Source organism: Ictalurus punctatus, chromosome 8, assembly GCF_001660625.3.
Source record: "Ictalurus punctatus breed USDA103 chromosome 8, Coco_2.0, whole genome shotgun sequence".
Classification (NCBI taxonomy): domain Eukaryota; kingdom Metazoa; phylum Chordata; class Actinopteri; order Siluriformes; family Ictaluridae; genus Ictalurus; species Ictalurus punctatus.
This window is the reverse complement of record NC_030423.2, coordinates 19422638-19494726: the sequence shown is the minus strand read 5'-3', so window position 1 is coordinate 19494726 and position 72089 is coordinate 19422638. Positions and strand designations below refer to the sequence as shown.

The 72089-nt window shown below is 39.7% G+C and overlaps 1 protein-coding gene across 1 annotated transcript; it reads right to left on the bottom strand.

Moving 5' to 3' along the window:
- Positions 1 to 47615: 47615 nt before the first annotated feature.
- Positions 47616 to 68469, bottom strand: dnajc24 (DnaJ (Hsp40) homolog, subfamily C, member 24). The gene is made up of 5 exons (XM_017475133.3): positions 68336 to 68469; positions 67050 to 67161; positions 56849 to 56987; positions 51125 to 51193; positions 47616 to 48016 (listed from the first exon to the last, which is right to left on the bottom strand). The coding sequence occupies exons 2-5, from the start codon at positions 67155 to 67157 to the stop codon at positions 47880 to 47882; spliced, it is 453 nt and encodes a 150-aa protein (XP_017330622.1). The 5' UTR covers positions 67158 to 67161; positions 68336 to 68469; the 3' UTR covers positions 47616 to 47879.
- Between the last annotated feature and the right edge of the window lie 3620 nt (positions 68470 to 72089).

The following is a 72089-nucleotide window of genomic DNA, read 5'->3' as shown; positions in this document are numbered from 1 at the left end:
AGCTGTGCTTGGTTGCACACACACACACACACACACACACACACACACACACACACACACACACTTGTCATGCAGAATGTTTGACACTTGAACCAATGAGGCAAAGACGTGATTATGCACATGAAACTAAGCAGAACAAGACAAACAGCAGTTCTTGCCAGACAAAAAAAAAAGAGTAAATAACTGGATTTCTGGCTCTTTAGTGACATCTCTGGCACGTCTCTGTCCCCCTCTCTCTCTCTCTCTCTCTCTCTCTCTCTCTCTCTCTCTCTCTCTCTCTCTCTCTCTCACACACACACACACACACACACACGGACACTGTTGTGTGTTTGCTTGTGTGTGTGCATCTGACACAGAAACGGTGTTTCCTCCTCAGTATTTATAGTAAGCATATCAGGCTATCACCTTGCACGCGGCCCATGGCACACCTCATGCGTCTTTATTTTATTAACTGCACCAGTGGGCAGCTACCAAAACAGGGCTGGGGTAGAGGGGTGGGGAGAGAGAGAGAGAGAGAGAGAGAGAGAGAGAGAGAGAGAGAGAGAGAGAGAGAGAGAGAGAGAGGGTGGAAAATGAGGTCATTGGGAGGAGAGAATTACCACACCAATAATAGTGGTCCTCTCTCTCTCTCTCTCTCTCTCTCTCTCTCTCTCTCCCTATCTCTCTCTATCACTCTCTCTGTCTGTGCTGTTAAAAATAGGAAGCAGCATTAACTAAAGCAGAACATAAAGGGAGTGAGAGATGAAGTGCAGCACAGAGTGAGAAAAGAGACAGAGGCGCAGAAAAAAAAGAGGAGAGAGAGAGACAGACTGAGATCCCTCCAGATTTCCTTAGCCTGATAGCATGTGACATTGAGGCCAGCTCTCCACCGCTACAGCACAGGAGCACTGAAAATCACACACACACACACACACACACACACACGCACACAGAGCACTGATGCCTTGAACTCTGTGACTGTATGCTAAAAAGGTGCCGATAATTTTGAAATAGGATAACAGGATATGGATCATCGATCACTTCAGCATTACAGATTGAGCTGCAAATGTGGTCATGTGACCTTTCAACCTGGTCATGTGACCTTTCAGACAGAATACACCTACATGTTCTTATTACAGATATACAGAAGTGACATCACATGTATATGAAGAGTTTTTGGGGAACATGTTTCACATATACAAAAAAAATGCATGTATATATCAGAGTTTTTTACATCCAAAATACATTACTTGTACAGAAATAAATTAGATTTGTCTGGCTGTTTTATTTATGTGCTATTGTATTGTTATTACTGATTTATTTTATATATTTCTTATTGATGTTTTAATTCTTATATCAATCTATCCAATGTACAGCAATGTATTTTGGTCAATGCAAGTTGTTTTAAATGAGTTTAATATGTAAATATTTACTTACTGTATTAACCCTTTTGGTTAAACTAAAATCTTCCAGAAAATCTAAGTAATAAATGAGTACCGGTTGTGGCTTTTTATTTTATTTGAAAAGATCTAGATCTTCTCAAACTGGAAAAGTCTTTCAGTAAGTTGTGTCCGAAATCACAAACTAACTGCATGTAGTGTTTTTTTTTTTTGTTGTTGTTGTTGTTGTTGTTGTATTTTTTAAAATGTTTTTTGAATATATATATATACCTAGGTGTAAACGATCTATGAATATTTGAATATTATATTATATAATAATATAGAAATATATTATAAATAATCTCCAGGTTGTGTGAAAGGCCACTGGGAAGTAAAGTAAATATACATGATTTTGTATTTATTCTTTCGGTCTTTATATATTTACACTTATTTTGATATTTATTTGTTTCGTACAGGAAAAATGGCATTCACATTGTCTGAAAGGGTAGAGATATTGTCTCTTGGTACACTCATTGTTTACTGGCTTTTCCGACACCCTGTAGAAGTAACTGTGGGGGAAAAAGGCAGATTTGGATCACTTTAATAAGACATGTGTAGCACATGACATCCAGTACCGTGCAAGTGTTAGGAACATGCAAAGAAATGGTATGAAACAAAGATGGCATCAGAAATAATGAAATGAAACAACTGTACACAAAAAAACAACTACTAAAAGCAGTAAACAATAATAAACTAAACAAAGTCAATATTAAGTGTAACAACTCTTTGCCGTTTAAAAATGCATGAGTGAGTTGTCTCAGGTACACTTTGTGCAGTTTTATAAGGGCATGAGCTGGTAAGTTTTTCTGAGCATCTGCCACAGTTCTTCTGGGGACTCAGACTGTCATATCTGTTTCTGTTTTTTAGTTAAAACCAGACAGACTTCATTTCTTAATTTTTTTTGTCTGAACAGTGGTGTATTATGTAATATGTTGCTTTCTTTACTGCCATACTTGACTTTTTCTCCTGTAACATTTTTTTTTTTGGAAAAAATAATATTTGGAATCAATTTGTTTTTGTCGATTCAATAATGCAGAAGTCATAAAGTAAAAATTTTTGGCAAAATCTGTAGTAAAAAAATAAATAAATAAAAATAGGGTGTCTAAGACCTAAAACAGTAGTGTATATCTGAGTTAAAGTTGATACTAGACTTATCTTGACTTAAAATAACTTGCAGTCTTCAACAAACAACTGAACATGCCTTTAAAAAAACACTTGAGATCCATTAGAGTACCATTAGAATGAATAAGCCCCTGAATGCAAATATTTGGGGATATAATGTAATGATATTAAATTAATTACATAGTTACATAGTAAAATAATTACATGGTTAATAAATAAATAAATAAATAAATCAACAAGAACAACAACAACAACAACAACAACAACAACAATAATAATAATAATAATAATAATAATAATAATAATAATAATAATAATAATAATAATAATTTGACATAAGTGAAATATATACCTATATGGACAACTTCAAAGTGATATTGTTTTTATGCTCACAATAATAATGGTCTAATGTTCACTGTAATGTGGCATGTTAAGGAAAGAGGGATGACTTCAGAGGTGTCTGATACTTATGATGTAATGCAGCACCATGATTTTATACATAAATAGAGAAGGCTAAGGCATACAGGGCAAGTGCTATTTACTGAGTATGCCACTCACAAACACACCCACACCCACATACTCATAAACTCTCACACAACCTTGTTCCTAAGCCAAACCGGGCCAAAAAAAAAGACCAATGAGCAATACACTCTCAGACACACAAACACAACACATATCAAATGCACAATGCCAATATCATTAATATATTCATTGTGGGACGTAAAGGATGGAGGAGTGGAAGGCTCGGATACTGAAGCGACAACTGTGTGTGTGTGTGTGTGTGTGTGTGTGTGTGTGTGTGTGTGTGTGTGTGTATGTGTGTGTGTGTGTGTGTGAGAGAGAGAGAGGGAGAGAGAGAGGACATGGGTAGATGGGGAGGGGGGGGGGGGGGTGTGTGTGGTGTGGAGTTCTGTAAATTCCCCCGAGCCGCGCTGCAGAGTTGAACGTCTGATTGACTCCTGTCACACTAATGTGTCCTGACAGCACGCAAGCAGTTACCATGTCTCCCTCCGAGCCCATAATGCACTTTTTTTGTGAGGGAGAGGAGCCAGAGAAAAGAGAGGAGCAGAGAAAAGCCCCCTCACCCCCACTATACCATCCAACCACCCCGTACGCCCCAACCCCCCCCCCCCCCCCCCCCCCCCTTCCCTCATCCCACACACACACTCACACACACACACACACACACTTTGATTCGCTCTAGAAAGGACAAGTGGAGAGGCAGCAGACTTTCAGCTGGGGGGGGGGGGGGGGGGGGGGGGCTTTTACAAACACAGACCCACGGGAAAAGAAGGGAAAAAAATCAATAGGTCGCCTCTGAATGTTATTTGCAGTTATTTTTTAGTGGATAATAAGAGCACAGGGAAGGAGGGGGGCTGCAAACGAAGGCAAGTGGACTGAGAGAGAGAGAGAGAGAGAGGGAGAGAGAGAGAGAGAGAGAGAGAGAGAGAGAGAGAGTTACACTGTGTAGCGGGTGTCACTCGGCCTCAAAAGTGCCACCATCAGCAAAACACCACTGCACTAACAAAACAATGGGACTAAAGTCCCTCCGCAAGCCTGGAAGAGTGAGGACAGGATTGCTGAAAAAGATTTGAAAAGTTTTTTTTTCCTAAACTAGGATATAATGATGTGTAATGATGTATTGTAAACTTTTGAAGAGGATGCTCTATGTAAACGGTTATTATTTTGTCTTCTGTGTAAATATCTTATGTAGCTTCTGAAGGCCAGCACTAAATGAAAAAAAATCTCTAAACAAAATAATAACAATTTAAAAGTTTACACCCCCTGGCTCTTAATGCATCGTGTTGCCTTCTTGAGCATCAGTGAATGTTTGCACCTTTTGTAATAGTTGTGTACGAGTCCCTCAGTTGTCCTCTGTGTGAAAAGACAGATCTCAGCATCATATAGTCACTGATGGAAAGGGGTCAAATATGCAGAAGATGCTGGAAAAGCAAAGAAAGTGCAGAACCTGGAGGATTTTTCTGAAGAACAGTGGGAAGTTTAACTGCTCAGGACAAACAAGAGATTCATGAACAACTATCATAAAAAATAAAAACAGTTGTGGATCATCTAGGTAACAACACACAGTATTAAAAATCAAGCGTATGTAAACTTTTGAACTGGTTCATTTGTGTAAATTCAGTTATTATTGTGACTTTTGGACCATATGTATACATCTGTTATGTGAAATAGCTTATTCAGGGCAATGCTAAAGAAAAAAAATTGCAAATAAAAAATAATAATAAACAAAAATTATTAACAGATTCTACAAGGCGTATGTAAACTGATGACCTCAACTGTAAATCATAATAATTAATATCACGATACACTTTTCCATCCATATCACAGGCATCAAATGGTGCTGTCCGTGAAATTAAACATGCAGCTGATTGGATGATACACTGTAACTTTATATTTAGTTATTTTATAATTTCACCATTTGTTTGATTAAATCTTTGGAGCTTCATGAAGTTGCTACATTAATTTTTTTTAAATACATTCTGCTATAATGTAATGGTAAAATCAAGCATTTTTGGCCCCAACAATCACAAAAAAAAAACTCCTGTATGGACTGATTGTTGGCAAATTGCTGTGGTATAAGAGGAATAAAACATTTCAGGACATGCTGTTATTGGTAAACGATCAAGTAAGAGGAATTGGTGGATGATAGTTCTTGATTATTTTTCTATAACAGCACATGCCCAAATGTTTTATTTCTTACGTAATAGAATATTGGAATATTGTACGCCATGATAAATTAATCAGGCACTTATCAAGGTATAAACATTTATTATCACAAGTGTACTAAGTGTACACTCATTCACTCACTGACTCACTCACTCACTCAATCATTTATCCAGTCATTTGTCCATCTTTTCTCACCGTGAGGTGGAGTGGAGAGGCCTGACCGGCGTTAATCCTATTCCTCTCCAGACGAGAGACTCATCGGCCTGCAGATGGGAGAGGAGGGTCGGCTTCCCCCCCAACCCGGCCTCCAAAAATCCTGTTCTTAACACATGAACGAGCACCTTGAATTATTCAGCCTTTTCAATATTTCACATGGCTCCTCTTTTTCTTCCTGATCCATGTTTGTTGCCCAGGCCTAATGCAATTTTCATGACAAAAAATGTTTTTGTCCTACTTTGAAGCACGGTCTAAGCTGAGGCAGCATGATGGGGTATCGCTAGCCCCGAGCTGGAGGGTTTCGTAAAGACAGAGATGGGTTTGGGGAGAAAAGAAAGCATCGAGTCATGGAATGAGGATGGGTGCTGAGGTTAAGCCTCAAGAAATTCACCACAACACAAACATAAAAAAGACACTGTGAGAGACGCAGTGGGAAAATGACTACCAGAAAATATTATCTTTGCTATATAAAACCTTGCTAGACAACAAATAATATTTGGCTCTGATGTGGTTACTATAAATCTGGAATGCCCAGAAATGTGAGCACACGATACACTCGTTATTCAAGTGGTTAAAGCTGTTAGATGCATGAATGCTGAGAAAACCTTAGCCAATAACCAGGACTAATAAATGTGCTAGCTAGCACATAGGCATAGTATCTTTTATATGGAAAATATAAAGGAAGAATGATAGCAGAAATGAGCCAAAATGTTGGGAAATATCAACATTTACCTTAGATGTGTTGCTAAATTCTGAAGAAAAGACTCTCTTGGGATAAAATTACACTGGAATTACATTTAGCATCCATAGCAAGTAGTTACAAACAGACATCAATCACAAAATTTGTGAATGCCACAAGAGTGGTGTGTATTTGATTTTACTTCAGATTTCTGTTCATTTGATGTTTTATTTTGTCTTAAATATTCGCACCCTAAAACATTGTACAATAAGCATGAACTCAAAATCAGAGTAAAGGATTGGTCTGAGGTTTGCACTGTGGCCTTCTTATGTACACGTTAATATTTTTACACCTGATCCACCATTATTTATTAATCTACTTTCATCTCTTATATGATTTATAATACTATACATTAATATTCTGTACATATTACTTTCCATATATTTTGTATGTACTGTGACTCTGTACACTTGCTTTGTTCTTATGTATATAGATTTGATAATTGCTGTCTTTTTCTTTTATAAAAAAAAACATGCTTTTTCTTTATTTATACAGGGGGTTGCATTTAAATAAAGACATTCTATTGCATTCTATTCTATTATGCAATGTCTAACAGAGAAATAGGACATTTCAGATAAACTTCCTTCATCAGCTGTGAAAGCAAAGTGCTTCAGAGGTTTAAAGAGTATATAAGATAGAGAAAGACAGGGAGGGAAAAAAAGGAAAGTAAGAAATTATGTGTGTGGGTCTGGGCTTGCTGGCTTCTACCCAGCATGCCGAGCGCTCCGGTCTCCCCACTGTTACCTCTGTGAGTGCAGGCTGCTGCCCCCAACCCTCCCCCCCTCCATACGGCCCTGCCCAAAGCACACCACACTCAGCCCGCCATGTGGCTGGCTATTCTCCACACACACACACACACACACACACACACACACACACACACACACTCACACACACATACAGACGGGCATGTTCGTATACCACCCAACTGCCCTCTTGTACACACACGCGCATACACACACATGCATACACACACACGCATAAGTGAGCTATGATTAAACTTTAAGGTGAATTATGGCAGCAGAGGCTGAGATGTAGGCTTTCAGCAGAATAGCACTGCACCACACAGCTGATGAAACATTCATGCCTCGAGAGCCACAAGCTTTTTTTTCTTTTTCTTTTTTTGCTTCCCTCATTATTAGAGTGTCTAGTTAAGGGCTCTCCTTTCACCACTACAGTTCACCAGGTCAACTTGATACACACGTTTTTGTTAAGGCCTATTCAAGCCTATATTACCCAGAACACATTGACACAGGACCTATAGTATATGTGCGTCCAAACTTACATTCTTTACACTCATAAATACACACCTTTCTTATTACCTTAACTGTAGCTATTGCATAACTGAATAATATGCTTTCAAATAAAGAACTTTATTATAAACCAGGACTAAAAAGGACTAAACAGAAATCGAAATATTTTTGGAAAGACTATGAAATTTGTTTATGTTCATGTTCATGTTCATGTATCATTTGTGTTTATAATTTACAAATCTTTTCATGATTAGTACCAAGGTCCAGGATTTTTTATGATTTAAAACATCTGCTCAGGGCGCCGTCCTGGGTCCTTTGGAGCACGCTAGGTGCAGGGCATCCCTGTGCCTCCTGCCTATAGCACAGTTGTGGGTGCATTTGGAGCCGGAGCCATGCGCAGTGTGTCCGTGCTCTGAGCCAAACACGTCCATATGCCTCTCCAGCTGACTCTTCGTCTCCATCGCCCCTTGACCCCAATGTACGGCGACATCCCCTCGCAAAACAGCCGTCCAGAAAAAACAACATACACACACATACATATGTGTTTGCACTCAATTGTTCATGCACACCTAGGACAGACAAATGTGATATTCATATGTGAATATGTGGAACACGATGTTGTCAAATCATCGCAATTTCCTTTACAGTTATTGAAGCTGAAATGCTAGTGCTCAATTATGAATGAACGTTACTGAGTGTTTTTTCAAATGGTCAAGTGTTTTGGCTTCCTAAAGGTGCTCTAGTTGAAACATTTTTTTTAGAAAGGATTCTCAGTGTTTTGGTTTCTATATAGAATATAACAAGGTTTCTCCAGACGAACAAACAAGCAAAACAAACGCTTTAGGGTGCTAAATGAACTTTTTTCTCGAAGGTTTTTCTAAAGGTCTTTTGAAACCACCTTTCAGGATGGAGAATTTTTAAAACTCCCTTCTCAGTGTTTTCATGTGGACTTGAAAAACAGATGTTTTTGAAAACGCTGATGTCATAGTGTCACCCCGAGCATACCTATTGCAGTTTTGCAGGTGTTCTGAATGTGTTAGGATGTTTATCACAGCTGCTGATCACGTTGTTAACTTTAGGGTCTGCAATTTCTTATTTGACAACGTGTTTGCAGTCTAATTTCGGTTCGTTCTATTATTACACCGTCACGTCAACTGCACATGAATCGTTGTTTTGTCATTTTTCGTTTTAGAACTTTTGGCCAACTGTGACCCTGACCAGTTACTGAAGAGGATTGAATGAGCTGGTGATTATGTTGGTGTTTTTTTTCTTCATACCTCCTTCTCCTGAGTTGTTGGACATGTCACTTGTCATGTGCACCAATGTACAATGAAATTACTTGCTTGTCATTCTTCAAGACTGCACACAATAATGCAGACATTCACAGCTAGTATGAATTGCTATTGCTTTTTCTTGAAAACAACAGAATAAAAACTACATTTTCAAAAAATATCCATATACATGTGGAGAGGGCCTCAAACTGTAGTAATGATGATGTCTAATAAATTTTAATCCTGCCAAGTTTCCATTAAAATGCTGCCTAATTACAACAGATACAAACAGAATTGTATTATGTTTGGAAACAAAAACCATCATGATAGCATAAGATTATAAGATATGTGATATGTAAGGCATTTTTTCCCATGATATGAAAATCAGCCTACGATACCATGATCTAATACTTTTTTAAATAATTTTTTGCAAGTTTTCAGAATGAAAATACTGAAGGTTATAGTTAGGTTTATAGATGAGGATTTGTATACAATTCAAAAAGTCTTCCTTGATAGCACCATCATACACTAATGGCAAAAAAACAAAAACAAATCAGAAGCAACTCTAACGTTGCCGAAATTTATTCATTTTCCATACCACATATCCTACAGAGGGTTGCCTGGAGCCTGAAGTCTATCCCAGGGAACTTGGGGCATGACAAGGACAAGGTGTCAAGCCATCAAGCCAAGGTGTCAAGTCACACCCATTCACATATTACGGACAATTTAGACATGCAATCAGCCTACAACGCATGTCTTTGGACTGGGGGAGGAAACCGGAGGAAACACCAGAAGCACTGGGAGAACATGCAAACTCCACACACACAGGGCAGAGATGGGATTCGAACCCTCAACCCTGGAGGTGTGAGTCAAAACTCCAGCATCAATAGAATACTATTTACTGATTCTTAAGTCTCAAATTGATTACTTTGACCCTCTATGTACTAATTTACTATACACTAGTTGGAAATGAACATCTCAAAAATATGACAATAGGTGAATCAGTGTCTCTAAATTGCTTGAACATGTGTGAAGTGTGTGAACGCGTGTTCACAGTATCCTGGGATAGACTGGCGTCCCATTCAGGGTGTTTTCCCACCTCACACACAGTGTTCCACAGATAGAATCCACTGAGACCCTGATCGAGATAAAGCGCTTAATGAAGATGAATGAAATACTTTGATGTGGGTTTGTACATGAGCACATGCTGGTGTAATTTAAACACTAACTGTATTGTACTTTTAAAAATCATCAATGATGGATTGTGTTCAGAGCTTCATGACTTTAGCTTTCACTATACTACATGTATTTTTCATTTCAACAACACAGTTCATTAACCATTTCATTTCTAAGAAAGAGACAGAAAGTCTCACCCACCATCATCATTAGCCTCACTGTCTCCATCCATTATCTGTTCCAAGCCACTCCCTTTTTTGTTTTGTGATTCAAGATGCAATAGCTTAGTGGAAGAATTGCCCAATGCCCCACACTTTATTTTACCTGGTAAATATTGTCAGAATATGTAGTACATTGTGAAAAGTCCTGCTTTCACAATGCACACCACTGATGAGCCCAGGCGCATTAATACTGCAGCAGATTAATATTTAACTCCGTCAAATGGAATATGGAAACTAACGGAGGCTCGTTAGCCCTCATGAGAGAAGCTAAGTAAGTTACATCCTGCTGACTTTTCATTGCGCAAGTGTTAAAAGGGAGAGGGGTTTACTTTTACACACACACACACACACACACACACACACACACACACAAAGGGAGGGTCTTGGTTCTTAATGACGACATGTATGTCCTCTTTAAGACTTCTGAACTCCATGCTACATTAACACACATTAGTACACACAGAGATGCCAATATTGCATTAATAATTAGCAGCTCCACCATTTTTTTACTTTGCAAAGAGACCACAGTCCCACTCACTTGTTTCCTATTGGCTCACAAGACAATGATTTGTGAAGTCACAGGTCAAGGTTGATGTGAAGTGGAAGTAAGTGCTACTGTAAGTAAATGTGTGTCTTTCACAACCCACTTTCTTTCCCCTTCAGTGAATGAATTTTATTCGTCTTTGGTCTGAGAACGCAGAATAGTGTCATATGTTTTCAGATGTCTCAGCTAAATGCTAAGGCTAAAACGAAAATGTTGCCACCTCTGCACATATTATTGCTATACATATATTGGTGAAAGGGGGTGGTGGTGGCGGTTATATGTCCTTCTGCTGAGGTAAAATACATCACCTAAGTACCACCCAAGTGCTGCTTTTGTGCCCACAGCAAACAAATCCTCTCTGATCAGCACTCAGCATGTCTTTACCACTGTCACAAACTGAACATGTTTGTTTAAAGGGAAGATTTAAAGACGCCAAGCTCCTCTTGCTTTACTCTGAAATGGCGTTTTAACTCGTGTTTGCTCCGCAAACAAGCACACAGCGTGAGTGTGCTTTGTGACACTTGGCAAACACCATCATCTGTTGTTTAAAATCGGCCCACGCGAGGAGCTGTGAGACAAAGCCTGGTTGAGAAAGTAATCGACTGTCTAGACCTCTTTTACAAAGGCTGGCCCCTTTACAAAAGCAAGTCACAACTTTTTTGTTTGTTTGGCACGCCAGGCTGGTAGGGCAGCAGAGGGGTCCACATGAGAACGAAACCGAAGAGAGATGCCAAAAACACGCCATGCTGATGGCCATCACGTCCATCCACAGCCAAGATTATTACTGAGCTTAGTCAGTACTGTGAATAGAAAACATAGAGCAGTTCCCAGCAGGGGTGAAAACAGTTCAGAGAAACTGTAGAAAAGTGTGGGTACTGTGTCAAAATTTTACTCAATTAAAAGTAAAAATCTACTTGAGTAAATGTCAAAACGTATCTACATTTAAACATACTCAATTATTCAAGAGTAAAAGTAAATATTTTTACCTGATCAAAAATAACAATCTAGACATTTATTCGTTTGTTTGTATATGCTAACTCAGGCAAACCTAGAGCTTGGCTTGCCGGTTAACTAATGATTAATACATGTTTAAACATGTCTTTAATGTTTGGAAACATTTTTAAAAAATTATGTTGTATATTTAATTGAGTAAGAGAACACGTATTCTGTTTCAATAATACTTAAAGCAAAGCACAACTCTTACAAAATAGTACAGTAACAAAGTACAATTACACGAGTATTATCCACCACTGGTTCCTAGATATACAGTCATGTTTGAAAGTTTGTGAACCCTTTAGAAAATCTTTATATTTCTTTTATATTTCTTTATATATTCAAGACCCAGTCATATTTATCCAGAAATATAGAAAAATGTAAAGGGTTCACAAACTTTCAAGCACCACTGTATATTATACTTGGGTTAAATAATTTTCCCCCCCTATTTTCTTACCAATTTAGTGATCTGCCAATTCCCAGCCACCAGGGGAGGGTGAGGATTAACAGATGATTCCTTCAAGATACATGAAGCCAGCCTATTGCATTTTTTTTAGTCATGCTGCATCACAGGGCAGCATAATACCCTTGGAAGAAAACATTATCTGCCCTCTTTCGCATACATGAGCTTACAGTTGTGTCTCATTCACTTTGTGTCACTGTAATTGCCATCACACTCCCCAAGAGAACACCACCAGTTTTGCTCTCTTGGACTCCATATAGCTATGACATCAACAGGATTCGAATTCACAATGTCCCAAATTTGGACGAGCACTTGTCTGTTGTGACACTGGCGAACTTGGGAGGTAGATTTTTCACAAGCTCTCATTCAGTTCTTAAACAGTGCAAAAAAACCTGTCATTTTCCCAGGGGTTATGTCAACTTGAGATCAAAATAGACAAAAGTAGTCTTTGTAACAGCTGCTGCATGTTGGAGTACACTGTTTACATACAGCATCATGTAGCCTTGTGATAATTTCCCTTAAGCATAATGTTCCTTTTTTTCTTTTTTACCTGATACAAGCAGTGCTGACGTGTTTTCTTGTCCCCATTTGCTAAATGTTCACATGATTAAAATACTAACTGGAAAAGAACTAATTTCCTTGTTTTCATGCTCATACTGAAATTCGATTACTTCCTCAAAGTCATGTGACACATGGTATAAAATTACAGTGTCACACAACATTCTTTCCCCTTTAAAAGACTTGAAGAGGAATTAGGAAGAAGTATATGATCTACAGTGCACATTCCACCATTTTCTACTGCTGTGTTAAATAAAAGCTTACAACTTTTAGAATCACTTTCAGTTTTGAGTTGATATTCCTTGATTATACTCATGGCCAGATTATTTTAATTGGGTGTGACTTATAAAATATTTTAACACTAAAAGAAAGAGAAAAGTATGATAACTGTTCAGTAGTTGAACTGACAAAAATGTTTAGTAACACTATGTGGATGGTTTTTTTTTTTCTACAGTGTGATAGCAAGCAGCACAAAATTTACATTTACAGTTACGCTACTAATGTATTAACTACAGAAGCAAATTTTTTTGCATGATACACACGACAAGCCATGATGTTAAAATGATCAATGACAAGGATGTATGATGGTACTATTACTACCCTGAAGTTGAATATTTTTCTATAACACATCCCAAAGTGTTTTATTCCTCTCATACAACAGGAATTTACTAAAGAAGTTTCCTTTTATTTATTTTTTTACTGAAGAACAAGTCATTACTTTTATTCATTTAACACCTATGAAACAGTTTTTTGAGGCAGCTACACCTTATCAGCCATAACATTAAAACCACCAACAGGTGAAGTGAAAAACATTCATTATCTCGTAACTATGGCATCTGTCAAGGGGTGGGATATATTAGGCAGCAAGTGAACAGTCAGTTCTTGAAGTTGATGTGTTGGAAGCAGGAAAAATGGGCAAGTGTAAGGATCTGAGTGACAAAGGCCAAATTGTGATGGTTAGACGACTGGGTCAGAGCATCTCCAAATCGGCAGGTCTTGTGGGGTGTTCCTGGTATGCAGTGGTTAGTACCTACCAAAAGTGGTCCAAGGAAGGACAACTGATGAACTGTGCAGTGAATTGTGAACCGTGAATAAGTGCATAGTAGCTTGCTGTGTATGCACGTGGGGGCAGACGACATCAGGCTGCGGCAGACGGAGGTTCTGAAGAGGGACTTCGCCAGCATGATCGAGACGGTACGAGGCAGATCACCCACCATGAAGATCATCGTCTCTGGACCTCTTCCCACATAGAGACATGGAGCTGAAAAGTTCAGTGGACGTCTTGCTTTGAATGACTGGTTAGTTTCTTGGTGTAATGAACAGAATCTGATGTTTGTTAATAACTGGAATCTGTTGTGGGAGCGTCCTATGTTGTTTCGTCCTGATGGCTTGCACCCCAGCAGCCTCGGAGAGGAACTGCTGTCAGACAACATCTCCAAGGCGCTACACACCAAGTGACTGCCTACCATAAGTACATCTTCCTACAATAACAACATTCATCATAAGCAATGGTCACTTAATAGTTCAACACTTGTAGTACATACTATAGAGACTGTGTCTGTTCCCCATGCTATACAAATACATAGAAAATTTCGGAAAGTTTGTTTTAGTAACCTAATTAACATCAAATTAGATCATACTGAATGCACATCCAGCACCTTTAATCTGAAGCTAGGACTATTAAACATTAGATCTCTTGCGTCTACGGCTCTCATTGTTAACGAAATCATTACTGATCAGGAATGTAATTTAATGTGTTTAACGGAAACTTGGATTAAACCAAACTAGTACATAGCATTAAATGAAGCCGGTCCTCCTGGATACAGTTATGTACATCAGCCAAGTTCAACTGGTAGAGGAGGAGGTGTTTGTCTCATCCATAGTCAAACTCTAGGCGTCACACAAAAACCTAGTCACCAATTTAATTCTTTTGAAATTCTTTATACCAGTATAACTTATGTAGCCACAAAAAATAAGTTAATTCCTCTAATTATTATTTACAGACCCCCAGGGCCATATATTAAATTTCTTAGTGAATTTTGAGACTTTATCTCAAACCTGGTTGTTTCTGTAGATAAAGCATTAATCGTCTGTGATTTTAATATTCATTTTGATAACCCGGAAGACCCTCTGAGCGGTTGTGTCCATCTTAGATTCAGTAGGGGTTAATCAGAACGTAATCGGACCTACTCATAATGGTGGTCACACTCTTGACCTCATACTAACATACGAATTAAATATAGAAAATATAGTGACTTTTCTGCAGTCTGAAGTTGTCTCAGACCATTACCTTATCCTGTTCTTAATACATATTGATCATAATATTTCCACCTCGCCTCGCTACCGCATAAAACATACTTTCACATCAGCTACTGCACTGAGCTTCATAAATAACCTCCCATAGACATCAATTAGATTTGGGTCACCGTCTGATCCATTAGAACTCGATCAGGTGACTGAATGCTTAGAGTCAACACTCCACTACACGCTAGATAGAGTGGCTCCACTCAAAGGAAAATTAATTAGAGAGAAAAAGCTGGCACCCTGGTATAACGATAAAACGCGTACCTTAACACAGACCACTCGACAATTAGAACGTAAATGGCATCAAACCAAATTGGTAGTATTTCAAACAGCATGGAATGAGAGCCTTCTGAACTATAGAAAATCTCTTAGCGATGCTAGAAAAGTCTATCTCTCCACCTTAATCGGAGATAACAAAAACAATTTGAGATTTCTATTCAACACAGTAGCAAAATTAACTATGAATAAAACCGCTACAGAAAGAAGCACTCAATCATTATATAGAAGCGAAGATTTCATGAAATTTTGTATTGGAAAGATTGAAAATATTAGACGTGAAATTCAGGCTATTAAATTAAACCAGACAGTATTATAACTAACACTACAGATAAATGTAATATAGGAATATCAGATCAATGTTTAGAGTGTTTTGCTCCGCTTAGAGAAACCAAACTAGCTACATTAATCTCTTCAGCGAATTCATCAACTTGCATACTAGATCCTGTACCTACATGTTTCTTTAAACAGATTTGCCCTGGATTAATTGAACCGCTTTGAAATATAATCAATTCTTCCCTTAGCACTGGCTATGTACCTAAATCATTTAAATTAGCAGTTATTAAACCCCTGATTAAAAAACCTGACCTCGATCCCTCTCAACTTTCCAGCTATAGACCAATATCAAATCTCCCCTTCATCTCCAAGATCTTAGAAAAGTCATAGCATAGCAGTTATGCTCGTACTTGCATAGGAATAACATTCATGAAATGTATCAGTCAGGATTTAGACCTCATCATAGCACAGAGACAGCGTTAGTTAAAGTAGTAAATGACCTACTACTGGCCTCTGATCAAGGTTGTGTCTTGCTGCTTGTGTTACTTGACCTTAGTGTAGCTTTTGATACTGTAGATCATACTATTCTCCTTGATAGATTAGAAAATGTTGTTGGCATTAAGGGAACAGTCCTCTCCTGGCTCAGGTCTTATTTGACTGATCGTTATCTGTTCGTAGATGTAAATGGAGATTTCTCCACGCATACTGAGGTTAAATTTGGTGTTCCACAAGGTTCTGTTTTAGGTCCACTGCTTTTTACTTTATATGTGCTACCTCTAGGTCAAATTATTCATAAACATGGAATTAGCTTCCACTGTTATGCTGATGATACACAGTTGTATTTTCAGCGAAGCCAGAGGACAGACAGCGGCTTAATAAAGTTGAGGAATGTGTAAAGGACATTAGACGTTGGATGCTGATTAACTTCCTCATACTTAATTCTGATAAGACAGAAGTACTTGTACTAGGACCACGTGTAGCTAGAAGTAAGCTTTCTGATCTCATAGTAACACTGGATGGACTTTCTGTTTCATCATGTACAGCAGTAAAAGACCTTGGAGTGATTATTGACTCCAGTCTATCATTTAATGCTCATGTAGATAATATTACTAGGATAGCCTTCTTTCATCTCAGAAATATTGCAAAGATAAAAAATATAATGTCACTACATGATGCAGAAATATTAGTTCATGCATTCGTCACCTCTAGACTAGATTACTGTAATGCCTTACTGTCTGGATGTTCCAGTAGGAGCATAAACAAACTCCAGTTAGTCCAGAATGCAGCTGCTAGAGTCCTAACTAGCAGCAGAAGATATGACCACATCACCCCGATCTTATCAACACTGCATTGGCTCCCAGTGAAATTTTGCACTGATTATAAAATACTATTATTAACCTATAAAGCACTAAACGGTCTTGCGCCACAGTATCTAAGCGACCTTTTGGTTTTCTATGATCCGCCGTGCCTACTTAGATCAAAAGATGCAGGCTATTGGACGGTACCTCAAATAGCGAAGGCTACAGCAGGGGGAACAGTCTTCCAATTAGTGTTTGGGACTCAGACACAGTCTCAGTGTTTAAGTCTAGGCTTAATACGTATTTGTTTACTCAAGCTTACCATGACTAGACTATCTGTTATGCTACGTACAGTCCTAACAATCTCTTCTCTCCCTCTCTCCTTCTGTCTCTCCTTATCCTTTCTGCTCTCCGGACCTGGGTGATCAGTTCGGATGTCCTAACTCTGGATGGAGCTCTCATCTACTCCAATTCCAGATTGCCAGGACTACGGCTGCTTCTAAGGCCATACAGACTTCATATAAAACCATAATGGACTTTTTCACACTATCTGTTGTTACCCAGATGAGGATGGGTTCCCTTTTGAGTCTGGTTCCTCTCAAGGTTTCTTCCTCTTAACATCTTAGGGAGTTTTTCCTTGCCACCATCGCCACCAGCTTGCTCAATCGGGATAAATTCGCGATTTTTAAAATCTGTATACCGTGTTTATATGTTTCTGTAAAGCTGCTTTTAGACAATGCCTATTGTAAAAAGCGCTATACAAAAATAAAATTTAATTGAATATGAGCTGCATAGCCGCAGACCGGTCAGAGTGCCCATGCTGACACCTGTCCACTGTCAAAAATATCTACACTGGGCATGTGAGCATCAGAACTGGACCATGGCGCAATGGAAGAAGGTGGCCTGGTATAATGAATTAGGAATTGTGGTCGGGTGCATGTGCATCGCTTACCTGTGGAAGATGGTACCAGGATGCACCATAGGAAGAAGACAAGCTGGCGGAGGAAGTGTGATGCTCTGGGTAATGTTCTGCTGGAAAACCTTGGGTCCTGGCATTCATGCGGATGTTACTTTGACACATACCACCTACCTAAACATGGCAACGGTATTCCCTAATGGCAGTGGGCTCTTTCAGTAGGATAGTGTGTCCTGCCTCACTGCAAAAATTGTTCAGGAACAGTTTCATTTGGCCTCCAAATTCCCCAGATCTCAATCCGATTGAGCATCTGTGGGATGTGCTGGGCAAACAAGTCCGATCCATCGAGACCCCACCTCGCAACTTACAGGACCTAAAAAGATCTACTGCTAATGTATTGTTGCTAGATACCACAGCACACCTTCAGAGCCACTCTTTATTTCTCATTCTGAAGTTAATAAGACCAAAAATAAATAAATAACCCACATTCATGTTACTGAACACCTGGAAAGCACAAACCTTTTTATCCTGAAGACTTTCCCATGGAGGAAAGCTTACTGGCTATAAATAAACACAGACATTGGAGACTCATAGCTGTGGTATAAAAAGAATAAAACACTTCAGGACATGCTGTTAATGGAAAACAATCATCATTACAGTGCTAAAAGTAAATCCGCTTCATGTCATGGTGCATTTCTCCAGCCCATCGTGTGATGATATTCTTATACCATTCATCGGTTGATGATGAAGCGTATTTTTCTTAAACCAACACTTTACTTGGACTTTTTCGCTTGCTCATGATACTCACTGCATGCTCAGAGTGTGTGACATAATTTCCCACAGTAATGATAATGCATGTTCGTTCATGTGGCTTTCAGCTAGCAAATGAGCTAAATGACTGGTTTATGAGTGTGTGTGTGTGTGTGTGTGTGTGTGTGTGTGTGTGTGTGTGTGTGTTTGTGTGTGTGTGCGTGCTGTTATCACAGATCCCAGTCCGGAGTAAGCATAAACAGAAGAGAGGAAGGGAGAGGATGATGATTTGGCTTGTTTACGGGTGTGCTGCTTGGACACAGCTTGCCCCTGCTGCTGCTCGAGGCCTCTGGAGGTTTACTGTAGCCCCGGAGTGCAGCAGAAAAACCAAAACACTCCTAACAGGAGAGGTGCAGAGGTGAGCGTTCAGCATGCTTTCTGACCTCAAACAGCTAGCACAGTAAACGCTTACACTCGGCTGGACGTGACAAGCCAGGCAGAAGAGATAAACACTGGAGGACATTAGGGAGGGAGGCACAGGGTGGATGATGATGATGATGATCATGACAATGATGATGATGATAAAACAGTGGTTGGGGTTATAATCATGGTTATTATGTGGTTATAGTTGATCTTTATGGTATTGACAGAACTTTGCCCTCTAAATAATGAAAGATCATTAAAATCTGAGTTTTATAATAAAAAAAAGTGTTTTATTAGATATCCAAAGTGAAAATGCAAGTTGTGGAACTTTCACAAAAGTAGTCAATAACTTTATTTATTTATTTTTGTTTGTTTGTTTGTTTGTTTTTAAATGACACTGAAGACCAACTGATTTCAAATTAGGTATTATTTAATCATTACATGCCTAAGGTTACATGAAATGAATTAACCAGCATAACTATTTAATTTTTATTCATTTATTTGAATTTTTCATGGTCTAATCTAAAATCTAATAAGCTAAAACACGCATGGTGAAATGTTTTGGAAGAAACCTTTCTAAAGGCTCAATTAAATATATTTGGAGGTACATATTTGCCTAACATGCCTAATATTATGGCTTATGTTCCTTAGATAAATCTGTCATGTGATTGTATGAATTTTATATTCAAATAAGTTCCTGGATGATTAAACAAAATTTTGGCAGTGTGGACTAGATCATCATAATCATAATGCATGACTTTTATATAAAAGATTTAAAGTCACATGACCACTAACCTAAAATTAAAATAAAACCTGGTTAAATTTTGCATAAATCCTCAATAAGATTATATTAATTTGCCAATTTTTTGCTGCATTTGTCCAATAACTAAAATGTATAAATGTCTATATAAAATCATAGAAATCAGAAGGTATAGATAAAAAATATGCTATGCTGCTCTCTGCAGTTCATATTATTATGGTGAAAAATTTTTTAATGATCTAACTCTCTGAATAAAATATTCATATCGCTCTGTCCACATTAATAACTCAGCTAAATTCACAGATCATATAATATCAGCAGCAGTGTTGAGGTGTGTATTAATATTAGGAACAACCATATTGTTAATTCCCATGATAAACGCAACGGGGGCTCTGTGTGTGTGTGTGTGTGTGTGTGTGTGTGTGTGTGTGTGTGTGTGTGTGTGTGTGTCTGCCACTCACATTCAGTGTGTGTGTAGTGCCTAACAAGGGGTGAATAGTGCTGAGCCTGTGATGGCTTCATTACGCCAGCCTCTCTTACCTTCTGGAAAAAATTAAAGCTTTAATGAAGTCCGTTACGAGATGACACCTCCTTGCACTTCAGCTTTAAATCAGAGATAATGAAGGTCCATTAATGAGGGCTTCAGTCAGAGCACACCTGATCTGTCTCTCCCCTCCTCCCTCTCACTCTCTCACTAATAAATAGCACACAGCTGAGTCAGCACAGCATCTTCACCTGGGAGACAAGCTGCCTCGCAAACACCGAAGCTCTCTGTCTCTCACACACACATGCACACTCATCACTTCACCTGGGAAATGAACCTCTGTCCCACTGAACTGCTGTCTGTTACACTGCACCGACACACACACACAAACACACAAACACACACACATATTCAAGACATGCTACCTGTCGCTACGAACCCCATCTACCACACAATACTCACATACAAACACACACACACACAGACACACACACACACACTTTATACACTGACAAAGACACACATGCAGACAAAGACAGAGAGGAAGACAGAAATATAGACAGACAGAATGACAGACAGTCAGACAAAAAACAGAGACAGAAAGGTAGACAGACCAAAAGACAGATATGCAGATGCGGACACACACACACACACACACACACACACACACACACACACACACACACACACACACACACACACAAACACAAAGACAGACATAAAGAAAGACAAACACAGACAGAAAGTAAGACACAGGAAGACAGGAACACAGACAGACAGACTGAGACAAACAGATGTACAGACAAAAAGAAAGAGGATCTAACAGAAATCAAGAAAGAAATAAAATCACAGACAGACATACAAACAGACAGACAGAAAGAAAGAGAGACAGACTGACTGACAGAAAATAAATAGACAGGCAGAGATAATCCGAATGAAAGGGAGACAGACAGAAAGACAGACAGACAGACAGTGAGACACACAGACTGAAAGAAAGACACAGACAAATAGACTGACAGACAGGAAGTTAGAAAGACAGAATGACTGTGAGACAGACATAGACATACATACAGAAATTGGAACGGGTAGCCATATAGCTAAATAGCTAAATAGATAGATAGATAGATAGATAGATAGATAGAAACACAGATAGAAAAACAGACAGACAACAAGAGTTAACTAAAACATGAATAATTAACACAGATTGTTACCACAGCTTATGTAACTGATACATGAAACTGAACAAAATCAACAGTGTGAAGTGACACTCAGTTTACATAGTTTATATATTTTGGATGTCTGATTATTCACCCCGACCCTCATCATTAAGTGATTTGAATCAGTGCTTCTCCAAAAGGCCATGATCATGAGTCACGTCCCAGGCGTCGTCTCCTTGGTGCATGCTGAAGCAGATGATGAATTATATTGACAGGTGACATTTGTTGAATGTCAGTCGTCTCCCTGAACATATGGCCGCTATCTTACGCTCCCAGTGTCGTCCTCAGGCTCTACACAGACCTGGTCGCACACAGCTCATCCATGTCGAGCTACCTCCTCTCTGTTAATGCAGCTTTCTGACAGTTAACATTCTGTCTTATGCTGGTTATGCTTGAACCCTCATGTTCTTAACCAAACCTGTTGAGCATACAAGGGCTTAAGGTCCTAATTCAAAGAAGACCTGTTCCCTGAAAGCCATCGATTAAGGGACATGTGAAGCTTTTTTCTTCCTTTTGAGACCTAAATTAAATTCACCTTTAGAACCAGGCTGGGACGCACCGTTGCAAACCTGTATTTAAGGAGCTGTCAAAGAGAAGCATTTGAAACTTTGGATAAACAAAAAAGCGCCCTCCGTGCCCGCTGGGCTAAACACCACTCCAAGGCCACAAATTAGACCGGGGGAGATCCGGAGCGCGGTGCTTTTGTTCGGTGCTGGGTCCTGAGAGGGGAAAAGCACACATTATACGCAGTAGCTTTTGTGTGAAATACATTGTATCACGTTCTTCCTACTGAGCGTATTTCATATAGATAATGACAAGAGCTAGGAGGATATCCACGAGCACAGACGAGTGAGCTAATTAAGAATATGAGTGCCATTAGAGGCGCCGGGGTGTAGAGTGTGCACGGCAAGGCGCCGCCATAGCCGTCCACGGCTTGAACAACACAGGTCCGCATCACCTGGAGAGCAATTGATACCAATTATATCATATCATAAAATACCCTAATTTAATCGTCAGGGAATCAACATGGGGCTCCTGACCCAGGTGATAGAGCCAATAGCTAAAGAGTTCATTTCTGTCACCATGATAAAAGCGGCTTAAAACTAGGGGTCCAAGTATCACCGAAGGCAGGGGATAAAGGGTAATTTGGCACCTGACACCAGAAAATGGACAAATGGAGGATTGCAAAGGTTAAGCAATGGTTCCACATGGTTTTCCATGCTCCTACACCCAGTTCTCACAGGCAATCATTAGACATTTTCATTATACAGGGTGTCTGAAAAGTCAGGGACTAATGGAAATATATTGAGCAAAATCCATAAAAATATCATACAGAGTCTGAGACCATGTAGACATAGAGCCTAAGGGAGAACATATAAAACAGTGGTCACCAATCCTGTTCCTGGAGATCTACATTTCTGTAGGTTTCATTTCCAACCAAAATCTAACACATTTGTTTTACACTGCATCCGGAAAGTATTCATAGCGCTTCACTTTTTCCACATTTTGTTATGTTACAGCCTTATTTCAAAATGGATTAAATTCATTATTATCCTCAAAATTCTACAAACCATACCCTATAATGACAATGTGAAAGAAGTTTGTTTGAAATCTTAGCAAATATATTAAACATAAAAAAACAAAAAAAGCACATGTATATAAGTATTCACAGCCTTTGCCATGACACTCAAAATTGAGCTCAGGTACATCCTGTTTCCACTGATCATCCTTGAGATGTTTCTACAACTTGACTGGAGTCCACCTGTGGTAAATTCAGTTGATTGGACATGATTTGGGAAGGCACACCTGTCTATATAAGCTCCCATAGTTAACAGTGCATGTCAGAGCACAAACCAAGCCATGAAGTCCAAGGAACTGTCTGTAGTCCTCTGAGACAGGATTGTATCAAGGCACAGATCTTGGGAAGTGTACAGAAACATTTCTGCAGCATTGAAGGTCCCAATGAGCACAGTGGCCTCCATCATCCGTAAATGGAAGAAGTTTGGAACCACCAGGACTCTTCCTAGAGCTGGCCGCCTGGCCAAACTGAGCAATTGGGGGAGAAGGGCCTTAGTCAGGGAGGTGACCAAAAACCTGATGGTCACTCTGACAGAGCTCCAGCGTGTCTCTGTGGGGAGAGGAGAATCTTCCTGAAGAACAACCATCTCTGCAGCACTCCACCAATCAGGCCAGTATGGTAGAGTTGTCAGACGGAAGCCACTCCTCAGTAAAAGGCACATGACAGCCCGCCTGGAGTTTGCCAAAAGGCACCTCAGATCAAGACCAAGACAAAGATTGAACTCTTTGGCCTGAATGGTAAGCATCATGTCTGGAGGAAGCCAGGCACCAGTCATCACCTGGCCAATGCCACCCCTACAGTGAAGCATGGTGGTGGCAGCATCATGTTGGGGGATGTTTTTCAGTGGCAGGAACTGGGAGACTAGTCAGGATTGAGGGAAAGATGAATGCAGCAATGTACAGAGACATCCTTGATGAAAACCTGCTCCAGAGTGCTCTGGACCTCAGACTGGGGCGAAGGTTCATCTTCCAACAGGACAATGACCCTAAGCACACAGCCAAGATAACAAAGGAGTGGCTACAGGACAACTCTGTGAATGTCCTTGAGTGGCCCAGCCAGAGTCCAGACTTGAACCCGATTGAACATCTCTGGAGAGATCTGAAAATGGCTGTGCACCGACGCTCCCCATCCAACCTGATGGAGCTCGAGAGGTCCTGCAAAGAAGAATGGGAGAAACTGCCCAAAAATAGGGGTGCCAAGCTTGTAGCATTATACTCAAAAAGACTTGAGTCTGTAATTGGTGCCAAAGGTGCTTCAACAAAGTATTGAGCAAAGGCTGTGAATACTTGTGTACATGTGCTTTTTTGTTTTTTATTTTTAATAAATTTGCAAAGTTTTAAAACAAACTTCTTTCACGTTGTCATTATGGGGTATTGTTTGTAGAATTTGAGGAAATTAATGAATTACAAAATGTGGAAAATGTGAAGCGCTGTGAATACTTTCCGGATGCACTGAAGTTGATCAAGAACTTCTTAAGGCAATGATTAGATGGTCAGGTGGGCATGATTAGAGGAAGGAAGGTAGATCTCATGGAACAGGGTGATGTAGAGCATATGTTGAAAATAATAAATACAAAATTAAGTATATGTAGTTTTACTCTCATTGGTTACTGATTTTACAAAGGTTATGATTATGCATAAATCAAATGCTTAACATTCATACCTTTCACATGAAACCAAATGAAATCCAGGTTCCAGGATCCTAGGTTTGAGCCTGAGCTTAGGTTATTGACTATATGGAATTTCACATGTTCTCCCAATGGCTGTGTAGGTTTCCTCAGGGTTGTCCAGGGTTTTCCAACCTATGATCATGCTAAATTGCCCCATAGGTGTGAATGTATGATACCCTGGGTGGCTTGATATCCCATTCAGGGTGTATTCCTACCCCATACACAGTTCCCGAGATAGAGTCTATGATCCACCATGGCCCTGAGTATACTGAGATAATGCAGTTAATGAAGATGAATGAGTGGTTCTTAGGCTCTGTTTAATTTGTGCTATGAAGAACAGCAGTTTTTTGGTTTCGTTCCTTTGTTATTGCTGTTTTTTGATGGAGGATCTGTAAATTATGTGATTTTTAGCCATACATTCTGTTGTGAGATGTGCAATACTCACACCACATTTTTGCAAGCCCATGACAAGCACAACCAATCACATTATTCACCGTTTATTTGAAAAGCTGATATCTTTTTCACACATGGCAGACTTCATCCAACTTCAACCGTTTTCAGTTCAGTTTCAGTTTCAACTTCAACCGTTGATCAATTTTCTAGACTTTTACAGTCCACCAAATAGACAAATCCCTTGGTACAAATGGTTTGAAGTTGGAAAAACACTTGCAATGCATGCAACTATGTGTAACAACACATAGTTGCATAACTGCTGCTTCACACAAAAGCTTCAAGAGTCGTCAGATGTCACTGCGGTCATTTCTCTGTCTATTATTTTTGTGTTCTCAGAATACATTCAAAGTGCAAAGTGCCTCCCTCCAAAAGCTCCACAACCCCTTAAAACCTTTAAGTAAATGTTTATATAACAAACAATAGACCCTGACACTTATTATACATCAATTTGATTTTATGATCAAGCGATGCATTTATAAAAGTGTTGCCTTTTTATGGCACAGCCTCCCAACCTTTGATTTGAAATATTGATAGAAATGAGAGTGGACAAACTGTAGGTAGTGGGATTGAAAAAGAGTTTGGGTAGGGATTTAGGGATTGTTGGGTTTTTTTTTTTTTCAAAGAAAAGTTTTAAGTCACAAAAATAAAAAATGGAGTCTGTGTGACTTTTGAATTAATCCAGAGCCATTGTAACACCCTAATCCAGTCCTAATCTGGATTAGGAATCCCAGTGTTTTTTTTTCCCCTTCACTCTTGAGGCCCCGGTCAGCACTCATCCCTTTGCTTTGTCTACACGCCGGCCTCCTTAACGTTTTAGCAGCTCCCTGACTGGCTGATCTTTGATCTGATGTCTTCATAGAGAAGATCTGCAGGTTACCTATTTAGGATGCAAATCCTCCACCAGAGGCTATTGGCACTTTGCAAGAGAGCTAGAGAGAAAAGGGGGAATCCCTAGGAGGTGGGCTCGGAGGGATTCCTGAACGAAGCTCTCGCACCCCTCCAACACCCCTTTTCGTTCTCTCTGATCCGCTCGGCAGTATAGATTAAGGTAGGGGATAACCTTTTCTTAATGCAGAAGAAAGAGTATAGTGCGGACAAGCCTGGGGTGGGCCGCCAGGGTGGGTGGGGTGGTGGGGGGGGATCCTCTTATAATAAAGCAGCATGCCATAAAAGCATGCTCTGTGTCAGGAGCTGGTGAATGGAACTCAATGGAGGCCCATTCCTGGGCTTGGCAGGGAGCCTTGCCAAAGCCTACCTAGAGCCAACTAAGCGTGAGTAATCTGCTCACGTTCAATGGCTGGGGCCAGCTCCATTCAGCCCTTGCCGAACTTTAAGAGTTGATAAATTTATTATCTGTGGCGATTAGGGCCGCTGGCCCCCATCACCTCCATGAAGCTGACGGGTCTGAGAGCAGAAAAAAAAGAAGAAGAAAGGAAAGAAAGGATCGCAAGTGGCAGTGTGAAGAAGGAGTCTCTTTTTTGTGTGTCTCTTAATTTCTCTTCCCTCACTCCAGGACTAGGCTCCCATAGCAATGGGCCTTCTAATTGCAATACTAATGTGCTCGAAACCTCTGATTTGAAATGAACCAAGGCAGAAAATTGATTTCATGCTGTGACAGTTTATATATTGCTGCCAGAAGACAAGTGGCCCGCTGAATGAGAACTGTACCTTCTAATTTTGTTTGGTGGCGAGAAGAAGAAAATATTTGCTTGGGTACATTTGGTCAGGGTAGAAAAGTCACACAGCAATATTTCTCAGGATTAAACAATGCAAAATTCCACTAATCAACCAGTGACTTCGCGAGATGAACGCTTTGTCCATTTAACAGGTTGTAATGACATGTGAGTTAAACGGGGGACGGGCCGGCAAAATAAGCGCTACGAGCTCCAATGAGCTTTGTTAGTTGACGCTCACACCCACTCGAGCAGCTACAAAGGGTGCAGTGGTTTGGGACAAATCTCACACACCCTTCAGCACATGGACAAACAATTTTATTAGCTCCATTCAGGCTACCACTTGCCTGCACCATGTCTGATTCTCTCTCGCTCTCTTTTTTTTTAACTCTAAGAACTACCAAGAAACAGATCGGGGCGTGCCATGAGACAATGTGCAAGTGTACTTGCTCAGATTGCAGCTGTAATGGTTTAGTTGAGAGTAAATTGGACCCTTCTAAGCCCATGTGGTTATCTCCTTGTAGATTGGGGAGCCTACTGTGACCCATTGATATTACATTTACAAATATTTATGTAAAGTAAAAGTAAGAGACACAGAATATCACAATAGGCTATGTGCATGTTTCAGATAAATAACTTTAGAGCACTCAGAAAACTTTTGCATGTCCCAGTACACTATAACTACACCTGACCTTGAAATATAAATCTTATTATATTTCCATTAATGTGAGAATCATCATTTTGCTTGAAACATCATTTTCCATGAGTCATCCATTATACATTATGAAAAATTTACATTTTAGTTCATTCATTCAACCCTGTTAACTGAACACTGTCACCCTTATGAAATATTAGGAAAAGTCACATGTTCAGCAGGAAGCTGCATCATAGGAATGCCCTGAAGATCAGGGGAAGAAGAAAAGTAAGAAATAAGAAAAACACAATATTGTGATATTGCAGTAACGATGAGGTCAGTTGATTTTACCCAAATTATAGGTATAAATTAACTTAAAGTCAAATCATTTTAAGTAAATTATTAGGTAGTCATGCCATTAGCATGAATGCTTGTTAGTATTTTTGCTTTGTTTTGTATAATTACTAATTCTATGCTTAAAAAACCTGAACTCTCTTACTCATTTAAAAGTGAAATGCAATTTGTCAGCAAGGAACCACATTTTTGAACAGTTAAATGCATATTTTCTTAGATTCAATGGTGAAAGTGATTAATTTTTAAGAGTTACAAGGACTAAATGGTGCCCCGGTTATGGAATTGCCCGACTACTTCTCAACAAACAACCGTAACCCAAATCACCCGAAACAAAACATGGCTAGAACATCAATTTAAATCACACAAATATACGCCAGATTCACAAAGAATCTTTTGCAATAAGCACTGACTGAAATTCAATTGACTGTGAAGTTATGTGTGTGTGTGTGTGTGTGTGAGTCATTATGTATAATTTGAGTGAACACATGGACAAATGTGTGTACAGAGCTTTCAATCATCTTTATGAGAGCCTCCTTTCATGTGTAAAAGAGAGCGAGAAGGAGACTGACACTTAATCCTTATGTAAAGTGCATATGCCAGGGTTTTGACAAATGAGAAGTCTTTATCTGTAAACACTGATTCACATCCAACAAGGAACGTATATGAGACTGAAATACAATCGGTAGCTGGGATACATGACTCGATGTTAATTTTAAAATCAGTGTCAGCTCATTCACACACTACTAGTTGTTATTCGGGGACAAATAAAAGTCTAATATCTAATACTGTTTCAATTGAAATCTATTATGCATTAAATCGGTTAAACTTGGGGTCAGAATTTTTTTTTTTTTACTTTTTATGTCAGAACACTAGTTGTTATATAACAGTGGAAAATAAGGTCCAGCAACTGTCAATTAAAAATCTGATCAGAGCAAAAACTCTGGGTATGTGTGGTGTCTGAATCTCTATCGAAAAAAATAAAATGACCACCATCATCAACCAATCTGGACAAGAATACATCTGTTCTCAGATGTCAATCACATAGCTCCTCATCTTTTTTTCCTTTTCGCTTTTATCTAAAGTGATATATCAAGCAGAGAACAATATAAATATACAAATAGTGCACTAACATTCAGACTGTGTAGCCTAGGCATGTGATTTTGTTTGCCTTTACACCTATTAGTCCGTTTGCCTGGTCGAAATCATACCAATGTTGATACATCTTGCTTTTACTTAAACAAACAAAACAACAAAATAAATTAATGATTAGAAATAACTAGTTGAAAATTATTTTGAGTATCTCCACAAATTAACCCTACAACCCCAAAATATTAATTTCCTTCATTTGAGTTGATTCAGAGTCCAGTAATTTTTTCACCATGATTGAACCATGCTAGATTCCACTAGAGGGACAGAGACCACTTTGTTCAGATTTTCTTGGACTGGCTGTTTTGTTTCACACCTGAGTGTGAATGCTGTGTCTCACCTGCACAGCACCGAGAGGGAAAACATACCAGGGTTTGAGTCAAACCAACTAAACACTGCATATGAGAAAGCACCCTTAGGGAGCATGGTTTTGAAAGGAACACTCAAGGGAGGTAGAAGGGAGGCTGAAAAACAGTCACTCTGCCAAAAGATGTCTAAAACCTGGCTCACTAAAGATGGCTTTAGGCTGTGCGATTTCAGCACTTTTTTTAAGATTATAACCTGTCACACTGTATGAGCTAATCCCAATAAAATCTTAGCCAAATGTGATGTGATACTGTGTGATACCATGCGTTATTCGTCGTCAGATTATATGATGAAGATCCTCCAACAATAGACCTGTGATTCTGCTAATATATAATAACAATTTTTAAAATGTAATGTTTTCATTAAATCCAAAAGCATTCTAGTTTTGGAATCTTTTCTACACATGCTTAAAACATGTGTCCCGCTCCTCCGGGCCATTAATTGGCCGGTGCGCAAGGGACATGGTGGTGTCAGAGCCTCTGGGACATTCACCTTTTTACGGCAATAACAAAATAAGCTATTGTCACGCAGATAGCACCTTTAATTAGCGCAGCCACATTTCCAAACACCAGTTCTTCCTCATTAGAACTGTGAGGGACTAAGGGCCAATCAGAGGTTTTGGCCTCGGGGTGTCCTGGTCTGACATGATTAAGGTAATGTGTGTGCGGAGGGATGATTTGCCTCATTTGCCTGGTCACTGTGGGTGATAGTGTGTGTGGGTGTCAAATGTTCGCACAATGATGTGAAAACAAATTTTGATGTGGCGGGGACATTTTGTCGTTCCCAAATGAAGGAGAGAAAAAAAATGAAAAATGCCTTTTTCAGTTAACCCCCCCCCCCCCCCCTCCTCATTACGGTCTAGCTGACCGAAAAACATTTAACATTTTAGTTTGTGTGTTGCTAACACTATGAAGCCCATATTCATAAATCATGATAATTAGTAACATGATTCCTTGTTGGCACCCTGTCCAGGGTGTACCCCACCTTGTGCCTGATGCTCCCTGGGATAGGCTCCAGGTTTCCTTGTGACCCTGAAGGAAGGATAAGCGGTATAGAAGATGGATGGATGAATGGATGATTCCTTGCATGCATTTTTAAAAACTATAATAATGTTTCATAAATGCTTGCACAAACTGTACAAAAGTTTTAGGCACCCTATTTCTAATACAAACTTTGTTATAGATTTTTATTTTATGACTTCTACATTATCCATTCAGTGTAAAAAGCATTTTAGATTCCCAAACATTAGTTTTCCAGCACAAAATGAAATGTTACAGAAAATGTTTGTATGTCAGTAAAGAAAGCAGCATATTACATAAGAGACACTTTTCAGACAAAAAACACAATGAAGGCTGTTGGATCTTGCTGCAAAAATAAGTAGCAAGTGTGACAGTCAAAGTCTCCAGACGAACCGTGTCTGGTTCTGCAAGATGCTCAATAAAACTTACAGCTCATTTCCTTATACAACTGCACTAATTGTACCAGAGGCTACTATTTTATTTAAATTTTTGTCACACCAAATATTGACTTTGTTTTATTTACTGATCTTTACGGTATTTTTTTTTTTATGTAAAAACATTTCATTTCATTATTTTTAAGGCATCTTTGCTCTACAGCATTTCTTTGCATGTGCCTAAAACTTTTGCTCAGTACTGTATATCCACCTGTTGCTGTAGCTGTAGCTGCCCTCTCCCCGTGAAGCCAGCGGGCGTATGATGGCGGCTCTTAAGGGAATACAACACTTCTCATTCTGGTCAGGACTAATGTGGCAAAACAAGCAGGCAGATCCCTCAGGTAGATTTCTGCTGTAGCCAGGGAGAGGGTAAAAGAGATACACACTTATAACCTTTCATACACACACACGGGTCTACTGATGCTGAGTTGATAATGACAGCTTTCCAGTAACTGAACTTCTTTTGGTAATTTAATTAGCATGACGCTAATCATGTCAGATACCTCAGATAATAGTTTATGCTGTTTGTTCTGATTTCTACATTTCTAGCTTAAATAAGTAACTTAAGCAGATGCATAAGTAATTAATAAAATTTCCGGCATATACACCGATCAGCCATAACATTAAAACCACTGACAGGTGAAGTGAATAACATTGATTATCTCGTTCAGCTCTCGAAGTTGATGTGTTGGAATCAGGAAAAACAGGCAAGTGTAAGGATCTGAGTGACTTTAACAAAGGCCAAATTGTGATGGCTAGATGTCTGGGTCAGAGCATCTCCAAAACGGCAGGTCTTGTGGGGTTAGTACCTAAAAAAAGTAATCCAAGGAAGGACAACCAGTGAACCAACAACAGGGTTATGCACAACCAAGGCTCATTGATGCACGAGGTGAGCAAAGGCTAGCCTGTCTGGTCCGATTCCACAGAAGAGCTACTGTAGCACAAATTGCTGAAAAAGTTAATGCTGGCCATGATAGAAAGGTGTCAAACTCCCACTGAAAACTCCTACAATGGGCACATGATCATCAGAACTGGACCATGGAGCAGTGAAAGAAGGTGGCCTGGTTTGATGAATCTCTTTTACTTATACATCATGTGGATGGCCAGGTGCGTCGCTTACCTGAAAGAGAGAGATGGCACCAGGATGCCCTATGGGAAGAAGGCAAGCTGATGGAGGTACTGTAATGCTCTGTGCAATGTTCTGCTGGGAAACCTTGTGTCCTGGCATTCATGTGGATGTTTCTTTGACATGTACCACCTACCTAAACATTGTTGCAGACCAAATACACCCCTTCATGACAATGGTATTTCCTAATGACACTGCAAAAATTGTTCACAAATCGTTTGAAGAATATGACAAAGAGTTCAAGGTGTTGATTTGGCCTCCAAATTCCTCAGATCTCAATCTGATCAAGCATCAGTGGGATGTGCTGGACAAACAAGTTAGATCCATAGAAACACCAACTTGTAACTTACAAGTTTTCCTGCTAACGTCTTGGTGCCAGATACCTCAGCAAAATTTCAGAGGTCTTGTGAAGTCCATGCCTCAATGAGTCAGAGCTGTTTTGGTAGCACAAAGGGGATCTACGCAATATTAGGCCGGTGGTTTTAATCTTATGGCTGATCAGTGTAGCGTTTGTCCTTCATTATGTATGAGGGTGTGCTTTTATAGGAAAATGATCCTACTGTGTGATTTTTTTATTATTATTATTAAATAATGATGTCATGCTTTCCATCCATTTATATTTAAACTGTGATAAACTGCCGTTCCCTCTCCAGGCTCCACTCTGAAAGTCAAGTTTATCTATGTAAACTTTACCTATGCAGATTTGCAAACTTTGGAAATGACCTATTGAAAGCAAGAGGGCATGCTGTTGTCTCTTCTTAGTCTCGTCTTAAAAAAAAATATTTTATTTAATTGATCTCACTTGTTGATCACACCAAACTAAAAATATGCTAAACATATCACATGCAATTCCCTGAATTTTTTCCCTACCCTGGTGGCAAAAGTCTGCTGCTTAAAATACAGTTTTGCCAATGCCTGTGCTCAATAATAAGGAGAAGAATTCTCAGCTATTCATATAACCATTAGATGCATTCCCTTTACAACAATGCAACCGTTTCCAGGCCCATATCTATACAGCCTCTCCTTCCTCATCCATGCGAAGGAATGAAGCTCCTGTCAGAGATGCCCCAGCATCCTACAGCAATGCCCTCCCAGGCCTATTTGTATGGAAAACAGAGGTTACGCCTTGACCCCACCCTCTATCAATCAAAACTCTCACAATGCTCCTCCATCTGTCTGCTGGCCCGCAGCAGTATTGCGCCTCTATCCTGCCTCCTGTGAATGAGAGGGCCAATGCAGACAGCCGAGTCTCCAGCAACACCCCCCTCCCCCCCAACCGGTGGTTAATGCTCAGGGGGGCTATTAAAATCAGCAACATCACCAAGCAGTAATGACGAGCAGAAGATCCACTTCCTCTCTCTTTTTAATGCCGTTACTCTTTATGCATCTCTGTGTGACACCAGCGCTGCACAGATCTCCACTGCTTCCTCAGTAACCCCACACCGTGACCTTCACAGCCCCCAGACGCCAATCTGGGGGATAACAGCAAACAAAACATTGTATCTTCAGCAGTCGGGCGTGGGAGGAATCAAAGACATCATTGTGGAAAAAAAAGCCAAATAGGACGATCCGAGTGGCAATTCATTGTTACAAAGTCAGTCTGTTGTCAGATGATTAACACGGATAAACTAAGTAAAGTAGGCAAACTTTCAGTTTGTTTCTATGGAGACTCGATAGATGTAGAAGAAAAATTAAAATGAACAGATACTGTGCATCAATACGCAATCAAAAGCTAATATGATCCATATCACAGCTATGATGCACAAATAGCATAATCAGTTACAGCAGAATTATATTGTGATAAGCCCTAAATCTTTGTTTTTTTATTCTCAGCCCAAAAAAAAAACAGAGGGAGATATCTCAATTTGACGTCTCCTTGAAAAACAAAAAACCTCTGTCTGCCTCCGCAGCACTTTGCCCTCAAACTCATTGATTGCTCAACTGTCTGCCACTCAATGATAAAAAGTGCCACCCATAAGCATGGCTCCCCCGTTTCTCCCACGATCTCCCTCTTTTGTCTCTGAAATGGTGTAATTTCAGAGATTGAAGTCATTGCTTGTGGCTTCATCTCCTGCTCTGACAACAATAGCCCATGAATGCTTTCAGCAATGATGGATAAATTGCTGGGTAGTAAAATATTATATCTAAGGTAGGTGATGGGGCACCGTCTACAGTGTCACTCTCTCCATCAGTCTCATGGCAGCTGAGGTAATTATAGTCTGTTAGTCTGTCTCTCTTGCTCTCCTTCTCGGCATGGGAGAAGCCTCTGCTGTTTGTCACCAGCTCATCTACAGGAGCAATAGGACAGTAATGGTTACAATTAACATCTGTTACCTGAGTGGCATTTCCAAAGGCAGTGACAAGCCCAGTCAGTGACCTTTTTCTGATTATTGACCTAAAAAAAGTTCCATAATTAACTGTCCGTCTAAACCCATATTCCAGTGGATGTAACACTTATAATATGTACCATTACTTGGAGTGGAAAATGAACCGCAGACCGGAACACGCTGTACATTCAGATTATCTATTAATCTATTGATTATCTATATATATATATATATATATATATATATATATATATATATATATATATATATATATATATATATATATATATATGATAGATAGATAATTTTCAATGTACCGCGTGTTCTGGTCTCCCCGAAAGAAGTCTCCCCAAGAACCCAAAAATTTAGGCACAGGATCTGCTAGTAAGTCTTGCAACTATTTATATCAAAAGTGCATGCTTCTACAATCAGAAAGAGATTGCACAAATTTGAACTGCATGGGAGACGTGCCAGTAAAAAGCCATTGCAAGACTACAGTTTGCCAATGAGCATGTAGGCAAAGACCAGGGCTTTTGGAATAATGTGCTCTGGACAAATGAATCAATGATAGAGTTGTTTGGCCACAGTAACAGCAGACATGTATGGCACAGACCAAAGACAGCTTTTCAGGAGAAGCACCTCATACCAACTGTGAAGCACAGTGATGGAAATGTTATGGTTTGGAGTTGCTTCGCTGCCACAGGGACTGGACAGCTTGCATTCATTGATTCAACTATGAATTCTGCATTATCAAAACGTGCTTGAAGATAATATGAGGTCATCTGGCTGAAAGCTGAAGTTGAATCGAAAGTAGACCTTTCAGCAGCATAATGATCCTAAGCACACTAGCAAATCCACCGAGGAATGGCTCAAAAAGAAGGGAGGCCGAGGATGTACTTAGTTTTTCCACAGAAGAATATCCCATCAATTGATATTTCAGTTGAATAAATTATTGAAAAAGCTAATTTTCCTTGTGGTTCTGTTCAAGTATATCAACTTTATTAATAGGCACTGTGTCAAAAATGAACAAATGTTTGATGATCAATTTACATGGGGTGTACTTATCCCCCCCCTCCCCCCATGATTGTATATACAGTATCTCACAAAAGTGAGTACACCCCTCACATTTTTGTAAATATTTGATTATATCTTTTCATGTGACAGCACTGAAGAAAGACACTTTGCTACAATGTAAAGTAGTGAGTGTACAGCTTGTGTAACAGTGTAAATTTGCTGTCCCCTCAAAATAACAACACACAGCCATTAATGTCTAAACCGCTGGCAACAAAAGTGAGTACACCCATAAGTCAAAATGTCCAAATTGGGCCCAATTAACCATTTTCCCTCCCCAGTATCATGTGACTTAGTCTTACAAGGTCTCAGGTGTGAATGGGGAGCAGGTGTGTTAAATTTGGTGTCATCGCTCTCACACTCCCTCATACTGGTCACTGGAAGTTCAACATGGCACCTCATGGCAAAGAACTCTCTGAGGATCTGAAAAAAAGAATTGTTGCTCTACATAAAGATGGCCTAGACTATAAGAAGATTGCCAAGACCCTGAGACTGAGCTGCAGCACAGTGGCCAAGACCATACAGTGGTTTAACAGGACAGGTTCCACTCAGAACAGGCCTTGCCATCGTCGACCAGAGAAGTTGAGTGCACGTGGTCAGCATCATATTCAGAGGTTCTCTTTGGGAAATAGACATATGAGTGCTCCCAGCATTGCTGCAAAGATTGAAGGGGTGGGGGGTCAGCCTGTCAGTGCTCAGACCATACGCCGCACAGTGCATCAAATTGGTCTGCATGGCTGTCGTCCCAGAAGGAAACCTCTTCTAAAGATGATGCACAAAAAAGCTCGCAAACAGTTTGCTGAAGACAAGCAGACTAAGGACATGGATTACTGGAACCATGTTCTGTGGTCTGATGAGACCAAGATAAACTTATTTGGTTCAGATAGTGTCAAGCATGTGTGGCAGCAACCAGGTGAGGAGTACAAAGACAAGTGTGTCTTGCCTACAGTCAAGCATGGTGGTGGGAGTGTCATGGTCTGGGGCTGCATGAATGCTGCCAGCATTGGGGAGCTACAGTTCATTGAGGGAACCATGAATGCCAACATGTACTGTGACATACTGAAGCAGAGCATGATCCCAGCATGTATTCCAGCATGATAACGACCCCAAACACACCTCCAAGATGACCACTGCCTTGCTAAAGAAGCTGAGGGTGAAGGTGATGAACTGGCCAAGCATGTCTCCAGACCTAAACCCTATTGAGCATCTGTGGGGCATCCTCAAATGTAAGGTGGAGGAGCACAAGGTCTCTCCACCAGCTCTGTGATGTCGTCATGTAGGAGTGGAAGAGGACTCCAGTGGCAACCTGTGAAGCTCTGGTGAACTCCATGCCCAAGAGGGTTAAGGCAGTGCTGGACACTTTGGGCCCAATTTGGACATTTTCACTTAGGGGTGTACTCACTTCTGTTGCCAGCAGTTTAGACATTAATGGCTGTGTGTTGAGTTATTTTGAGGGGACAGCAAATTTACACTGTTACACACGCTGTACACTCACTACGTGTTGTCACATAAAAAGATATAATCAAATATTTATAAAAATGTGAGGGGTGTGCTCACTTTTGTGAGATACTGTGTGTGTGTATATATATATATATATATATATATATATATATATATATATATATATATATATATATATATATACACAGTTACAATCAAAATTATTCAATCCCTACTGTAAATCAGGTTTATTGTCAATTTACAGACTTTCAGCTGTTTGCAATGAACAAATCAAACCAAAGCAATTGAAATAGTTCGACACAACGAGTGCTTTGAGTGGTTTCCCCACGTTCAACTGAAAATACAACTTATAATGATTTCTCAGTAGCTTCTCTTTTGTCTGAAAAAATTAACTTGCAGCTTTACATCTAACTATCACAAAGCATTGATACTGGATTTCAGTTTGGTAGATCAGTGATATTTATCTTCACCTTTGTAATACAGCTCTTTATCTGTACATCTAATGCTAGATTTTTTTAAAGAATCATTCACATTGCTGAAATGACTGCTTTCAAAATACTTCCAGTATGTTCTACCTCCCCTGTGCCAGCAAAGATAAAAAGCACCTGTGCTCATTATTAGAAGAGTAAGGACAACACGCACTGTAGGCCCACCGCACCCACACACCCAAACCATGCAGGGACGAGAGATCCCCCCGCTCTTCAATTTGTCCTTCCAAGGATTGTCTTTTATTGATGACTTTCTAGGTCAGCGACCCTGAGTGCTTTTCAAAGGATCTAAAAGGCACCCAGATGGGCCAGCTCAAGAAGGAGCCTATTGTTGCAGACTTTCTATAGTGTCTTACAAATGAAATGCACAGGAGCCATTAGCCCTCAGTGGATTGTTTTATGGGCTGGGTGCCCCTCTCATGGGGGGTAATGATGACAGTACAGGCCACAGATCAGTCATCTCAACAATTGCAGCAAAGGCCCTTTCTTAAGACAAGAGGCTTTGGCTTCTCTTCTTTCGCTATTGCTTTTCACTGAGAATAAACTCCTGGTTAGGTTCACAATGGAGAACCAAGATGTTGCAAGTTTGGTTAGCTGTGGTGACAGTGCAAACAATCTGTTCCTCCACTTTTGAACTGTGACTGCGTGCACCAATTCAGGGAATATTCAAGCTCTATGTAAATCATTAACCAACACATGAAGTGCAAATGGATTTCATGATGGTGTATTCGAAAATTACGGCTCTCCACCATAATAAAATGTATTTTACTGATGTCTGTTTAGGACGCTTTGTGCTGTCCTAAAAGATCTCTGAGGTGTCTATGCCGGCCTGCTCAAGAAGGGAGCTGTTGCCCTGGTGCGCTTTTTCTTTTTGCTGAATGTAGCATTTTCATCTTGTCACACCAGACCTTGGGCAGGTAAAGCCTCAACCACATTTCCTTAAGGGACAGGAAAGGCAGGTGTCAGCTTTCCACCTCATCCACCCCGATCTATGTGCAAACTCCTAGGCTGTTGGCCGTGTGAGCTCAGCAGATAAGCTTCGGCTTAACCCTGACATCACCTTATTGAATTAGGCTGTTTGTGTAGGCGGCCACCAGGGAAGGAGCCTCCACCTTCTCTTCTCACCTGTTGACAGGTGGGAGAGAAGTCAAAGCTACCTCAGAGGAAATTAGCGAGCAAGTTCATTTGAGTGCCAGCTGTGTTTGATTATAAATGATTTTGATGACAACTGTTTGACAGCTCTTTGCGAGAACAAACTACCAACATAATGTTTGGTACAAAATTGGTATGGAGATTGTCTGCTTTAGCAAAAAGAAAAAAATGGTGTTCTTTTTTTTTTTTTTTAATTACTGTATGGCATTCAATTTGCACATCTGCATACTTCAGAGATCTTGTTTGTTCCAAGAAAAATATAAGAAAATTCTAAGAAAAACTTCCATACCACCTTATTAGTTTCCTGCCTTCATATCTAAGTTTCAGTCAGTGTTTATTCCTATTGTTGTTGTGTTGACTTTGATTAGTTGATTGCTGATGCTGATATTTTTAGCTAATCCTATTTAAAATGAATGTGAGGGCAGCAGCATGGTGAGAAGTCCATGTTGCCAGTCTTTACAACATGTGGTCCACCTGTCAGCTGGAGGTTGAGATTATGTAAGTTGTATTACAGATCTCACTAACTTTATGTCACCAAATGACAAACTGTAATAAAGAAAATGCATTCCGACATTCCGAGTTATTTTTACAACCAGTTGTTCTAGTGCTGTGTGACTTCACAGTCACAACAAAAACACAAATCATTCCTTCGAACTGAAGGTACGACACTCAAATATCAATACAGTCTCAACAAGATAAAGTGGATAGTTCATTACAAGCCACCCTCTATTATGAAATAACCTCAATTAACGTTTGTAGCCCACAAATGACCAAACTGCAATGATCTCCCGATTTGGCAACGCCGCCCAGCACTGATCACACATATCAGTATTTTTCAATCACTGTCTTCAACTGCATTTGTGAAGCTGCTGCTTGATTATCATATGTAATTTGTGAGTTGGGGCTAAGGGACTGAGGGACTCCTCTAATCCTCTTTGGCTGGCAGCTGCCTGGACCTCTCTTCCCATGTTTTGCTAATTTGGGTCTGTGATGTGGTACACTTGTTCACTGCTGATTGTTATCAACAGCTCAAACACTAGGGGAAATGGGACTGATCTGAGGGGGGAGCCTGGTACATGGATCCAAGTCCTATCTTTGCATATTTGCATAAGAGGCAGGGGGCTCTGATATAAGCAGGTGACGCACATTTTGCGATCACAGGCTGTGACCTTAATCGAGGGTGGGTTTGTGGGGAACAGGGGTGTTGATCAGCATCTATAAAAGATAAAATGTTTATTAGACAAATGGATTAGACGGGTGTTTTATTTATGAGATAACCCTCTTGGGTCGATATCAAACCCATCAACAAATAAATGTTGTTAATGATCAACTACATGATTAAAGCTTTTTTCTCAGCAGAGGATAATGAATTAGCACAACAATTTCCCAGCTGGGTCACTTTTGTCGTTTTTGTCCTATTCTAAACACTCAAGACATCTTTGTGCACTGGGTCTACTTTCCCTGGTCTTTGCTTAAATTTGCCTCAAATCCAAGAGGGTCCAAAACGAATGTTAACACAGCAACAATAACCTTCTCTCTGACCAGCATTAAAGCCCATGGTACCAAACGGAGAGGTTAGGACTTGAACGGCACTGAGTAGTGTATTGTTTAATGCCAGTAGGTGTGTTTTCAATTTGGGACCCCCTGCCTCTAAGCTTTTACAGTTCCCCAGGTTTCCCACAGTGCTGGAGTGGCCAACGAGCTTGCACTGTACTCAGACTCACAGTCATTTAGCAGAGCCTTGACTCTGCAATCCTGCCCCTATTTATCGATTCCATCCCACTTACTGACTCAGCCATTTCCTGTCAAACCGCAATGAACCAAAAGTCTCTGCTACCCATTCCTGACCGATGGTCCTGTCTTCGCACTATATTGGAATATGGAGCTAGATCTGGAATGGAGAGAGGTGGATGATGGGATTCCTGAGTGAAAGGCAGGAGCCTCCCAGCAGGATGTATCACAGTTGGCATCTGAGGTATTCCACAAACAAAAAAGCTCTTCCACTAGCCTTTCAAGCCACCTATCACTCTAGCTTCCTCTGCAAAGCCCAGTTCAGTCATTCCTAAGCAATGAGACTGGGTCTTGGAAAGTTTCTCAGTGACATTTCTTTCCAAAGACCAGCATGGCAATAATGGGACTTTTGTTTGCGAGCAACTCCTGACATTCAAACACCTCTAGCATCCAAAGTTTCCCCTTTCAATGAGGGCTTTCTTGTATTTCACAGATCAATAAGTGGTCTTCATCTAACATCTGCACCTTATTAGTGGTCTGTAGGTTCACAAATAATAAAGCAAAAACCCAGTAAAAATGCAAATCCTTGGGGCAGTTTCAAAACACAACCAGAACAGTGGAATTAACCCATCATATGTGGGAACATGTGGGCAGATCAAGATCCAGCAAGGGATAAGCCTTGGCTGCAAATGGCCAGCATGTTCATTTGATCTGAATCTTCTGAATCCTGTTTGATTTCTTCTATGCCCTCTAAGGACCGCCACCCAATTCACAATTTATACCATCCACTAACGATTGGGCAACCGAGTGCCAGCCTGCCACATATGGATCCTCCCTTGATATCAATCAGCCAGCGTGTAATCTTATTATGCAAAGTCCTAATCCATACCTACGTCCCAATGTCCCAAGGGTTGCAATATTGTGATATCAAGGTGCTAGGAGGTCATGTTGTGTGATCCCTTTTCTATTCTTTTGAGGAGATGAGGGATTTAGAAAACAGTCCCAAGAGCTCTATGATCTGGATTGAGAAATAGAGATAGATACAGAGAGAGAGAGCGGGTGGAGACCTGCTGTATGTTTTTTTGAAGGTTGAGATTGACACGCTGTCTCCAGCAAGGATTAGACTTGATTTGAAGCAGTGGGATTTTTCCAGCAGACACATTATTGGACAGGGGAATAAGAGGCCACCAGCGTGGCGAAATTGGATCAGGATTGGCGTTCGCTGTGAGTCAGTGGTGGCAGCTAAAACAGCAGCCGCCTCACCAATTTCTCTCTCCTTTCAGGTGCAGCCACCTCCAGTGACTTGGAAAGAGAGAGGATGGGAAGAAAGGGAGGGGTGAGGAGAAACTGAGGAGAGAGAGAGAGCAAGAAAGAGAAAGAGTGGTGGGGGTGATCATTTTGAGGTCTGTGAGGTTTAGCAGCAATGTAATGAGATTAAGTGTAACACCTTTGCGAGTGAAAAAAAAAGCCACCTGGTGCTGTTAGGGGCGGAGAAAGAGAAGGCACAAATCCGTTCCCATCTCTGGGATATCATTCAGAAAGGCCGTGAGTGATTTCCGCTCTGCAAGCCTCTAGTTAATTCCATCACCAGGCGAGACAAGGGAAGGAGGAAAATAAAGGGTAGAGCTCATTATCCATAACCAAAGCGGCCAAAACCCACAGACGAGACATCATTCCAAAGTTCAAAGAGGAGTTAGGATTCATTCTCCAGAATTAATAATAAATTAAAACAGTGCAATCATGCTAGTTGCCTGATTCCAACCCCTTTTCCAGGTGAAGCTTTGAGATTTGTGTGTACTTTAAAACTTTAAAATGATACGACATTCTTGTCATTATAAGAGAGTGAAGAAATGACAGTAAATACCAATCATGGGAACACAATGGAAGTTTAAATGTTTTTTGTCTTCCAATCTCATCAAATATGACTTAAACAAATGGAAGTCCAATACCAAACAACAAAATGTAAATATTTTTGGATATTAGGCTATTGGGGGTGAAAAGCTATGGTCTACACAGATACCACATACTAATTTCAGTGACGCTCTGGCACTTAAACTTCTTATTCTGGGCCAAAGCTGCACCAAATGCTGCCTTGAAAAATTCACAGTGGCATGAAGATGCAATTTGATAACACTGTGTCAAAACATAGCACAAGGCCTGTAGAGCTGTAGTATAACTGTATTAGTTCACTGTGCCATTATTTCGCACATAAACACAAAATTTTTAAAAACTGAGATATTCAAAAGACTTAAATAACCTTTTTAAAAAATACTTGATGTATTATTTCATTTGTGATACAATTCCATTGTGTTACTGGGAATTACACACAGGTTGCATATAGTCATTGTGAGATCAACACACATCCTGGTAAATTCAAGTACTGAAGCTGTCATAATGACCAAAATGTTTAGCATGTACCTGGCTAGATTGTTATATTAGGTGGTAAAACAGTTTCTGATGAGGCTACACATGCAATTATCCACCAAGATTTGGGGAAAATAATAACAATATTTGGACATCTACTTGTACAAGAAGCCATACATTTCTAATTTTAGCCTGCTATTAACAAAACAGATGAATGAACTAGAAAGGAACATCTGGGCAGATGTGCAGTTATAGGAAAATAATCAAGGGTAATAAATTCAGGGTGGTAACTGTAACTCAGTCATGCCAGGCCACATCACACCACACTATCATCGATTATTTTCTTATAACAGCCCACCCTATTGTTTCATGAATGATGCACAGTGTAGTTCCTCTAAATTATCAGGATAATTGATGGCCAGTAGCCAAGTCTGTCTCACTGTAAAATCTGGACCTGTAAGTCTTAGTCAGATTAAACCTCAGAGTAACCATCCTTCAGATTTACAGTTAATGGGTGATAATGCGCTAGTGGCCCCCTGGGACGTAAGGCTACAAAACAACCTTGGCCTCGCAAGTCGCAGGAAGCCTATGTGTGCCATTCTGAATGACATGAGAACATTTAGAAGCAGACACATGGGGGCTTTTCCAGTGATGGGGTCAACATAATGAACACAAGGGAGGGTGTAGGGTGGGTGTGTATGTGGAAGGAGGGAGGGGAAGCGTCTGCACGATTAACAATCTGGGGTTATTTTTAAGTCAGGTCCGGGCAGGTCTGGGCTTGCAGGGTGTGGGTGGGGGGAAGGGGGCACTCCAGGGCCTGTGGGCATCTCTGGGCTCTAGTGACGTTGCTTACAATGGGGACACGGTCACAGTGAGACTCCCCTCTGGCAACTGCTTTCACAACAAACGTGTAAATAGGCTCTTAAACCTGAACGATGTAGCCGACTTTCACTTGGTAACAAGGCATCTTTTTATATGGCAGCTTTGAAGAGTTTGCAAGAGCAGCAGTGATGGTGGTTTTAAGACAAAGATAAATGTGCCTTCAGGCTGGAGAGTGAGTGAGTTTTGAATGTTTAAAGTACAGGGTTGCCAGGTTTCAGTAAAATCTCCAAAAACAGGACAAAAAGACCCAAAATAGCAGGAAATATTCAGCCATTTTAAGTTTCTTTCTTTGTATTGTAAACAAGGTCACTATGGTGCATGCGCATTTCTGATTTACAGTATCTACAACATGACTTTGTATCATTTACATTTATGCCATTTATCCAGAGCGACTTACATTTATCTCATTTATACAACTGAGCAGTTGAGCGTTAAGGGCGTGCTGGTATTTTACCTCACAACCTTCCGATCAGTAATCCAACGTCATAACCTCTGTAATGACCTGACATTCTGGTGGTATATCAGAAGACACATTAATGAATATTACTAGCCTCACTACTTCATTCGAACATGCTCTCATAACAAGACGTTACACTTTCTTTTGCCACAACCTATGATTGATTAAATGTAATCCCAAACAAACGACACCCCTGGACTTGCTTTTTCTGTCCGGGGGTGTCATTTGTTTGGGATTACATTTAATCATTTACATTTAGAAGAAGTTAAAATTGTCTCTGGGGTGAAGATGAGTGATGCAAGGTGATGGTTTGATTTAATGATACTGAATATCACCGATCATCCTCTCCAGCTTTGTCTCTCTCTCTCACACACACACACACACACACACACACACACACACACACACACACACACACACACACACACACACACACACACACACACACACACACAGGTACAGGATCAGGATTGTACTGAGGGCTGTTAGTGTTAGTGCCAGTTGAGTGAGCCAGATGATGGGTTGGGCAGTAAACCTCTGGCTCTCTGACACAGTGTCTAACATAAACAAAGAAACAATGAGAGTGCAAGCACAGGGCCACCTGCAATCCATCAACCCCCATCACGCAAACCCGAATACAAATACACACACACTTTTCAGAACACAAGATTATACATATGTAGCCCAAATATCATTTTAATTACATTTTTTTTTAAATCTACCCATGATAATAAATCATTATATTTGTTTTTAATGGAGAAAATACAAACAGTGGCCTAGCAATTACTAAAAATCTCAACCTTACCTTCATATTAAAAAACAAGATCTATATATATACACACACATGACCACTGGAAACCCAGTGGTTCTCAGTCACTGACCTCCAGCTAGTTACTTGGTAGCTAGTACGCTAGTCTATATTTGTCACAGGTAAACATGAGTGGGATTCAGGATCTGCATCATCGAAAGCAATAATCTAATAATACTCTAATGCATATAGGCTGTGATAGGTTCAAGCTGTCAGTATATTTTGTGACATTACAAACTGAACTTTTACATAATATGGCCCAAATCCCCAAATATTTCAGTGAAAATGTCTGTTTTAAATAGAAAACTATTATGTTAATGCTGCAACAACTTCGACCCAAATTTAACCAATATAATTAGAATCAGCTATCCAAGAGGACTCTAGAATCCTATTTTACGTCCAGAAGTACTTTAAGCCTATTTCTTTGATACTCCAACAGCCAATAAATGAATCAGTGAGGAAGTTTGAATTGGGACACTGGAGACTCCTTCTGATCTACAGGGCAAACTTTGATGCTTGGGTGAACAGAGGACACAGTGGTACAAAGGGAAAGCCCTTCAAATGCATAGAAACAAACCAATACTCCCTTAACTCTTGATTCTTGCCAACTAATTGAATGGCTTGGTGAAGAACAGGCTGGAACACTAGTTTGAATGAAGCAAGTCGAGATTTACTAAAAGATCCATGTAGGATTGAGGCAGGGGTGATAAAATCGCTGTTCTTTCCGACATACAAATTTACTCCATCACAATCTGTCCAAATTAAAAAAAGAAAATCAAACAAAAAACAAAATCTCTAAAAGCAAAACTTTTTTGATTTAACATCTCCTCTTTCTAGTTTGTGATTAAGAAAGCAGCACCTGCTGGTTCCTGTGACAACCAACGTTTGTGAGACGAACACCCATGATCCGTGGAACACAATTATATTTGTAGTCCCAGACTAAAACAAGGAAGACATTTTAAAAGATTTGAGTTGGAATATAAACTGGAAGCGGGAGGAGGGCCCTGCTTTCATCTGAACAAGATTATGCTTGAGTTCAAGGAGAGAGCAGGATGAGGTAGAATGTAAAGAAAAGTTCATTAAAAAAAAAAAAAGAGTGGCTTTCCGCCTCTCCTCCCCCACCTTCTCGGAGCATCAGGCTTGCTTTGAAGGAAATGCTTCTCAGGGCTACCTGTGAAGTGAGTGGGAGATCAGTGAAATCCACCAGTTCTCACTTGGCGGGAGTTTAAGGTTACTACTGCTATTCTCTCACTCTCACACACACTATGGCACACTGGGACCTCCACACCCCAAATGACGTGAGAAAAGGTGTCGAGCATCGAGGTCAGACCGGGTTATGTTCATCTGCTGGGTTATGTTCATGTACTACACTTTTTCCTACTATTTTCACCAGAAACAATGAAATCTGAACATTAACATTTACAGTAATTCCTGGTAAATGAGCTCAGACTATAAACTTAAAATCTGACATAAACTGTACTGTATGAGTTGATTACATCCATTGTGAAAGCTAAATTCACTCTGTTGCAGATGAAAATCACCTATTAAGCCAGTTTTTAGTAACCCAGTTCTATCATCTATCATCTGTCTCTTTGTGTAATCTGTACTTTTATGAGAAAATATGTGTTTAGACTCTCCTTAAAAGGCTTTTTGGCGGGAAAAAAAGGATTTCCCAATCACAGATGATGTGTTCCGGATGTGTGAGAAATATCAGCCCAAATTACTCTGTGTCATCACCTGGCACGACTGTCACTTGAAGCTACATTATAGAATGAAGCTACAATCTTGTCTAGAAATAAATCAGCCCCAGCCTTGCTTCTCACTTCTTCATACCATTCTGTGTGGCCACTGGTAACATTTGATTCCACAAACATCCAAAATACTCTAAATATGCCAAAAATGAAACCTTATATTCATGTGTTTTTAGCTTTGAAAGACATACAACCGTAGCCTTGCTATCCCATTTATACCAGTCATCCCTGGTTGCCTCTATTTTATTCAGCCCTGTTTTGTAAACTATAATTTCACTACCTGGTGCTGACAGAATGACAATTTATTGAGTCTTGATCCTGTCGATGGTGCTTCTTTGTGTCGCCCTACTTTGAGTCTTGATCAAAAACTTGAACATTCATCTATAAACCAAATATTTTAGGCAATATAGTACAGAAATATGATTATTTTAATTGCAATAGTAAAGCTTATTAGCCCAGCTGAAAAGCTGAGATTTTCACAAAAATAGTAGAAAGCTGTCCATCACTGGCCCACAATGTGTTGTTGATCCTGTCTGCACATATATTGTGGGGGGTGTTTGGGGAGGGGGGAGGGGGTGTTGGGTGGACAGCGCACTTAATTAGAGCTTTGACAAGCCCACTCTCTAAAAGTGACGAGATTATCCCTAATTGATGTCAGTATGGATTAGGGTTCAGTCCGCTGCAGGCCCACTGGCAGGTCCGGCTTCAGGAGGGGACGCGGATGAAAAGCGTGTTTTTTGGTCTGCTCAAGCCGCTTTTTCTGAGAGAGGACACATTTTTACAGAACAGCCTAATGACTGCGTTTGAAGTCTTAATCAACCCGTGACCTTGTTCCTTCAAAACTCCATGGATCCTCTGATTATTGGGGGGAAAGAAAAGAGAGATGAGAGAAAACAAATCAAAGTTGGTTTTTGCAAACAAAGTGTTTTGAGTTTATTCCAAAACGTATATATTTACAAGTAAAGTCAGAGTTGGTGAGCTGCGTCTTTTCAAGGTTGGGGGAGGGGCGCCATGTTGTTCTGAGAAAAAGAGCATGAAGTGCTTGGAGGAAATAACCTGAGGGCTTTTGAGAAAGAGAATAACATGACCCAGTTCCTAAAAAAGTTGCTGTGAAGTAAGGATATGTGAGAATTAATGTGACGTTTCAGCCTCTATAAAAAAATAAAAAAAACACACACAAAAAAACCTCTTTTTCCTTTAGTTTAAGTAGTTGTAAATAAGAACATTATTTATATACTTCACAACAATACGACAGTATTTCAAAAAAAAAAAAAAAAAAAAAAGAATGAGAAAGGACCCAAAAGTACAATACAAATTTAATTTTTAATAAATATACAGTGTATGAAATAAGTTTAAATTACAATACTGGACATCATTGTACATAAAATCATTATCATTATTCTTAAAAAAAAAAATAATAATAATAATGTCCTATGACTGGCATATACTGTGGTGGCCATTGTTAGGCACTTCTGTAGTGTACCCAATAATGAACTCTGAATTAAGAATGACACTGTAACACCAGGTTGATGAGTTCACCTCTTTGAGGAAGAACGATTATGCTTGCATCATGTAGCTCTCTTCACTTCGATGCTGAGCGAGCACGTGTCGCAGCACACTACAGCATCCTCATCCTCCTCTACATCCACCTTCTCCAAGAGAAACTCGCCACCACAGCGGCAGCTGTACGAGTAACACTCATTCTCTGAAACAGAGGTGAGATATTGATTAGAGCACTGCAGTCTTCATTGGGTGGCAAAAGTCAAGGTCAAAGCATTGCGTATAGCTCAGGTCTGTCGAGAGCACTTCTTTATCTACTGTAGCGCTAAACTTGAAATTTGGTCCATCAGGACAGTGTTATGGGATGTGGGGCCAGGGATGTGCATTGTAATATCTGTAAGAGGTAATGAATGGGTGTGTTTTTAATGTGGCGTGATCAAAATAACGCCATGCGAGTGAAAATAACAATGCTTATCATGTATGTTGTTTTGGACAATCGGCCACTATTGGTCATTGGTGACAATGAGGGATTGTCACGATGGGGCATGGTGGCTTAGTGGTTAGCACATTTGCCTCACACCTCTGGGGTTTGAATCCCACCTCTTCCCTGCATGCGCCTCTCCCCATGCTTCCGGGGTTTCCTCCGGGTACTCCGGTTTCCTCTTCCAGTCCAAAGACATGCATGGCAGGCTGATTCAAAGTGTCCAAGGTGTCATTTCCTAAGTGTCCGTAGCATATGAATGTGTATGTGATTGTGCCCTGCGATGGACTGGCAACCTGTCCAGGGTGTACCCCACCTTATGCCCAATGCTCCCTGGGATAGGCTCCAGGTTCCCCGTGACCCTGAATAGGAGTAAGCGGTTGAAGATGGATGGATGGAACAAAAAAGCACATGTACATAAGTATTCACAGCCTTTGCCATGACACTCAAAATTGAACTCAGGTGCATCCTGTTTCCACTGATCATCCTTGAGATGTTTCTACAACTCGACTGGATTCCACCTGTGATAAATTCAGTTGATTGGACATGATTTAGAAAGGCACACCTATATAAGCTCCCACAGTTAACAGTGCATGTCAGAGCACAAACCAAGCCATGAAGTCAAAGGAACTGTCTGTAGTCCTCTGAGACAGGATTGTATCGAGGCACAGATCTGGGGAAGTGTACAGAAACATTTCTGCAGCATTGAAGGTCCCAATGAGCACAGTGGCCTCCATCATTCGTAAATGGAAGTTTGGAACCACCAGTACTCTTCCTAGAGCTGGCTTCCCGGCCAAACTGAGCGATCGAGGGAGAAGAGCCTTAGTCAGGGAGGTGACCAAAAACCCGATGGCCACTCTGACAGAGCTCCAGCGTGTCTCTGTGGGGAGAGGAGAACCCGCCAGAAGAACAACCATCTCTGCAGCACTCTGCAAATCAGGCCTGTATGGTAGAGCGGCCAGACGGAAGCCACTCCTCAGTAAAAGGCACATGACAGCCCGCCTGGAGTTTGCCAAAAGGCACCTGAAGGACTCTCAGACCATGAGAAACAAAATTCTCTGGTCTGATGAAACAAAGATTGAAATCTTTGGCCTGAATGGCAAGCGACATGTCTGGAGGAAACCAGGCACCACTCATCACCTGGCCAATACCATCCCTACAGTGAAGCATGGTGGTGGCAGAATGTTTTCAAGCAGCAGGAACTGGGAGACTAGTCAGGATCGAGGGAAAGATGAATGCAGCAATGTACAGAGACATCCTTGATGAAAACCTGCTCCAGAGCGCTCTGGACCTCAGACTGGGGCGAAGGTTCATCTTCCAACAGGACAACGACCCTAAGCACACAGCCAAGATAACAAAGGAGTGGCTACAAGACAACTCTGAATGTCCTTGAGTGGCCCAGCCAGAGCACAGACTTGAACCCGATTGAACATCTCTGGAGAGATCTGAAAATGGCTGTGCACCGACGCTCCCCATCCAACCTGATGGAGCTCGAGAGGTCCTGCAAAGAAGAATGGGAGAAACTGCCCAAAAATAGGGGTGCCAAGCTTGTAGCCTTATACTCAAAAAGACTCGAGTCTGTAATTGGTGCCAAAGGTGCTTCAAAAAAGTATTGAGCAAAGGTTGTGAATACTTACGTACATGTGCTTTTTTGTTTTTTTTAATAAATTTGCAAAGTTTTCAAACAAACTTCTTTCACGTTGTCATTATGGGGTATTGTTTGTAGAATTTTGAGGAAAATAATGAATTGAATCCATTTTGGAATAAGGCTGTAACATAACAAAATGTGGAAAACGTGAAGCGCTGTGAATACTTTCCGGATGCACTGTAGAAAATGGATAGATGGATGGATGATGCTTCGGATTAATACTAAGCAGGTTATGCATTTCAGTCTCAGTATCAGTTTTGGCAAAAACCCCAAAAAACACACATGTATTCATACTCTGAAAGTTTGTGAAAGTTACCTCGTACACACTGTAAAAGTGAAAATCGCATTGACAAAAGTATAATAATGAATTACAATGTGATCATAGCAGCGCTATACGTATATAATAGCCAGATGGTCAGATATAAAACCAATGAATGGAAGCAGAAAAACGAATTCATACATGAGCATGTCCTGCAAGTGCAGCATTGCAGTTTATGGTCAATTATCTCCATTTTCCCCAACAAGCTTCATATTGGACATCCCGACCCCACCAGTGAGAGTAAAAAAAAATTAAATAAATAATAGTTTTTTTTTTTTTTTAAAAACACTGCTTCTGAGAATTTTTTCACTCAAATGGTTAACTGGATATAGCTTGTTCCCTGAGAACTTTGGTCAGGTGTGTTCTTTCAGATCCTGAGAGCGGTGCAGACTTGCGCTACATCTAGAAGAACATTTACAGCATGAATAAAGGTTCGTTTGTGAGTTTCGAAAACGGACACATTGTGAAAGGCTGTGATAACAGAATGGCTTAAAAGTGAGAAGAAAAAAAAACCCAATGCTGTCGTAATTGCTTTACTCATGAGCCGCAGGTCTAATGTGTGTGCAGGTACATCATTAGAGTGGGGAAAACATGTGAACAGCTACACATTGCTATTGTTAGCTTTTCTGTCGCTTTTTTCTGTTCTGAATACTAAATGATGTGCATTATTTAGGGTGTACACAGCAATTATGTTATATATCCTAGGTAGAGTGCATAAGTAGTGAACAGAAGGTCAATTGGGATTAGGGACCAATATTCCTGTCTGTTATAGGTCCATACTGAGCAGCTCTAGTCTGCACAAGTGTTATTCTGGACTTAAGATAGAAGAGCTGGATACCTAAATTCCTCATGTAGCTTTACTCACCGCTGTCCCAGTTCATGTCCTCCAGTGTAATGCAGGCATCCACCGGCCAGCTTTGTTTCAGCTCATGTGCTACACACACACACACACACACACACAGGATTATAATACTGAACTATTGCTCGAACTCAATCTGTTGATTAAAGCTTAGGTAAGAGCACAAAAAGGTATAGTTATATTAGAGAAGAAAGTGACTTGATTTCTTAAAAGAATATGGACCTTCTACAACATTAAACGCAACACTTCAGGACATGCTGTTATAGGAAAATAATCAGCTTTGGGGTACATTTACATTTATTCACTTAGCAGACGCTTTTATCCAAAGCGACTTACAAATGAGAAAGAGGTGGATGAGGGGTAGTAACGCATCACACCGCACCATCGTGTTTATGTATTATTACCGGTTTTACAGTGCCCTCCACTAATATTGGCACCCTTGGAACATATGAGCAAAGACGGCTATGAAAAACTGTCTTTTGTTTAACCTTTTGATCTTTTGTTAAAAAAATTCACAAAAATACTCTCATGGATATCAGACAATTGCAAACTAAACAGATTTATCCAAAATAAATTAGGTTTGTTAAATATAGGTGTGCAACAATTATTGGCACCCTTTTAGTCAATACTTTGTGCTACCTCCCTTTGCCAAGATGACAGCTCTGAGTCTTCTCCTATAATGCCTGATGAGGTTGGAAAATACATGGAAAGGGATCTGAGACCATTCCTCCATACAGAATCTCTCCAGATCCTCTGTATATCAGAGTCACCATGGCACAGCTGGCAAAATGTTTCTGCTACACACAGATTTACACTAGGGGCAAATGAAAAACTTTAACACATAAATAATCCTTGTGTAACTGTAGTGAATGGAGGAACTGTGCAGTTCTCCTGCTGAAAGTCTTTAGTTCCTCAAACGTTTCTAAAATTTTGGCAAATGCTTCAATGAAGACTAGGAGAGGAAGAACTGGACCGCTTTACCGAACGAAAACCATTGTGAAACATCATCGTGTGCTTCTGCCATTCATCTCAACATACCAAACACAAAGAGAAGTAAGAAGCGACAGGATAAAGAGAGAGCACAGAACCAGGAGCCTATACACAATCCCAAAAGGCTCCACCAAAAAAGAGCTGTCACAGAATCTGAATATATATTACTGGTGTGAATGATAGCATCTTGAATCTGAAAATATGAAACATGACAATTAATCGTCACAGGAGCAAAAATGAGAAGGAACGAAAGCCTGAGATGTAACACGTCCCAGAAAGAAAGAAAAAAAAAAACCCTCAGCCGTTGTGAGAGAATGGTAATTAGCACGTCCTGTGCCACTTTTCAACATGTTTGCCTTTAATTAGCCAGGAGAGTGCCCTGAGCGCGCACCATTACAGTTTGGTCTGCATATCATTTTTAAAGTATGGCAAAGAAATTTGCACCATTAATTCCCGGGCCGTCAAAAAAAAAAAAAAGGTTCGAGGTGCAGATGAGAAAAACGTGTCGAACAAAAGGCTCGTCAGAAATGTATTTCGCATGTACATCGCTCAAATTAGTGAAACGTACTCGTTAACCCGTCAAGGCACCATGCATATTTATCACCGGGGATATATGAAGAACATAATGATTAATATAAGCTACAGGATCTTCGGCAGCCTTTTGTACAAGCTCACATATCATCTGGTCTGAACTGACTCAAATAAACTTTATTTGCCATATTATTTTTACTGTATGACATTTTATAGTAGCTCTAGCAGGTGCTATAATTTATGCTGGCTCCTAGAGCAGCTTAAGGTACACATCCACTAACAAAATATGTCACAAAATACACCATTGCAGGATATTTGGCTATGGGTGCGGTTATGAAGACAAAGTAAACAACAGGCAAGGAAAAATGGGAGTTATTGTTACCACCCTGAAGTCGATTATTTTCCAATTAGAGCAGACCGCGAAGAGTTTTATTACTCTTATCACACAGCAATTTGTTAAAAATTCTATTGTTTTACTTATTAAATAGCAACATGCATGTTAATCCATTTACAGTTACATTTAAGGTTGCCGAACATCTCCAAATAAGATTAAAAAAAAATTTAAAAATGCAGTTTTTCATATTACTGAGAAACCACAAAGCCCTCAGTCCTGAAGACGTTCCTGTGTCTGAAAACAGCTTTACAATGTGCTGACACTGGAGACTCCTTCCATAAACATTAAACAAACATCTCCTCGCTAAAAACATCACCATTCAAATGATTGCACAGGTTTTTTTAAATCTGTTCACGTGGAACATCGCCATACTAGCCTCTGTGAATTAACTGTTACTATAGAAACGATAATGTATTATGACAAGCGCATTAATAATTAACAGTAATAATGTGAAGCTATATTTTAAAAACCGTAAATGAAAGTCTTGGACGACATGAACATTAGAACTCAATAGAACATCAGGGTGAACTTAAACCCAGCCTTGACTGTTCGGCTAAAACAGAATTCATATTGTATCCACACAAACCCACTTGATTGTTCAACAGAAAAAAATTTATAGTCCTCAACAAACAGTCATTAGAGTAAATGAGGACGCAGTACATATTCAGTATATGAGCCTGTATCAATCAAGACAGGTTTGTAAGTGAAACGTGACAGATCTGCAGACAAGAGGGAGACCATTAAACTCCAATAAGAGGTTTGATGGTACAGCGGTGTCGGCGTGGGTCCACACGGGTCAGTGAGTTCTGGTTCTGGATGAGAACGATCATAAGAAACGGGCCCGAACAGCAGCGCTGTCACAGCCAGTGTTTATTTAGCGATGAGATGATGCTGACAGCTAAAATGATGAGTAATTACGAAGAATGAGTGCGCAATAGCCCGAGATAAAAAGACAGAAAGAAAGAAGGGCTTGGCTGAGCAAACCATTCGAACCAAACGCAGTGCAAACGCATGCACACAAACAGAAATAAATAAAAGACCGACAGATGTCGGCCTCACATTATTATATATGCAGTACTAGGGTTTAGAAATCCGAATCAGTCCTAAATTTCAAAGTCACTAATTATTTCATATTGCACTATATGGCCAAAAGTATATGGACACCTGACCATCACACCCATATCTGGTTCTGCCGCAAATTTGTAGGCACAAAATTGTATCAAATGTTTTTGTATTCTGTGAGAAAGCCTTCCCAGAAGAGTGGAGGTTATTATAACAGCAAAAGGGGAACTAAATCTGGAATGGAATGTTGAACAAGTGCAGTTTCACAAGGTTATGATGAAAAAAAGTTCACAATGCTGTTTTTCAGACACAACCTAGCTAAATGTTCTGTTTATTTTTGCTCCGCTAGTGGAAATAGATCCTGAAGATGCCACACTTTCTTTATACCACAGCAAACTGACGAGCTAGCTCACAAAAGTTATATTCCCAAAAAGTATCGTTTGCCACGTCCGCTGATGATGTCACTAACGCTACTGTAGCAGCCATTTCGAACTAGCAAATGGAATTTTTACGTGGCGAACACGGATGAATGGAGTGCTACACACGGTGAAATGTCCCAGTGAGGTTATAGTAAATATAACCACTCTTGAATGCAGCTCAACCAATCACATTAGTAGACCAGAACTAACTGTTGTATAAATAGTCAATAATGTGACGTATATGTGGTAGGGCTGGGCAAAATTATGACATAATATCTTGATAAACTGTCACGATAAACTTCTCAGATAATTTATCTATTTATTTAACTATTGTGATCATGATCTTATTTTTACACCAATTTTATTTGAATAATTACAAACTCACAGGAAGCAGCAATTAAGTTGTACTTAATTTTTTAAATTGTGAATTGTCACAATTTTTTTTTATTAGACATTGTTTTCCCATATATATATATATATATATATATATATATATATATATATATATATATATATATATATATATATATATATAACATTTCTAAACAGTAAACAACTCATAATCAAACAGGTTGTTTTAATGCAGCACGACTGTTATTAGTATATAACTGACATCCTGTTCATTCATATTCAGCTATAAAGAAAAGCTAACTGAAATATTCATGACTGCATCCTACTGAGTGAATATTAAAACAGCTGAATATTCTTAGCATTGTAAACAGTGTCAGGCTTAAACAACAACACCGAGCTCTTTCAATCGAGCCACTGAAGCCGAGATCAAACGGTAGCCAGTCAATAACTACTCACATTTAGCTGTGGAGCAAACCACTGCAGGCTTCGGTTAGGCCCAGATTAGCGAACTCTTTCAGCTCGAATCAATCTGAGCGTTAATTACAGCTGAATCCATCACACAGTCCCAGAGCTGCAGGAGCTTCAATCAGAGTAGTTACTATCTGTAACCTTTAGAATTAATACCTCAGAGTGGGACAGAGCTTCATAATAATAATAATAATAATAATAATAATAATAATAATAATAATACATGCAAAATATTCATTGAAAAATTTTTTTTTTTATTACAACAGTACAATTATTCTTCATTATTATTATTATTATTATTATTATTATTATTATTATTATTATTATCATCATCATCAGGTACATTATATAATATATATTAAAAGCTACTTAATCATGAATAATTATTCATTCACATTTTATTCAAAATCATTTTCAACAAATTTCAATAAACTCTCAAAGCTAGATTAATAATAAATAAAAATAGGGCAGTTGGAGTATGCCCATCCCTAAAGCCCGCCCCCACCCTAATGGTGCACCGGGCCCTGCGTGTACATTTATCGAAGCTCGTAATGGTGGACTAGGGGAGCTCTTTCCTCAGGCAAGTGGGGAGAGACACAGCCTATCACTTCATATAAGAATAGGCCATGTGTGATAGACCTGACCTACATTTCCTTTCTCTCTCTCTCTCTCTCTCTCTCTCTCTCGTTCCCCCTCCCTTTCTCTCTTCCAGAGGGAGAGAGGGCGACTGTTATGCTGCACATCTTTAAATGTGCTATGTTTCCCATAACCCCCACCTCTAATTACTCATTTCTTTTGCAGTCTTTCTGTCTGTAGCTGTAAGTCAAATTCTTGCTCAGTGCTTCACCAACTCAGCTTTGAATAAATAAAAGCTGATAATATTGCTTAGACTGTATTGTTGCTGCTTTAAACAACAACAAAAACATAAATGCTAAATAATTGTTACTTGAATTGGCCTAGTTAACAGCCTGGCCTTTCTCATCTGACCTTTCTGAACGAGTGACTCATAACTCCGCCCAGAGCTTGGGAATCATCAGGAGGCTCTAGCATCACAGGAAAGTCTTCAGGCCAGAGGCAATTGTTCCTCTTATAATTTAAGAGAAAGTGAGGGAACGACTGTTTATAACATGAACTTACTTGTTTTACGTGTGGTCTACAACATTAAAAATAACTACAAATGAATAAAAAGTATGATGTGTTATCCTTTAATAAAAAAAAAAAAACATTAAAAAAGGAATTACTGGCAAATTACTGTTGCATAAGAGGAATAAAAACTTTGAGACATACTGCCACCCCGTCGTTGATTATTTTCCTACAACTACATACCGACATACATACTGATTATTTCTTACTTATGACACCTCTTTGTTGCATTATCCCTGGAAAACAAAGCAGGTTCTCATTCTCTCATGCTCAGTGTAGCTCAGATTCATTCCTGTCTGGTCTGGTATGAAGTATAAAGGAGCTTCAAATTCTATATCGTCATTACACTGGGTCGCTGATGAAGGAACCTACCACGCAGCTGTAGGTCAAACGCTCTCCTGCTCTCCTCGTTGCTCAGTATCTTCCAGGCCTGATCCACGTCTATGAACCTCTGCAGGCGCAGCCCCGCCTCCTCTTCTGATAGGCCAGGCTTCTGTTTATCTGGGTGGAACTAGCAATGACAAAAGTTGTGAAGCCTTTGTTTACTAATCTTACGACTATGTAACTAGCTACATGGCTACGTAAAGCAACACTGTATTGGTTTTTGCACGAAACTGCTTTGTGGATGTGAAAAGCACATTAGATAAACAAGATAAACATAGATAAACATTAGATAAACAAGTAGATTTTTACAAAACGGGAGGTAGCTTTAGCCTCTGTGAGCATAGAAATGCAAAATTTGTTAAAAAACTGACAGAAGGATGAAGCTGAATCAATGTAAACACATTTTGCCCACAAAAATAAAGAGGATAAAGATACACAGCATAAAAAGAGAGAAGCTTCTTCAGATCCAAAAATGCTGACATTATCAAGATCAAACACTATAAGAGATTTTTGCCTTTGCGTTTTATACCATGGCTGTTACTATAATATTTATCTACTAGTGCTATGATAGAAGAATGCTCTTTGAGCTGTAGGGTGTTTTTGAGGTTCGGATTAGCCTGGGGTGGAGAAGTTTTGCGGTCATGGTTATTCTCTAATTTATGAGAGGTTTAAAGAGGTTGAAGAGGACAAACTGATCTTTTCTATCAGGCATTCAAATGGCCAATGACTACAATGTAGTGAACAGAGCGTTGCTTGTGTGTGTGTGTGTGTGTGTGTGTTTGCTGTAGTTTAGTAGCTGAACTGCTGCCAAAGTCAAACAATGATGCATGGCAACTACAGTAGACTAGAATAACCATCAGTCCCAGACTGGCCAATTACTGTCTGCCGCAATTATATTTCTCATTTTAAGCAACAAGGGATTTCAACTAATCATTTAGAGTAATTACTTTAAAAAACTAATTAAAAATTTAAGAGTGGCTGTGCATTCTAATGATTTTCTTTCTCCACTACCTCACTGCATCTTTTGGTGATATATTTGAGGAGTTTGAATGGACTTAAATGACAGAAATGACATCAAGCCGAAATTCGAACTTCTTCACTGCATCATGAAGGAGCGCTGCGCAGTGCCAAGTCTGAAGCAGCATTTCTGCATTGTGGCTGAACGAGAATAGAGGGGGTGTGTTTGCTCCCTGCTGCCTCTGCCAAGAGCTCACCCGTCTCTTTTTCAAACCATCTCAGGGATCGCAGTGTTACAGTCTAAAAGAGCAAGATGGCAACAAAAAGAGGGACATGAGAAGAATATAAGCAATGAGACGAGACAATAAAAGAAGAGAAGAAATGAGATGAGACGAAAAGAGAAGACAAGAAAAGACGAGAAGAAACGAGAAAAGAAGACCAGAACAGGACAATAGAAGAGATGAGATGTGAAGAGAGAAGACAAAGAGAAGTGAAGAGAAGAAAAGACCAGAAGGGACAAGATGAGAAGAGAAGACACACAAAGAAACAAAAAGAGAAGAGAAGAATACAGAAGGCCATAAGTGATGAGACAAGAGGAGAAAAGAAGAGAAGAAACGAGAAGACACAAGAAGAGAAGAAATGAGAAATGAAGACTAGAAGACATGAAATGTAAAGAGAAAAGAAGAGAAAAACAAAGAGAAGTCAGGAGAAGAAGAGACCAGAAGAGCGAAGATGAGAAGAGAAGACACACCAAGAAACCAAAAGAAACAAGAAGAGAAGAGTAGAGCAAAGAAGAGAAGAGAAGAGCTTTCCTTGGGCTACATATCTCACAATTTGGCAGAAGAGGAAGCTCCATCACTACAGTCACATGATGCTGTATTTAGGGATGAGCTGATATGAACTTTCTGGAGCAATGAGACAATCGATATGTCCATGTCAATACCTGCCCCAATGATGCAGACACCACCCAATTACTTTATGTAGCTTTAGCCTCTATCAGGGGTTTCCAGCTTTCATTTCCTCATATATTTTGTTGTTCATATTTTTTAGGCCAATAAACAAAATGGTGGTGAATTACATCCAACATCAGTGTCGGTGTTATGCTGCGGCTCCACTTATTCTCTCAGAGTGAAGCGCCACTGCAAATCAACACAAAGTTCTGACTGATCACCTTTATCTTATGATGAAACATAGGATTTTATCCTGATGAAGCGTGCTCGCTTCCAAGATGAATCCGCCTTCCATTAATGCACAAGGAGTCACTGAATGATGAAGAAAATTACGAAACATCAGGGTGGCATGGTGGCTTAGTGGTTAGCGTGCTTGCCTTGCACCTCCAGGGTTGGGGGTTCGATTCCTTCCTCTGCCGTGTGTGCAAGGAGTTTGCACTCTTTGAGGGTTTCCTCCGGGTACTCCGGTTTCCTCCCACAGTCCAAAGACATGCGTTGTAGGCTGATTGGCATTTCCAAATTGTCCGTCATGTGTGATTGTGCTCAGAGTTCTCCCCCGTGACCCTGTGTATGATAAGCGGTACAGAAAATGGATGGATGATGATATGCTATTGCCTTCACAGTGACTAAAACCCAACTGAACAGTTATGGGAGAGTTTGGAGCGATGTGTTGGACAGCACTCTTCACCACCATCATCAAAACATCAACTGAGGGAGAGTCTTCCGGAAGAACGGCGTTCATCGCTCCAGTACAGCTCCTGAGACATCATGTGTCATCTATTTCATTTAAACAGATCAGAAGACATATCGCAAAGACGATGTGTAGCAATAAAACCACGTTATACTATATCTATTCATATTGGAACAATCCGTCAACACAGACACATCGTGCACTAATTAGGCTAATAGTGTCCACTACTTTGGACATCTATTGGTCAGCTATTTAAAGGGACACCCTCAGCCTTTAATCTATCCATCAGTACGTGATCTTCTGCCAACTAGAGATGCATTGAACACAGCAGAATTCAGGACTTGAGTTAAAAGTTTCCGTCTTTGCCTCAGTCAAAGCTCTTCTTAATTAAAGCTACAAGAACAGTCCGATCACAAGCACCTTTGATTCTGTTGATCTCGGATACATGGGATCCCTGCAGAGAGGATTACACTGACTTGCGCTGGGTGTGGGAACCTGCTTGTAGATCAGAGACACAGAGCATGCTGTAGGCCAAAAGGCAGGAAAAATTCAAGTCATTTTAAGTGTTATCTGTGAGCAGCTTTTAGTTTGGTTATACAGAAACAAGGGGGAAAAATACTCCAGTCATACAACACTGGTCACATTAAGGCTGAAATATTGGACGATGATACTGAAATTGCAATAAATATGTTATTCAGTATGTACGTTTACACAGACAACAATAATCCAATATTTAACTGTTTAAGACAATACTCTGATTAAGAAACTACCATGTAAACAGCAATTTTTAATTACCTTAATCCAAATAAAGTCATATACAAAGTAAACACAAATCGAATTAAGACATGTGGAGTACTCCTGTTTTAGTCAAATTATCGAAGTGTATTACAGACATGTAAACACCTTAATCACACTATTAATGTGGTGTGGGAGTTTTCACCGCATTTTGCGACAGGACACAATCAAACACAGCTGTTCTCAACCGTTTTAAAGTAGACAAGAGAGCATGGCTGCGTCCCAAACCGTGTACCAACCTACTATATAGTAGGCGAAATACATGCATCTCGACTACTATATAGTATTTACATTTACATTACATTTCTTCATTTAGCAGACACTTTTATCCAAAGTGACTTACAAATGAAGAAATACAAGCAAAGCAATATTAAGCAGAGAACAATACTAATAATACTATTATTAATACTAACAATACTATAAGTAGTAGGTAAATATGCGGTTTCGGGCGCAGCCCACGGCTTCAAGCAGTCGTCTATTTGCATGTACAGCATGACAAATAATTAACCCCTCTTGAAGCGTTCATAAAAATTTTCAATAAAAACACCCAAAACTGTATACGGTACCATAACGAAGGTGAACTGTAGGTTGATACGTGAAATTCTGGAGGGAACGTCGGACAGCGTGGCACGGTGATGTAATGACGTGTGCCGTTAATCGAACTATGTTCTATAACATGTAAAACATGAAAGGAGTATTTTAAAAGTGACTCATGTAAACACCTTAATCACAGTATTGTCTTACTCAGAATAAGGTCAATAATTAGATTACTGCTGTCCATGTAAACTGACTGAGTGAGGATTGTAAGTATTTCTTTAACACTAACCAACCCATAGTTACAGCTGGGCAATATGACAATACAATATCAATAGTGATAAATTAGAAATAAATTTGATATATCACAGGTATTATCAGTATTTTTGTCTCGATCAAACTGTGATTGGAACCAGTCGGGTACGTTAAACTTTTGTACTGAATCTTTACAATTTTTAAAGTTCTAACTTTGAGCTATACTGTGGATTTCTCCATTCAGATTAGCGTCAATTTGTTAGAATACATTATCGTTTCTATAGTAACAACTGTTTCCTCAATGTGGCTTTCTGTGGTGGGCAAAAACATGTGTAATTGTTGATATGGTGATAAAATTTCTCTGTGAGGAGACATTTATTTAGAACGTACGGAAGGAGCCTCCAGTGCAGGCACTTTGTAAGAGTCAGAGGTAAAGCTGTAAATTGAAGCTTTCTGCCACAGGAAAGTCTTAGGGACAGAGGACTTTGCAGTTCTAAAATTTCAGAACATCCATACCTGGTGTACCTGGAGGAAACCCCCGAGGCACAGGGAGAACATGAAAGCTCCATGCACACAGGGCGGAGGTGGGATTCGAACCCCCAACCCCGGAGGTGCAAGGCAAATGTTCTAACCATTAAGCCAACCATTAATTAAACCATTAAACCATTAATTTTCCTATAACGGCACAACTCCAAGTGTTTTTATTCTTTGCTAATTGGCACGCTTTCTGCGGATAATCCCGTGGGAAGTGGATTTTATCATCCAAACAATATTTTGATCATCACATCCAGATTTCAAGATTTCAGATGCTAAAGACATGTTTTTTTTTCTTCTCCAGAATACTGCCACCTACTTTCTCAAAACTCATATTCTCTGAAAGAAACATTAGAACACAACTATCTAACATGATAAAACAGCAGCTCTGCACTACTGCACAGACCATTTTGTTATTTGGCAAAAACAAATGTTACTTCTGAATAAAGTTGTTATTCCATAAACACACATCTTTGCAGCCGCAGCGGTGTTCGTGTCACACCTACTAAAGGCACAACGCAACATCCTGAGAGGAAAAGGCGTCCGTGTTAAAGGCCACTAACAGTGGGAAGCGTCAAAGCAACACTAGCAGCGTGACTCTCGGCTCGCTCGGCGAGGAGGTGAAGTCTTCAGGCTGAGAGATCCTGACTCTCTCTGCAGTCAGAGATTCCCCTGCAGTGCCGAGAAGGGATACAGAAACACAAACATCTACCTGGGTACTTTACGTCCACAGCAGGCGTGGACAAGCCATGCGTCTCTTCTGTGGCCAGAGAAAAAAAGCTGTGCAGAATTATTTAATAGCTCTTTTAGTCATAATTATATTGAAAACATGAGCAACCTGACATACTATTTAAAGAAATCAAAAGTAAGTTGTTAAAGAAACTACTACTAATAGTGACATCAATTATGCATGATGGATCTGGGAAAATAAGATTCATATCCACTCGTGCGTACAGTTTAACATATGTTAGGGCAGAAATAGGTTCTATACTGCCTTATATTAGAGCTGAGACATTTGAGGTGTCAATCCCCCACCAACCAAACCGCCCCCCCACCATCCCCCAGCAGCCCCACCCTATCTGACGTTTTCCACTCCACTGCTCTCGCACCTTCACCTGACGCAGTCCACGTGCTCACCATAAATACAGTGCTGAAAGAGAGACGTCGCTTCTGCCCTCTCTCTCTCTCCCTCTCGCTCTCTGCTTCCTCTCCGGAGTTACACGCTTTAATTGCTGTCCCTTTGCACGCGTTGTAAAATATTCATTTACCGGGCCTAATGGAGCTTGGAGAGCAGTAGCACAATATAAAGGGCCGGCCAATTTGGAGCGCTCGTCGGCGCGGCCCATACATCATCACACGGCAGGGAAACACATTCACAAGCTGCTCATCGGGGGCACGGTAAAGGCCTGCAGCATCACGCTACTGCCACCTAATGTCAGCCCATACATACACGCATACTGCACACACACAGTATACACACAATATACACACACACACACACACACACACAGGAGTTAATGGCATTTTTGCAACACGCGTTCTGATGTTCCTAGAAAAGCTGTCGTATTTTTAAAGAGGACATGGTAAATACCATTTAGCTCCACAGTGACAGCACACTTCAGCTGTCTGCTTTTAAATGGAGTTGGTAAGAAAAACCACTTTGGCATTCAGTAATCTGTCAAAATGGTGTCAAAAAGTTGGATAAAACATCATAACACCAAAACTGAGACTTTTTCTCACATACATCGTATCTTATGACCAAGCGTAATGGGTGTAGATTTAAATTCACTTACTATCTTTAAGGTTTATTTACAAAAATGTACTTCCTCTAAGAAATCTTTCTATTCTGACCTTTTCTTGTGTGCCTTAGTTACACAAACACTACAGACACGGATGAAAAACAATATTGCCATTGCGCAATTGTGTAATGACAGTGAAGCGTAAAATCTCAGCGCGAAATGTATTTCTTGTATTAACGATATAAATTTAAATCAGTTGTCTGTAAACAGTGGCTCTATGCAGTAGCCAGTGAAGGTGGATCATTTGTGAAACGTTGATATCTTTATGATTACTGCCTTTACACTTCTGCTAGATATACAATGATTAACTAGATTAACTAATGCATTGTAGGAATGCATTGATTAACTAGACAACAGTACATAGTACAAGCCTTAAGGGGGAAAAAAATGATCAAATCATCTCCACAGACTGAGGTAGGGTAAAACCAATGGCACTGAACTGAACATCTGAAGTCAATAGTACCAGTTCCTGCTGCCTGATGCCCACTGCATCTCTGTGAACTCATATGGAGGGGAAACTGATGATGGTTTCTGTCCAGTGAGGTCAATCAGGTCCATCTCATTGGCAGAGCCATTGCGTTTGCCATCGCAGCATTCACCTTCCGGTGATATTCCCCCACCATCTAACAGACCTATTAGCAGAAACAACTCACTTGGAAGATGTACCTTCCCCATATTACCAGGAGTGGACAAATGATAAATCATTAGCCAGCATGCCAGGTAAGTAGAAGCTGTAATGTCCCAAGTCTTGGTTGCCTGGAAACCTAACCGACCAGACTGCTATCAGATGTAATGTAATAACATATGGTCAGCTACACTATATGGCCAAAGGTATGTGGACACCGGATTAGCACATCCATATATGGGCCTTCACCAAACTTCCATCCATCCATCCCTCCATCTTCTAGACCGCTTATCCTTCCTTCAGGGACACGGGAAACCTGGAGCCTATCCCAGGGAGCATGGGGCACAAGGTGGGGTACACCCTGGACAGGGTGCCAATCCATCGCAGGGCACACTCACATACACATTCACACACCCATTCATACACTACGTACACTTTGGACATGCCAATCAGCCTACCATGCGTGTCTTTGGACTAGGGGAGGAAACCGGAGTACCCGGAGGAAACCCCCGCAGCACGGGGAGAACATGCAAACTCCGCACACACAGGGCCACAGTGGGAATCGAACTCCCAACACTGGAGGTGTGAGGCGAACGTGCACACGCCACCAAGCCACTAAGCCATCGTGTGCCCCTTTCAGCAAACTTGAAGCACACAATTGTATAGAATGTCTTCGTGTGCTGTAGCATTACAATTTCCCTTTACTGGAACTAAGATATCCAAACCTGTTCCATCAATGCCTTCGTGAACGAAGCCAGCTCCACGAAGTCATGGTGTGCCATGTTTGATGTGGAAGAACTCGAGTGGCCTGCACAGAGCCCTGACCTCAACACGTTTCAGATGAACTGGAACGCCAACTGCATGCCAGACCTCCTCGTCCGACATCAATGCCTGACCTCACTAATACTCTTGCAGCTGATTGAGCACAAATCCCCAAAACCATGCTCCAGAATCTAATGGAAAGCCTTCCCAGAAGAGTGGGGGTTGTTATAACAAACATGGACCAACATTGGAATGGGAAGTTCAACAAGCACATATGGTTGTGACGGTCAGGTGCCTGCAAACCTTTGGCCATAATTAAAGCCCGGACATGAAATCTGGGAATCCAGGCTACAGACTTGTCCACCCCTGTATTTCTGACCTGTGACAGGCTTTTATCCAACCAATGATAGTGCTTCCAATGCCATTCAAGTGATTACAGCTTGAAGATGTAGCCGCTGCTACTACTGTTTTTACAGTGGCAAGAAAAAGTATGTGAACCTTTTGAAATTTCATGGTTTTCTGCATAAATTTGTCATAAAATGTGATCTGATCTTCATCTAAGTCAAGGGTATTGACAAATATAATGTGTCTAAAATAATAATACAAAAAAATTCTGATCTTTCATGTCTTTATTGAGAACAACCAAAAAAAACCTCAGTGCTTGTGGAAAAAGTATGTGAACCCTTGAGTTAATGACCTGAAAAAAGCTAATTGGAATCAGGTTTTAGCACACCTGGAGTCTCGTTAAGAAAATGAGTTTGGAGGTGTGGACTACAGCAACTTTGACTGATAAAAACCCCTCAAAAACGTTTGGAGTTTGTCTGCACAAGAGCCACACGCTTATGTGAGCCATGCCTCGCCAAAAAGAGCTTTCAGAAAATCTATGATCAAGAATGGTTGATTTACATAAAGCTGGCAAGGGTTACAAAGTGATTTCGAAGACTTTAGAAACAGTTAAGCAAACATTTTACAAATGGAGACACTTTGGGACTGTTGCTATTCTACCAACAACGAAGATTCATCAGTGAGGTAAAGAAACGACCCTGAATGACAGCCAAAGATTTGAAGGCATCATTGGAACTGGCTAACATCTCTGTTCAATATGTAAAACGTTGAACAAGCAGGGTATCTATGGCAGAACACCACGAAGGAAGCCACTGCTTACTAAAAAGAACATTGCTGCATGCCTGAAATTTGCAAAAGAGCACACTGACACTCCACAGCGGTACTGGCAAAATGTTTTTTGGACTGATGAAACTAAGATTGAACTACTTGGAAAAACCACACAGCACTACATCTGGCATAGAAAGGGCACGGCATATCATCGTGAAAACATCATCCCAACCGTAAAGTATGGTGGAGGAAACATCATGATTTGGGCCTGCTTTGCTGCATCAGGTCCTGGCCAGCTTGCAATCACTGAGCTGAAGATGAATTCCCAAGTATATCAGACAGTTCTTCAGGATAATGTGAGAATGTCTGTACATCAGCTGAAACTGTGTAGAAGTTGGGTGATGCGACAGGACAACGACCCAAAACACCGGAGCAAGTCCACAACAGAATGGAACAAAATCCACTTTTTGCAAGGGCCAAGTCAGAGCCCAGACCTCAACCCAATAGAGATGCTATGGAATGACTTGAAGAGAGCCACACACATGAGACGTCCAAAGAATATGACAGAGCTAAAGCAGTTCTGCCAGGAAGAATGGGCTACAATTCCTCCTGAACGATGTGCAGGTCTGATCCACAGCTATAGGAAGCACCTGGTTAAGGTTATTGCTGCCGGGGGTCAGACCAGTTATTAATTCTAAGGGTTCACTTACTTTTTCCACTGCCATTTTGAATGTTGAATGAGTGTGTTCAATAAAGACATCAGGGATCAAAATTTATTTTGTGCTTTTATTTGACACATTATATTTGTCAATACCCTTGACTTGGATGAAGATCAGATCACATTTTATGACAAATTTATGCAGAAAACCATGAAATTCCAGAAGGTTCACATACTTTTTCTTGCTACTGTAGATAAATTATTCTAATTATATACAGTGTCAGAAACCATACATCTATTGGAGATACTGAAAAGCTCATATGGTTCAAGGAATGCATTGATTAACTAGACAACAGTACATATTACAAGCCTTAAGGGGGAAAAAATGATCAAATCATCTCCACAGATAGAGGTAGGGTAAAACCAATGGTACTGAACTGAACATATGAAGTCAACAGCTATCTGTGAGTCATTCAAAAATCTTTCTGAATCAAGTCATAAGAGAAGGCAACGTACCATAAGGACCAGTCTCTGATACTTCTGTTTCAGCTCCTGTAAATCATCAGTGGGAGTCGCACCAAGTATGGAGTACCAGTTCTTCCCTAGATCCCGAGCATTCGACATACTCCTGCGCAACAAAGAAGGAGTTTCTATTTATTTATCTTCATGTCTGATGGTCATATCAAGCAGCTTAAAGGATGTACTGAAGTGGTCTGCACCACAGCATAGTGATTCTCCAGCTTTAACACAACATTATAACGTGATCACACTTTATGTGTTTAACAGCAACAAAACCCGTTAATAAACATTGTTTTTATGATTTAGACAATTTCTATCACCTGACTCTGGAGGATGTAGGACTGACTGCAAAGTCCTAAAGCAGCAAATTTGATTTTTTTTTTTTTATCGAATCCCTTTTTTTTGTAAAAAATTGTAAAATGATTGTTTTTTTTAAAATGCCATTTAATTGTTAAATCACACAAGTTTGTAACTATTAAATAAAAGTATTTATTTATTAAACCCCAGTTTGTTATCCTGATAAGTCTCATGATATGATTTGTTTTGGTCATATGAGCTTATTTAACTGAATGTTCAAGGATAGGAATATTCTCACATCAACATTCATAAGCACATACAAGACACACAAAACTATTGTATATACCATACAACTTAACATTTAGGTATGTGTAAATAAGCAAAGTTTACTTTTAAATAGAATTTAATCACTTTTAACTTTTTTTGTGAATACAATGGTTGACAGGTCTCCAAAACTAACAGGAAGAATTTTCCCCAAAAGTGTAACGCACAAAAAAGAAAAACCCACTAATAATGTGACCCTAGTTGATCTGTTGATGATTTTACATACATATGGTCTAGAAATATAGCAAACATTAAGTTACATCTTTCCCTCTGATTGTAACAAAGTGCTGACACTGGAGTCTCCGTCCAAAAATACTGGATAAACTTTACACAGAAATAAACACATACACGAGCTAAAACTACATTTTTTTAAATCTATGTTGGTCATATATATATTTTTTTTCTTTGAAAGACATTGAACTGCGAATTTGCATAACTTTTAAAAGAAAACTTAATCATGTAAACGAGAGCGTATGAAAAGCTGAGCAAGCTTCTTCTGTGGTAATTTACTTCATTCAGTTTGTCAAGCAATTAGTAATTCAAAATATAAGAAGCTATTGCTAGTTAAAGTGATTAGCAGGCTAACTAGCTAGCGCAGTCGCTAAAGTAATAACACATACAGCAGTTTAAAAAACAAACACTTAATGCAGCATTATACAAACCGTGACAATGAACTCAGATTCAAAATGAGAACGAGATATGGCGAAGCTCATGTCAGGAGAATGTTTCTATCTTACTGCTGAGGCTTAAACTATCAGGCTAACCATCAGCTTATCTTCTTGGGTGCCCCACTATTTCCGCCTCGGTAGAAACACGCAGCACTTTAATATAAAATAGACTCTTTAACAGTCACAGTACGCTGCAGAGAGGAACTATTCTTTTTAAATAAAAGTATTATTTTTTTCAGTTTTATGATTTATATTTTCTTCATAATTTTACATTATAAAAGCGTTTAATTTTGATTTCTACCCGTGTGGCATAAAGTGTAACACACCATACGACGCGAGCATGCTGTTTCTATGGAAACGACACAGTTTAGTGTCATTTGGCTCTAAAAATAAAAATTACAATTATAAATGTTGGTTTATGAGTGAGAACAAACAAACAAACAATTAAATAAATGTTTTTGTTCTCTGTTTAGCTTAGTAGTTAGCACGTTTTCCTCTCACCTCCAGAGTTGGGGGTTCAATTCCCTCCTCAGTCCTGTGTGCAACCGTTTGCATTTTCTCCCAGTGCCTCAGTGGTTCCTCCGTGTACTCCGGTTTCCTCCCCGAGTCCATAAGCATTGTAGGCTGATTGGCATTTCCAAATTGTCTGCAATGTGTGTGTGATTGTGCCCTGCGATGGATTGGCACCCCGTCCAGGGTGTCCCCCGACTTGTGCCCAGAGTTCCCTGGGATAATCTCCAGGCTCCCCACGAATGGATGTATGGATTCTCTGTTTAGAGTTTATCTAAAAAACAAAATTCCATTATCATTTAATGGTGTATTTGTGTTTAGAACCTGCTATAATAATAATAGGTTTCAGTCCACACATTAATACGCTACAGCCGATTTATCTACATGCAATATCATGAACAGAGTTGGGTGTAATGTGTTATAAAGTTGGGTGTAACGCGTTACTGTAATCTAATTACTTTTTCTGATAATGCAGTAATGTAAAGCATTACATTTTAAATTTATGTGATTTGATTACGGTTATTGATGTCAATCAAATTACGTTACTTGCATTACAAATTTATTGTTAAGAAAACAATATTAAGTAAAATGCATTTTTAAATAAATCACGGTTTGCCCTGAAGATTTTTTCTTCAGCCCCGAATAATTCTCCTCTCGGAGCGGTTTGTCACTAACATCAAACTGAAACGGAACATCAGTAAAAGAAGATGGCGGTGTTGTAATTTTATATCTTCAATGAACGGAAGTGAGACCAATCAGACAGGGTTTACATGAAAATACGTGGAAACACTTATGTCTTATTGAGTGGAAAATTTAAACCAGTAAAGGGGTTGAAACTGAAACAGTAACATCCTCTGATACTGAGCAGGAAAACAAGCTGCGTAAATGTCTATATGAGTTCCAGTTTACGTGAACATGATATGAGCAGAGCATAAGGAAAGATAATGTACTTTGCATGGCACTGTAGCAGCTAAACCCATACAATGATAGCTTGGCTGTGCCTCCCCTTGGCTAGTGACACCAAAGTAGCCTAGTTAGAAAAGTTTTATATTTTATCGGTCTGGTAATCTTACAAACAGTGATAACACCCGAGGCAAGTTTTATGATAAACCCAATTTTTTCTGATCATGTCATATATTGACACGCGCTAAAATTACTGAAAGAACTATGAGTTTCACTTTGTAGTGTATTTTTGTAGGTTTTATAGGTTTTGAAAGTAACGTGAAATTAAAATAATTAGTAATCCGATTACTTTTTACATGCAGTAATCAGTAATGTAACTAGATTACAATTTTAAAGTAGTAATTTGTAATCTGTAGTGGATTACTTTTTTTGAGTAATTTACCCAACACTGATCATGAAGATATCCAATTAATTAAAACAGTCAGTGTGTAATTAATTAATTTCGTCAGGATTTAAGCCAAGAAAAATTTCTTAGCTAATTTCCTGTATTCAGTCAAGAGAAGTGAAACATGAAAACTGGTATCAGAAGACCTTGACAAGGACGCATGTACACATCTGTGTACAGTATATTTGTATAATGAATATTTATTAACATATCACACATATTTATAAAGTTTAGGGCCTAAGATACATAGACACCAAAACAATCCCTGCTAAAAAAAAAAAAAAAAAGAATCAATAAAAGCCCTCAGAATTGTAATAGTTTTAATAGTCATAATGGGAATTGTATTGGTTTTAATGGAAACTGTAATGGTCCCTGTGGGTCTCTACTGGTAATTTGTTGCTTTCTATTGGTGGCATGTGATGTCTAGTGGATATCATTAAGGACCTACATCCTTAATACATCCTTCTACGTAATGGAAACCATTTGGTAATGGTTTCACTGATTAACAGCCAATGGTTTCTGATTACATTTGTAGTGAAAACCATTCGAATTTCTGTGATGGTTTCTATTGTTTTTTCCCCCAGCAAGGCAAGATCCAAAATGCCCACAACATTGTCAGTTCACAGAGTGTAATAATAAAGAAAAAAAGGAATACAGAACAATTTTAATTTGAGAGATTCATTTTCTTTATTTAGCTTTCCATGAGCAAGGATGTATTTATTATAATTATGACTTTCACCATCACTGACTAAAAGATAGACAACTAGATAGATAGATAGATAGATAGATAGATAGACCATTTTCTGGTGTGCGATTAAAGCAAATGGTGTGAAATGCTGTCAGGTGTTTTGTTGTTAATTGTAAGAATTATTCCAAAGTAAATAATCACACCAAGGGGTCTTGAAGAAGAACAAATTGCCCTGAACACACCTCAGCCGCTCATGCCTCCTGCTGCTAATTACCAAAATGTTTTAATGAGCATTCTGATAAATGACACATGTGACACAAGAAACATATTGTTTACCTTTGGGCTTTATTATAAATAAGTATTCAACTTCTGTTTTTACTTTCATTAATGTTGTTACTTCAACTACACATATTATTAGTATTTTATATATAGAATTATTATACTCATTATTAATTTTATACAACAATAATAAAATAGAAGAAGAAGAAGAGGAAAAAGAAGAAATAGAGGATCAAATGAAAACATATTTTATTTGAAATATAATTTTAATGTGCTGTATTCTAACTGGATCTCTACATTAAGTAGCTTCAGCATAATCTTATTCTGCTAGCTAATTAGTGAGCCTGGTAATTAGCACGCTAGCTAGTTAGCAAGCCAGGACAGCTCTGTATGTACATAGTTCAAAGGAAATGGACTGTAGAAACTGCCAACGGGCATGGAAAACATTCCATAAAATTAATGTGTAGAATTACACAAAAAGGATGGGTGCCTGATGTGGCTGTCTGTTTGTCTGAGTATTTTTCCTTTTAATTGTCCTGATGTCATTGGTTTGTGTAATTTCCTGTTTTGGCTCCTCCTCTTCCCTTTTGTGTTACGGTTGAATGGGAGAGGTGGGTTTGGTTTTGAGTTCTCAGTAATCTTGTTTAATCTTTATTTAAATCATCATTTATATACTTATGTACCCATTTTAGTTTGTGTGTATAGTGTTATTTTATTTATCGGTGTGACTATTTTTGTTGTTTTGCCCTTCTTTTGAGTGATTTTTTTGTTTCAACATGTGCACCTTTCGCATTATGGTTGAATGGGAGAGAGAGGAGAGAGAATAAACAAAGAGTCAACCCAGTTGCCGTCTGCCTATTTTTCTTCGAATAAAATAAAACACAACTCAGACTACAACCAGTTACACATGCGAATTGCAAACG

Excerpts from the sequence above, each read along its gene's own strand:
- dnajc24 (XM_017475133.3), bottom strand. The coding sequence starts at position 67,157 with ATGTCGAATGCTCGGGATCTAGGGAAGAACTGGTACTCCATACTTGGT. Across the intron at positions 56,988-67,049 it reads ATCAGAGACTGGTCCTTATG|TTCCACCCAGATAAACAGAA; the intron begins GTACGTTGCCTT and ends TGTCATTGCTAG. Across the intron at positions 48,017-51,124 it reads GGACATGAACTGGGACAGCG|AGAATGAGTGTTACTCGTAC; the intron begins GTGAGTAAAGCT and ends CCTCTGTTTCAG.